Here is a 64,349-nt window from a genome sequence, read left to right on the forward strand (position 1 = left end):
GTATGGGATAAGTTTTTAATTTTATTTTTCACAGTAACAATAACCAAATCATTCAGAAATATTAACCAAAATACATTACTCAAACCATTTTTCAAAGAAGATTCGGGGCCCAGTGGAAGACTCTTTAATAAAACAACCTCTTCTGATACTGTTAGAGCTCTATTCTGGACTAGGGTGTCTAACTGCACATACTTGATTTACCTCCAGTTTGGACATAAACAAGAAAACATATTAAATTTTTCCTCCTCCCTCTCCAATTCAAAACAATTATTCACCACTATCTGCTTGATAATGGGTTGTTTGCAAAATCCAAAAGCAAAAGAACGCAATGCAGAAATCTTTTTGATTTCAGTCCCTTAGATACATACCCAAAAGTGAGATTGTTGGATTGTATGATAAGTCTATTTTTAGTTTTTCATACTGTTTTCCACAGTGACTATGCTAATTTATATTCTTTCCAACAGTGTAAAAATTCTTCCTTTTCTTCACATCCCCATCAACATATTTTATCTTTTGGATAATAGCATTCTAACAGGTGTGGTTATATTTCATGTGGTTTCAATTTGCATACTCCTGATGATTGGTGATGATGAACATTTTTGCATTTACCTGTTGGTCATCTGTATGTCTTTTTTTGCAGCATTATTCACAATAGCTAAGATCTGAAGCAATCTAAGTGTCCATCAACAGATTAATAGAAAAAGAAAATGCGATATGTGTGTGCATGTGTGTGTGTGTGTGTAATTCACATACCCCTTCTCCTAGTTAAATGCCTCATTTTATATATATATATATATATATATATATATATATATATATATATATACACACACATATATAAACACACACACACATACACATACAATGGAATAATATTCAGCTTTAGAAAAAGGAAAATCTGTTACTTGTGACAATATGGACAAACCTGGAAAACATTATACTAAGTGAAATAAGCAAAGCACAGAAAGACAGATACTGCATGATGTTATTTTATCTGTGGAACCTAGACAAGTTGAACTCATAGAATGAAGGTAGAATGATTGTCGCCAGGGACTGTGAGTGGTAGGAAATGAGAAGGTTATGGTTAAAGAGCATAAAATTTCAGATTTTATCTGTAGAAAATGTTTAGAGGTATATTGAACCAGAAATGAGTATGAAGACGTTGAATATGTTAATTATCTTGATTTAATCATTTCACGATACGTGTGTATGTATAACAAAACACCATATTGAAACCCTAAAATATATATAACATTTTTTTGTCAGCTTAAAATGTGAAAACAAACCAACCACAAGAGAAGATATGAAACGATAAGAAAAATCTGGATATTATTATTTTCCATCAGTGTTAGACACTGATAATTTTACAAAATGAGGCTCTAACTAGGAGAAAGGGGTGTGTGAATTAAAGATGTCATAATATGGAATATTAATCTTGCCAGGGATTCTCACTGAAAGAGGTCTTTATTCCCCATAGAGGAGAAGAATAAAAACAATACGATTTCAAAATACAATGACTTTGTGTCACTTTTAGTGTATATATGACTAATTAATAAATGTGTGTGGGAGTAAAATAAGGTGTTAATACCTCAGCAGACCTTCAAGGAGCTACTGCTGTGGTTGCCTGCATATGTGGTTGGAAACCATTGTTCTATGGTGAGTTGTTGACGCCTTGGGTTTCTTATTCTGAAATAGCCAAAGACTTGTAGCAAATAGGTCACTCTTTGTTGGCCAAAGCTCGGGCAGCTTTATTAAGGACCAGCAAAATGGTTCTGAAGCTCCTAGCAAGGGAATATAAGAGAAAATTTCTACATCATAAAACCCTGTGGTCTTTGATTCTGCTATTGAAACTTAAACATCAAAGGAAAGAGACAAGGGGAGACAAGTAAATGTCTGAACAAAGATCAGGGGACAATTTATGACAGAGAACTAGAGATCAGTGATCAAATCTGTAGTTACATATTAGGCTCAAGAACAGTCAAACCACCCATTTGTAACCAATACCCTTATTCACCCACCATCAATCAGTTTATGACATATCAAGCTCTAGAAACCAAAACCAGATATAGTCAGAAATAAAATGAGAAAAGATCTTAGTAACCATGAAACTCAATTTAACTTAAGGAACCCATACTCCTTTGACAGAGTAATAATTCAGTTTTAACTTCATTTAACTATAACATGGTGATATTAATCGTCCTTGATGTTTACTGTGTGGCAGAATTTTTGTTAAGCATTTGGACTAATTAGTTCATATAACCATTTTTATAATGCAGTGAGTAAATCTTATCACTGCCTACATTTACAAGTAAGGCCACTGAGGATTGTCAACTAATGTACTCAGTTTCACCTAGCCAGCAATTGGAAGAGCTAACTGCCTAAGAGGTTTACCCCAAACCAGGTAAATAAACAGAAAACAATATGCATAATTACATGAAAATATAATTTCTTTTTACCTCAATTATTTCAGTAGTATTATAACTCTGTTTGAATTTATCTATATAAACAAATATGAATGCATTGCATGTACATTGATTATTCCATCAGTAGATTCTGTACATGTGCTTATCTGTGTTCTATCTGTCCTCATAGAGCCAAAATATAGATTTGATGTCTGTTTAAACCTGTTAATTTTCACTGCAACAAAAATAGTTCAGGGAGTTTTATTATGCTTTTTTATGTGCCTTAAAAATTTCCTAGTTTCTCTCTTGCCATGTTTTTTGTCCCATAAGGAACACATATTTATTTTAACACTAACCATCTCTCCCTTTGTATATTTAAGAATTTATGATACTTTTTAAACCTAATACCTAAAACTTTCTTGGACAGACTTAATGTAGTATTTTGCATATTTTTTAGATTTATAATACTTATTCATTATTCTTTTTTTATTCTTTGCTTCACCTTCACATTTTCTTTCTTTTATCTGTTTCAATGAATCTAAGATATGTTGTTTTCACATTTTAACATCTATGATATCAGGATACATCTTAAAATATGAGGAGTCTTACCATTACTGTTGGCTAAGAGGCAGTTGCGATCTGCTTATTTCTGACTTTGATTCTGACTGGTGACAGTGACAATGCAGAGTAGTAATAAAGATAGTGTACATTGTTGGTCCTTCATGTTTAAGTCAACAGATGATTTTAGTATCATTAGCAAATGGAATAGAATTTTCTAATCCTGTATTTTCTCCTAAAATTTCTACAATCTTTTCTTTTTCTACAAGACTTTCAAAGACAACTTCTACAGAACTTTCACAGAGCAAATAATATCCAGCATAGAATTTCACTAATGAGCATCAGAAGTTAGAGACCTTAGGGGATACTTTTCTAAGAAATATTATGTGGCCATTGTTCTTAATGGCACAGAGGGCAGTATTGTGTCAAAACAATTCTGATGACAGTAAATGTTGTTTACTGACATTTATAAACTTCAGATTTTTTAATATGTGTTTTGTATGAAATTATATTTAAACATACTTTCTTATTGATGGTTGTACTTTTTTTTTTCATTTGAACCATGTGCTTAGTTGGAACATCATTATCTATTACAATAGATTTTAACTCTTTCACACCTGAAAATACCATTTTTGAGTTTCATTTGCATCTACAATTATATCATATATAATAAAGTATACATGACTGACAAAATATACTTTATCTAGCCATGAACAAAGTGCATGTGTTTTCAAGTATGAATTTTATGGCATCAGCATAAAATTGGGAAAGATTTTAAATTAGGCATTAAGATAGGAAAGGGGAGTTGGTATTATCCCTTGTATTACACAATTAAGGAAGTCTTTGATTCTGCTATATCATGAGGACTTTACTTCATGAGATATTTTCTGAAAGAAAAAAATTACAAAACTTTAAACCAAAAAATAAAAAAGTTTTGAATTAGAAACAAAAAGCCCAATAATAGTAGTTAACATGTTTTCTCATTTAATCTCTAGAAGAATTCTTTGATGAGAATACTTTTATTCTCTTTATTTTTACATATTAAGAAATAAATCATAGAGTTAAGCTGGACTAAAATTGCAAAAATTATAAATGGCTCAGTTGAACTGATAATACTGACTTAATGTGATACCAAACATGTGCTTTTAGCCATAATATCAAAATGCCTCCAACAAAATTAAAGATAGGAATTCTTTAGAAGCAGTGTACAAAATCTTGGGCAATTCATTAATTTTTAAAAAATATGTTGAGAAGCAACCTTGACAAATCTTGACAAGAAAAAGTGTGAAATTATTTCACACTTGACTTTTTACAAAACATAACAAGTTTCTTCTCACATTCACCACACATTTGCAGTGAAGATGACCTGAGGGCTGTGGTTATACCTTTCATGCAGGAAAAGTCCATTTAGTTTGAACTTGTCAAGCCCAGGGATGGAAGAAGGTCAAGACAGCTTGTAATATGTTTCTTAACTCAACTGCTCCCTTTGTAGTTTTATCTCAGTACAAAGAAGGTGCAATCACTCTGGCTTTGTAGATCTCAACTTTAAGGAAGCGAGTAGTGTCGTCCTTCTGTTTGCTCTAAGGTAGACTAACTTTGATTATATATATATATATATGTCTACCATGCTAAGATTCCTCAGGATTAAATTGTCCTGTGTTCCTGTCTTTATACCTGTTCTGGTGCATTAGGCTGTTAACCTAATAAGAAGCATTTACATCTCAAGTTCTCTCTCGAGTCTTATTGAATCTTAAGATGGTGGTGGTAACTTTTTTGCTTTCTCTTTTTGGGGAGAGTACGTTTATGAATGGGGTTGGAAACTAGGAAAGGATGAGCAAAAGAAAAAGCTCCCCTGGGTTGTTTTGCTTACAAACATCTGACAAACTAACGGCCTCCAGAGCCTTTCAGAAATTCATACCATTTCCATTAAAGATCCTGCCCTGTCATTTGCAGCAGCATGGATGGAACTGAAGGTCATTATGTTAAATGAAATAAGACACGTGGAAAGACAAATGCCACATATTCTCATTTGTGAAAACTAAAAAGAATCACGTAGATGAATAAAATAGTTCATAGAGTCCAGGAAATGAAGAGGGGGATTGTGGAGGGAAAGAAGTTCAAAAAGGGGCACCACAACACAGAGAGAAGGAATTCTGTTTTTCTGTAGCATAGGAGAGCAACTATTGATTTAAATAATCTACACTTCCAAATGACTAGAACAGATGAAATTCCCAACACATGAAAATGTTTAATGTTTGAAGAGATGGAAGTGCTTATTACCTTCATTTGATTATTATATATTGTGTACATGTAATGAGTTACAAAAATGTATGCTAAGGCCCAGTGCGGTAGTGCATGCCTGTGATCCCAGGGGCTCAGGAGGCTGAGATAGGAGAATTGTGAGTTCAAAGCCAGCCTCAGCAATTTAGCAAGGTACTAAGCAACTTAGTGAGACCCTGTCTCTAAATAAAATACAAAATGGGGCTGAGGATGTGGCTCAATGATCCAGTGCCCCTGGATTTAATCCCCGGTTCAAAAAAGAAAATGTACATTAAGATGCACAAATATTATGTCTCAAAAAAATAATTTTACTATTTCGGTTTGTCTATCTGGGGTCTGTAACTAGATAAAGAGAAAGGAATATTTGCTCCTGAGTCACTTTATCTCAAACTTGCCTTTTGACATAGATAAAGTTTGGTTATTAATATATCAGTTAATTTTGAAACAGTCTGTATTTTTACTTTGTTTTTGCAATATCCTTCTGCTTATTAACTTCCATTATACGTTGAGGCAAATTAGTGCAAAGTAGTCTCAAAAACAGATAATGCATTGAAATGAATTATTAGGGTAATGTAAATGGTCTTAGGTCTATATCAGGTGCTTTAGTTTATATACTGAATGTCTCCAAAGGCCTGTGTATTAAAGATCTGATCCCTGGCTTGGTATAATTGGCTGACAGTGGAGACTTCAAGAAATGGGGTCTTATAAGAAGTGTTAGGTCTTGGTAGTATGCCCTCAAAGGAAATAGAAGGACTCCAGTCCTTTTCTCTCCCTGCCTAATATATTTTTGCTTCACTAAATGCTTCTTCCTCATCATTATGTACCTTCTCACCTCAGCCCCCAAAGTGATGGGGCCAATCAACCATGGACTGAAACGTCTGAAAAATGTAAAAAAAAAAAAAAAAAAAAAAAAGAAAAACTTTCTTCTTTGCAAGATTATTTTTCTCAGGTATTTTGATACAGTAAAGAAAAGCTAACACACTGGGAGAAAGTCTTATAAAGAAAGGATCATTGAAAGAGCTTTAACTGAACTCACAGTTACAAGTGCCATGTTTCATTAAGTTACTATCATCAACACCTTATTTAATATGGTAAAAAGTTTATATTTGGGATCTCTAGCACCCCATAAACCTGAGTTTAAATATAGTACCTCTTGATCCTTACCACCATTGTATTCATAGAAATAAGATGTGGAGAAAGATTATTAATTCTTATGACTTGAGATTTTGGTAATAGTTTAAAAGGCAACAGAGTTTTAGTTTTGATCAAAATAAACAAAACACTTCCAAACAACAGATTTTTAAATTTATTTTGCTATTTTAAGAAAACTACATATGGCCCAAAGAGCCTCTGCACATTAGAACATTATGAAACTATTCTAAGAATGGTGATTACCTTTCTTACTTCTCATAACTATTTGTACTGTTTCTGAATGTCATTAATAATAAAAATGTTCTTTTCTTTGGTTTTCTTTATATACCTAAAATATCTCTTGTATAATCACATTTAATTTATTTATTGGGTCATTTTTATAAGTTTATATGTATGTGTACAAATAATACCATTCATATTTTTAGGGGGAAAGTATATAATACACTGGACAAATGTGAGTTTTTTTCAAAACCATTATAACAGAGAAAAATAAAAATGAGAATATAAAGTGTGCATCAGTAAGAAAGAAAGAGCACAAGTCAGCAATATGTTTCTATGATTGAGCCACATACATCTTCCTATAATCTCTCTTTCAAAATACAAAGAATTAAGGGTTTATTAATGATGTATTTGTCCTTAATTCTGCAGAGACAACATACCTGTTTTTCAGTAAACAAATACTATTCTTGAAAGTTGCAGCAAATTAATTTGCTGTTTTGTAGATTATTGAAGTGAATAGACTTACTCTGGTTACTGTAATTGAAAAGACACCAGATTCTCCAATCATAAGAAATTAATTTCTCTATGCTTATCATGGCTTGAAATGAAATACATTACTTTGCTTGGCTTCCAAGCAGTGCTCTCACCTATATTGTGGTTGTGAAGTTCCTGTAGTTAACTATGAAATGTGATACAACAAGCACGTTTTTTCTACTGGGATTGACAGTTTCTATTTCTGCTCTAATTTACCAGGTCCTGCCTCCTCACTTTCCCACATATTAAATTTTTAGTTCAAGTTTCTGAAATTTCTTCCTCATTTCAGGTACGTTTAACCTTTTCTACTTCATTCATAATTTTCCCTCCTTCAACTTTTAAAACAAACAATCACTAGGAAATTTTTAGTGGAGACTCTGTATGTTTTTAGACATTTTTAACTTTAAAAACTGCAGTTTATTTTCTGGCTTCAAGTTATCAAAGTTTTTCTTTCTTTGACTCTTTTCTTCCCAATCTTTGCTGCATGTCTAGTAGTTTTTCTTAGTAAAAGCTTGAAAAGTTGAGTCAGATATTATTATTATTATTATTTCTTTTTTTTTTTCTAACCACAAAGAGCCATATCTCCAGCTCTTTTTTTAAATATTTTATTTAGAGGCAGGGTCAAAGTTTCTTAGGGCCTCCCTAAATTGCTGAGGCTGGCTTTGAACTCATGATCTTTCTGCCTCAGCCTCCCAAGCTGCTGAGATAACAAGCGTGTACCATCACACCTGGCAAGTAAGGTATTTTAAAGTCTGACAAATAATAGACTTTGTCCTGATCAGTGCTTTGCCAGTTTTGATGCCGAAAACCAATTTTAATAAATATTTATAACCAAAAATTTTCAAACTTTGAAACTTACATGTTTTGGTATTTAGTCTGTCTTAATTACTTTTTTATAATTAAATTCCTTATTTACTTATTCAAAATAAAGAAGATTTTTATAAAATAAAGAAATAAACTAGTAAATCAACAGACTGTATGCATCAATAGGGTATATGTTATGTTGTGCATGTATGAATGTCACAATGAATCTCTCTAGTATGTTTAATTGTAATGCACTAATAAAAGAAATTTTTAAAAAAAAGACTAAACATGTAATTATCCCACAACCCGTGAATTTCATTTCTGGGCATTTATCTGTATTAAGAATTGTAATGAAAAAAAAAAAAGAGTAGTACATGTATAATGGCATAATTTGGTGTGAACATACTTTATATACAGAGTTACAAAAAATTGTGCTGTATATGTGTAATAAGGAGTGTAATGCATTCCACTATTGTGGTGTATTTAAAAAATAAATAAAAACAACAAAAAAGAAAACTAAAAAAATAATATATACATAAATAACTACAAAAAATCAACACATAAAAATAAATCCTAAAATAATATGAAAGAAAGATGCTTTGTCCAATATTTATTAATTATGAAATGCAAATATTAACCTCATGCTTTAATCATCAATTGTGAAATGTTTACTAGGGAGTACAAATGATAAAATTAATGCTTTTATTTTATTTAAATTACAATGATGCTAGAGAGGGATAGACTTAGAATTTTTTGAAATAAAATCATTGCAGAGCTATAATTGTGTTTTCAATCCTTTGTTAATGGCATTAATTTTATCTATAAAAATTAACAGGCATATCTATTCTTCAACACAAATATTAAAAAATATTTCCCCCTGTTTTTATTATAAGATACCTTTCCAAATTATAGAGTGACATATCAATATTTGCACTCTTTATTTCACAGTGTTTTTTCCTATATGAAAATGAATGAGGAGCCTACAACTTTTACTACACTGAATGAGAATTATCAGCAGAAACACACAATGAAAAAAGGTATGAAGACTAAATTAAGTTTGAACAAATTGCCATTCATCAGGAAAAAGGTAAAAGACCAGAAACTTTACTAAAAAAACACAATAACATGGCAAGCAATATCATTAGCAAAGGTAAAATATTATATTTAATAAACATATACAGAATGAAAATTATGTAGTAATCTGTGTAATGTATTGGGGAGATACAAAAATACAGCAAAAACTTTTTCCAAATCTAAGTAGGAAATGCAAGTAAAATATTGAGTATTGACAATGTAGATTATGACAAAGGCCAAATGGTCAATATTATAAATAAATTGAAAGGTAATCTGTATAGTTTAGACATTTCATTGCTTAGGTTAGAGTTCCTTTAGACATGAATTTGAATAAGTCAAAAAAGTTGGAAATTCTCTTGCTACAGACTTCAAGGTGTCAAAGTGTGGAAAAAATTATGGGGCACAGCTGCTTGAGAGGCTGAACTTAAGACTTAAGTTATTCTGAGGCCTGAGAATTTTATTGTGCAAGAAGTCAACATATAATTGGACTGGATTGACTTCTGTGTCAGAGGGTGGTATACAGCTGATACTTGATTGTTCCATATTCCTGAAACAAATAAAAGACACATGTATTTATTTCAAATTTGGATCGCAAATTGCATATAGCAACAACAAAATTAACCCCTATTTAAGATTTAATGCAGCTAATGTAATGGGAAGTTGCATTTAAGTCTTGTTTCTGGAACTCTGCATCTGATTGCAGCCAGCTTATGTTTTTCAGACCTAATGATCTGGGAAAGATATGAAGAATTAGAAGTAAGGTGGCAAGCTTTTCAAATAGTAGAAGCCAATTTCTTGTGGCTATAAAAATTAGGTTGCCAAGATTTCCTTGGATTATTTTTTACAAAAACATACGCACGTTTTGTGTGAGTTTTTGGTAATAAAATTCAAAGTGTTTGGCTTTAAAGGGAAAAAAAGCATAATTTATAGTTATTTGTCGATTGAATAATACATGTTTATTAAAGAAAATGTTAAAAGTAGAGTAAACATTTTAGAAGTCCCCTATGAAACTGTTTTCTGCTTATAAGGATTTGGAGTGTATAATTTAATATTCTATATATGTTACTTTCCACAATAAGTAGAAATATAAAGAAACTTTTCATATACAAAACTTTTTCATGTACTGTATGACTTTATTTATATCAAGTTCAAACCGAGCAAAATTATTTAGTGGCAATGGAAATAAGGATAATGGTTATATTTTGACCCTATGGATGCTGATAATATTATGTTTTGAATAGAATTATAGTTGTACAATTATATGCTTATGATACAGTCATATTTTGTGTCTACTAAACTTCATATATTCATTAAAAAAAAGAAAGAAAATAAAGTATAAATTTTGTATAGCTGTCATGGAAAGCTATGATTATTAGTTGCAAGTTTTTTTCTTAGTAACTCATGGAGGTATTTGTGTGTGTGTGTGTGTGTGTGTGTGTGTGTGTCCTTTATTATATTTTAACACTTTTATGTATTAGGGTCTATCTCTGGGACTTCTTTTTCAATTCTCTCACTTTAAAAATCAATCTTGCTAATTAAGTCTATTTGCTGTTAATCAAAAAGTAGAATGAGACCTTTAATTAAGTTTCAGAATTCTATTATTTTTACTTGCCTATTTTCCAAACTACTCCAGACTACTAAATCAAGTTCCAAAAATTCTGTTTCATTTTTTAATATTGTGTTTTATTTACTCATATAATTTGAGAATAGCTGAAATGTTTATAGTAATTTTTCTAGTTATAAAATTTGTTATATAAATTGTTTTTTATCTGGCTTTTTATTAAATTATTTTTATGTATCACAGATCAGGTTGCTGTGTTTCTACCTTGTGGCAAGATTAAGGGCCATTTCTCAAATTCCTAAATTTGAATGCTTAAATATGTGGTCCTTGCATGGCTGCTCTGAGTCCTGATGGAAACACATAGGAGATGCAGCCTCAAGGAGATGCCAGGAAAGAATACCTTCAATTTTCCATCCTAAATAATTTGGTAAAAAAATAATCATGCCAAGTCATAAATATCTAGCTAGTTTGGTTAAACTTGTATGCCAAGATGCTTCCTTCATCTAAAGTCCTACTTTGTTTCATGCTTAGTTCTCCAAAGATGGGAATATTCTCAGTGAGAAGTACCTTTAAGATCTTGCTTTCTGCCATGACAGAGAAGAAAGTGAAGTAAAGTGATTCAATAGGAATTCCAGTAGTTTAAAATCTACAGAGATTATCAACCCAAGAAAATCTCAAGGAAAATGAAACAAGCTTTTGACATTTTACCTACATAGAAACTCCATTTTTTTTTTTTTTTTTTTTTTAGTCTTTTGATCTTTGTTCATTTCCCATAAGGACAGATGGCATAATGGTGAATATCTGAAAAAAGAATTGAGGTGACAAAAAAATAGGAGAATTTGACAAAAGATAAAATAATTGTCAAATGCATTGGAGAATCAAGGTGAAGATTCAGATTTTAGATGTGAATGAGCACTAGCTGTTCAACATCTTTCATCAGGTATTTGCAATACAGATGCAGGAAGAGGGATACTAGAATTCAGTTCTTAAGTGTTAACTTAGCAAATGTTGTAGAAAATGAGGACTCAGTGGAGGCTGCATCTCATACTTGTGTCCCTGTTCCTGGGTATTATCCTTCATAACACATTGTACACTTTCATATATGTTCACTGAGTTAAGGAAAGGAGGAAGTGTGGAAGGAAAAAATAAGTAAGTGGTACTTATTCAACTTCCTAATTTAGAATGTAGCCACTTTTACTTTTTTATTTTTTTTATTTTTTAATATATGACAGCAGAATGCCTTACAATTCTTATTACACATATAGAGCATAATTTTTCATATCTCTGGTTGTATACAAAGTATATTCACACCAATTCATGTCCTTATACATGTACTTTGGATAATAATGATCATCACATTCCACCATCATTTATAACCCTATGCCCCCTGCCTTTCCCTCCACCCCCTTTTCCCTATCTAGAGTTCGTCTATTCCTCCCATGCTCCCTCTCCATATCCCACTATGAATCAGCCTCCCTATATCAAAGAAAACATTTGGCATTTGTTGTTTTGGGATTGGCTAAATTCACTTAGCATTATCTTTTCCAACGCCATCCATTTACCTGAAAATGCCATGATTTTATTCTCTTTTAGTGCTGAGTAATATTCCATTGTGTATATATGCCACATTTTTTTTATCCATTCATCTATTGAAGGACATCTAGGTTGGTTCCACAGTTTAGCTATTGTGAACTGTGCTGCTATAAACATTGATGTGGCTGTGTCCCTGTAGTATGCTGTTTTTAAGTCCTTTGGGTATAGACCCAGGAGAGGTATAGTGGGTCAAATGGTGGTTCCATTCCCAATTTTCCAAGGAATCTCCATACTACTTTCCATATTGGCTGCATCAATTTGCAGTCCCAGCAGCAGTGTATGAGTGTACCTTTTCCCCACATCCTCTTCAACACTTATTGTTGTTTGTCTTCATAATAGCCATTCTGACTGGAGTGAGATGAAATCTTAGAGTGGTTTTGATATGCATTTTTCTAATTGCTAGTGATGATGAACATTTTTTCATATATTTGTTGACTGATTGTATATCTTCTCCTGAGAAGTGTCTGTTCAGGTCCTTGACTCATTTATTGATTGGGTTATTTGTTTTGTGTGTGTGTGTGCTTAGCTTTTTGAGTTCTTTAAATATCCTAGAGATGAGTTCTCTATCTGATGTGTGAGGGGTAAAGATTTGCTCCCAAGATGTAGGCTCTCTATTCACCTCACAGATTGTTTCTTTTGCTAAGAAGAAACTTTTTAGTTTGAGTCCATCAAGAAATAAAATCAAAAACCACTTTTACTTTTTGTATAGGAAAGAACTCAGTGCTTAAATGAATCATTTCTCATTTTGGTTTCATAAAGTTTTCTTGCTCAGTGTTTTTTTTCCTTTTCTTAGGTGGAGAGGAATAATAAAGAGGAGTATTTGGAGCTAGAATTTATGAATTAAGGACTGTACTCGGCCATTAATTTTTTTGTTTCCATTATTTCATTATATAAATTGTGAATTATTTGCTCATATTTTGTTATGATATTTATATTTCTGTTATTGATTGCTTGCTGGTGTCCAGCCCTAGCGGGGTCTGGGGAGTCCTGAAGGATGAGTGGTGTCGGCTAAACCATGAGACAGGAGTCATTTCGTTGGAGCAATCTCCATTAGAAAGAGTTCTAATGCAGCTTTCTCTGTGTCATCTTTTATTACAATTTTTCTCATCATTATAGATTCAGAATACGTCATTGATTATACAATTTCAAAACTTTGCCAAGACATAACGTTTCCTTAACCATAATTAGGGGTATAGAAAAATGTAACATCAATTTACAGTTTTCCAGGATGTGACTTTTTAATTATCAATCATTAATAAAATGCGTTACTAATTTACATTTTTTCAGATTTTCCCAAGATGTACTATTAACTAATGCCAAACTACGTAACCAGACTAAGTCTCCTAACCTATCATTAACCTTTAAGTTTTAAAGTACACCTGCACTTTTATTTCTAATCTAAAATTCCCATCTAAAAAAGTCCCCTTAAGTCTTACACTTAAAATATCCTAAAGTTTATAAGCCATTCTTAAAGCATATCAGAAACCCATACAGCTAAAAACTTAAGAATTCTAAACCCAAGAATCTAAATAGAATAATATTTCTAACATTATTCTAAAAATATGTCTTATAAAGCTACTTTAATTAATTCCTAAATTTATTCTCATAAAACTGGTTGAGCTACTTTCTCAAAGAGTTTCTTTGTTTCTCAGTCAAGGTGCACTAGTTCTTATATCTTTATAATCTTTCTCAATAAAAAGTAAGTTCTAAACATCAGTCCACTTTCCACCAATATTAAGTATGCTCATCATAAATCCCTATGTGAAGTAAAAAAGGGTTTATAGAAATGAAAAGAATGTATCCTTATATGTCTTGACTTTCCTAAGTGTATAACATAATTTTCCTAAATCAAGAATAAAACTACATATGGTGGGTTTTGTATAATGATTAGGTTTTCTAAAAGGCCGGAAATATGGGCTTAGGTTCTAGTTGATTTTAATCAATGTGGTGCCTAAAATTCTTGTGACCTTTCAGAGAATGATTGCTGTCCATTATCAATTTTGTCCCCAATGTGCTGAGATAGTAGAGCAGCTTTCTACTTTGTCCTTGACATGCTGAGGGGTAGTAGAACAGCCTTCAAGGTAGTAGAACAGCCTTATGGCATTTAACATACTCATGTCTCCTGTCAAGAACATGAGCATGAAAATGAGAAGTCCCAATTACATATAAAAGGGTCTCATGGTTTCGGTTTCCCACCAACCAGCACGGCTTTGCCAGCATTCATTCTCACTGTGGCCTTGTCAAGACAGTGGGAGAGTGGCTTTGCCAGCACTTATTTTCACTATGACCTTGTCAAGACAGTGAGAGACGGTGGTCGCTTTCACCAATTGCTCAGCACTGTTTTTATATCAAGAGTCTGCCTCTGATTTTGTTTCTTCTAGGGGGTTGCTCACCTTTTCCATGGAGGCTTATTTCTTGTGTGCTTGGTGTCATGTTCCTTCTCCTGATGGTTGCAACCATTACAATGGCTTTTTTTACTGCAAACTGTGAGTAACCAGAGAGTCCTCTAAATTGTCTTCCCTTGGAAGCATTATTTCTTTCATATAATATGATAAGCAGAAACTAGGTTCACAATTTTACCTCATCAAAATTCTACCTTGACTGGGGTGGTAGTTCAGTGGTAGAACATTTTCCTGGGATGTGCTAGGCCTTCCTTAGGCTCAATTCCCAGCATCAGGGGGGGGGGGGGAAACAAAAAACTTACCTTTAAATTTTCTTTAAAATTTCTGACTTATGCTTATAGAATATAGACTTTTATTATTTCATTTTGATGTATTAATTTAAAGGAAGATCTAATTATGATATTGACTATTTTTGTAGCATTTTCTGAAAGAACATCTTCCTCAATGCAACAAAAAGGTAGGCAATGATTTTATAGCTTGGCTTCTTATACTGATTTAAGAAGAAAATACTTTTATTATTTGTATTAGTTCCATAAACATAGAGCCTTTATAGCAAGGTACTACAATATGTACTTACAGAAGTTATAAAATATAGTCCCCCAAACAACTTTAAGAGATAGAAGTTTATGTAACTTTCAAATAAATTCATTTGAGAAATTCTTGTGAGATCTCATAGGTTTATAGATCATAAAATTAAATAACATAAGAACAAATTTTTGAAAAGGCAGAATTTATGTTGAAAGGTCAAAATTTCCAGCCAAAAAAATTAATCTGGTGATGTAACATGAAGGTATTTCAGTCTGTAAATGCTATAATGATATAGAAGTAAGAAAACTAATGGTTCAGCTATTTTTATCATCTTTACGTAAGATTCCTATGCTATCATAAAGTGTATATTCATAAGGTGTGTTTTTAACAAATAATAAACAAAATCAGAGTTTGTGTATCTTCTCAGTGCAATGACAAAGAATCTTTGCCTAGGACCTTGCTGTCATCCTTGTCCAAAGAATTGGGTCTGGTTCCGATGCAATTGTTATTACTTCTCCAAGGAACAGTTATCTTGGAGGGAGAGTCAAAATGTCTGCTTATCTCTAAATTCCAGCCTCCTAAAGATAAACAGAGATGAGATGGTGAGTTTTTACCGAGTGTCATAATAATATGAGAGATAGATGAGATTGATTAACTAGATTGAACTGAGGAATCTTTAACATTTGCCCAAATTCAGCACTAGACCAATAGCTGAAGGATAATACTCATTTATCTTTTGTTTCCATTTTCACATGCAAAATATAGGTCTATGTGGTGGGTAAAAAAAGAGAAAAATATTTTGAAATAATATTTGATATTACCTTTATAAAAAATTATAAATAATAAATCCAGAGAGAGCCAGATATTATAAGGAATACCTCAGTCAAAGAAAAGGAACCTGGTATATCCCAGCACTAATAGGGTATAGCCTTTGTAGCTCCAAATCTAATACCATTGTGTGACCAGTACATCCGAATCTGGAACACTATGTGAGAAGATGGAGAATGGGTCCTAAATGTGCATCAGCATTGAAGTAAAGGTCCCATTGTGTCAGTTTTCCTAATAGAGAAGATCCTTTTTATTATGCACCCAAAGAGGTAGATAATGGGGGTAAAATTAATCTCCAAGAAATCTGTGATGGTTTTGTTCTTTTAAAAATCTCACTCCTTTCTTCTTCAAACCAACACTATTATTTTTACTCAAAAAAATTTATTTATTTTCTGTATCTCCTATAAAATAAGGATGTTGTGTTTTTCACTGCTACTCATCAGCATCTAAAATAGTCTTGTACTACAGGATACATTAATGATTTTGTGGGCTGGAGGAATTGAATAAATATACATATGATGTTGAATTTTTTAAAGGTTCTTTCATGCAGTTGATGAAAAAATAATAATTTGTGTATTTTTTTCTTACCACCAGAATTTCTTCTCTTTGAACTCTTTCTTTTGGATTGGAGCCTACTATAATGAAATTTTCCATCAGTGGGTATGGGAAAATGATTCAGCTCTGCCCCCTTATTTGTAAGTATCTACCTGACATAAAGGGCTTACTTTAAGTATAATGTTTGCCTCAAGGAACTGCATTTATCAAAAAGAACATTAATGAAGGATACCTGGGCCTTAATTTCAAGGACATTTGAGTAACAGAGGAAAGAAACAGTGATTTGAAACCAATCTTATATACAGAATTGTAGATTCTAGAAGTAACTAACATTTAATTCCTTAATCTGCTCTCCCTGAGAATCTTTCTTATAAACCACATTTGTTTTCTAGTGCTTCCATAACCAAGTACCACAGACTGGGTAGTATAAACGGAGGACACATATTCTCTCAGAGGCTGAGATCAAGATGTCAGCAGGTTGATTTCTTCTGAGGTCTCTCTTCCTTGACTTTCAGACAGCCATCTTCTCCCTATATCTTTGCACTATGCCCAGGTTTCCTTCTCTTGTGACACCAGTCATATTGAATTAGGGCTCATCATAATTATTTCATTTTACATCACCCATTCAAAGACCCTATCTCCAAACTTTCTGAGGATCTGAACATTTGAGTTTTGGGGAAATGCAGTTCAATCCATAATACATTGCCCTCTGACTCCCCAAACTTTCCATCTTTCTCATATGCAAAATACATTCTCAACAACTCCAAAGGTCTTCAATCATTTCAGCATCAACTTTAAGTCTACAATCTCATCTAACTGTCATCAAAATCAGAGCTGGTACATGAATCATTCTGTGGCAAAATTCCTCTCCTGCTGAGAATTTAGGAAACCAAATAATTTATTGTATCTTAGGACATAAGGGTGGGACAAAAATAGGACAAATATTTCCATTCCAAAAGGAAAAATCAGACAGAATAAAGGGGTCATAATGAATCCCAAGTAAGTCTGAAATTTATTAGGGAAAAGTCCATTAAATTTTAAGATTCAAGAATAATTCTTTTTGGTTCATTGCAGTATTCTATCCTCTGGCCCCACCAGAATGGTGGCCGTGAACCCTTGACCCTCCATGGTGGTATCCTAGACTGATGTAGTTGAGGAGATGGCCCTTCCCTTTGAAACTGAGGCAGTTTCCCTTTTCTGGAGCCAGGGAGGAGATAGCCCACTCCTGGGCCTGTTCCTCTATAATCTATCAACTTTTCAATTTACTAAAATTTTACTTGTATGTGCCACTAAGTGACAGAAATTAAATTTTGTTAAATTACATAAAAATCGTAATTTTAAAATTTGCATAAAACAAAAGTTGTATATTCCCTTTGAGATTGTATAGAATTCCATTATAACTGTGATATTTCTTCTGTTTTAGGTTTCAGCTTCCTAGACCTCAGATGCAACAAGCCTGTCTATCTTACAAATCAAAAGAAATTTATTTTTCTGAAACATGTAAAGAGAAACAAGGCTACATTTGTAAGAAGCACCTTATTTATCCTACAATGTCATAATAGAGATGAAAGTTACTTTTTTTAATCCCATGTCCTGACAGCACTGCCAAGCTTTATACATAAAATAATGTAAATTTATATCTTTGATATAATAAAAATGATATCTATACAAATACATTCCAGTGTCACTAAAGTATACTATAATTTTGTTGAGCAGATAGTTTTATTTACATGACTTTTCATGAAATAACACTGATAGTATTTAGGAGAATATTCATTTTATGAAACTTATAATAAATGATTTCTGAATTAAGCAGTGAGATAAGGTTAGAATGTTGAATAGTAAAGATCCTATGTTATATATAGTTATATGATTGTTACTATCATTGTACATCGTGTGTGTGTGTATGTGTGTGTACATACATGCATGGCCTATAAAATTATTAAAATTTAGTGTTAAGCAATAGCAAAGATTTTATATGGAAAGAAAAACTGTATGATTACAAAAGAAATAGAATGGTTTCATAAATTTTGCAGATTAGTTTTTCATCTTATTACAATATAAATGTCCAATTAGAACAACAATCTTTTCAGATATCTCTAGGCACATGGAGATAACTAGAGACACAAGCACAAATTTGAGTGATACAGAAGGCTTTGGTTTAAAATACCAATTGTAAAATTTCTATTTCTTTAAATTGTTCTGTTAGATAAGTATCTTTAAAAGATATGAAATAAACAATTATTTACTTCTGGGCTGGGGATGTGGCTCAAGCGGTAGCGCGCTCGCCTGGCATGCGTGCGGCCCAGGTTCGATCCTCAGCACCACATACAAAAAACGAAGATGTTGTGTCTGCCAAAAACTAAAAAATAAATATTAAAAAATTAAAAAAAAACAATTATTTACTTCAATTTAATCATTTTGATGGTTTTAGAGTTACTAAAATAATAAGGATAACAATTTGGCACTTATGTTTTCTTCATTTCTCTAAACTTCTGTGGCTTCTATACATACTGACATAGTAACCATCCTTCTTTGTTATTCCATAAGACTGGTAAAATTATATTAACAGAAAAAAATATGTATTTTACTAGTGCATCTATTCTACTTCAACAGAAATAATGTGATCAAGACACAAGAATCAGATACTGTACCTAGGCTTAGTGCAAAGTATTAGCTATTTCCCCTTCACCATACCTAGTTTATTAGATATGGCAGCACTCAGAAGAAAATCCCAGGTAAAAAGGATCTCATGGAAAATAATTCTAGTATGTACCATCCAATCAATGCTTTATGGCCCTCATGTTATTTTTCTTTGACTTTTCTTCTTCTTTCTTATTCTTTTGGTGAGTAAATATCATCATGGTTATGATTTTTGGTGGTGTCTCCTGTGGTCACACTTGCTGGAATGGTAACACAAATATTATAGCTAAAGCGATAGTGATTGGCCACATCCATACTTGTGAACTTTACTTTTGGTCTCCTTCTCCTCTCTGAGCTACATCCTCTGCTCCTTGGTCAGGTACAATGCTTTGATTCCCAATATCGTTTGCAGTGGCATCTTGTTTGTCAAACATGATATTCCTTCTGCCCACTACCCTCTACTTTGTCCCCAAGATTATACAGTCACATCAAAGCTAGTGTAGGTGTGAACTTTTACTTCAAGTGGCAGTGACTCTGTGTTTGGAAATATTCTGTTGTGTACAGGGTGATGTGTCAGCCACACCTGTTATACACGTGGAGTATACTGAGCTGTCGACTGTGGTCTCACAGGAACAGTAGGCCAGGATCATATCAGAATCCAGAGATTTCCCCTAATCTCTCCACTTACTGTAACTAATAAATAATGGTCTCTGTTCCATAAGTATGTATATATGTGTGTGTATACATATGTATGCTCATTTATTAATTAACCCCTTCATTTAATGCATTCACATATTCATTCTTTAAAAAATAATTACTTTGAAAGTCACTGGAGCTTAGACACAATTTGAAGATTATGAATATAAAAGAAAATAAGAAGGATCAAATCCTGGCTATCATGTTACTTTTTCTGGCAGGCCTAACAGAGATAGATAACCACCAGACAAGCACTGTGGCAGAGTCAGTGTTCAATAGTATATATGTATATTTTCCTTTTGTCTTCCCCTTCTCTAGACACATGGAGCTGTAGTGATAGAAATTCAATTTTGTTGCACAATAGAGGTTGCAGCAATTTCTTAATTTGAGCATGCTTATGCCTTATTGTGTGCTTGTTTTAGATTCTAGGCCTGCCATAACTGTATAAAGCTTTGCTTTATAATAAATATAGCTAGGTTTTGTAATGATTAAAAGCCTTGGAGTGAGATGGTATCTTAGAGTAGTTTTAATTTGTATTTCTCTGATTGCTAGAGATGATGAACATTTTTTCGTATATTTGTTGATTGATTGTATATCCTCTTCTGAGAAGTGTCTGTTCAGGTCCTTGGCCCATTTATTGATTGGGTTATTTGTGATTTTTTTTTTTTTTTGGTGTTTAGCTTTTTGAGTTCATTGTATACCCTAGAGATTAGAGCTCTATCTGATGTGTGAGGGGTAAAAATTTGTTCCCAGGATGTAGGCTCCCTATTCACCTCAGATATTATTTCTCTTGCTGAGAAAAAACTTTTTTAGCTTGAATTCAACCCATTTGTTGATTCTTGGTTTTAATTCTTGTGCTATAGGTGTCTTATTAAGGAACTTGGGGCCTAACCCCACGTGATGGAGATTAGGGCCAACTTTTTCTTCTATTAGACACAGAGTCTCTGGTTTGATTCCTAGCGTGCATGGTGAGAGATAGGGATTCAATTTCATTTTGTTGTATATGGATTTCCAGTTCTCCCAGCACCATTTGTTGAAGTTGCTATCCTTTCTCCATTGTATGCTTTTAGCATCTTTGTCTAATATAAGGTAGTTGTGGGGGGGAAAGATACACTCATACACTTCTGGTGGGACTGCAAATTGGTGTAGCCAATTTGGAAAGCAGTATGGAAATTCCTTGGAAAGCTGGGAATGGAACCACCATTTGACCCAGCTATTCCTCTTCTTGGACTATATACTATAGCAGCACAATTCACAATAGCTAGACTGTGGAGCCAGCCTAGATGCCCTTCAATGGATGAATGGATTAAAAAATGTGGCATATGTACACAATGGAATATTACTCAGCACTAAATAATAATAAGATCATGGCATTTGCAGGGAAATGGATGGCATTAGAGCAGATTATGCTGAGGTTAGCCAATCCCCAAAAAAACAAATGCCGAGTGTCTTCTCTGATATAAGGGGGTGTCTCAAAATGGGGTAGGGAAGAAGAGCATGGGAAGAAGATTACCTCTACATAGGGAAGAAGGGTGGGAGGGAAAGGAAGGGAGAAAGGGAATTGCATGGATGGTGGAAGGAGACCCTCATTGTTATACAAAATACATGAGTGAAGATGTGAGGAAAAAAAAATAATAGTGTTACCCTAGATTAGGTAGAGAGAAGTGAAGGGAGGGGAGGGGAGAGGTTGGGGAGATAGGAAGGATAGTAGAATGAAACAGACATTATTAGTACTGTGTGTATATATGTGAATGCATGACCAATGTGATTCTGCAACCTGTATAATCAGAAAAATGAGGTATTATATCCCATCTATTTCAAATGTATGATATGTCAAGGTCATTGTACTGTCATGGGTAACTAATTAAAACAAATTTTAAAAAAAAACTTAAAAAAAAAAAGCCTTGGAGAGACTACACCTAAAGTAATGAATGTCCAGTACAGGGCACGTGTTTGAAGTTAGATTAGAGAGCCATTGGGATAGATGGATAGGATAAGATTAGTAGCTATTAAATGAGAATTCTTTATAATTTCATGCATGGTAGACAATATGTATTTATTGGTGTTCATTAAATAAGTAACATGCATAAATGCAAATCACTCAATTTTCTCACTCCATGTTCATACTTCTTACTGATAAATTGCAAAAATGTTATGCAAATCATGAGAGAATTTGCCCTCAGTGTTTTATGACACAATAAGCACACAAAATATCAGAAGTATTTATTCCAATAGCCTCTTTAGCAAATAGAGGCCAAATTGGCATTTTATGTACAAATATCTTTCCACAGGAAGATGTGATTTTCCATATCTTAATGTCAGATGTAAATTTTTGTCACCAGCATCACCATAGACAGGAGCTGACAATAAAGTTTTTATTCCTTTGGTTTATATTCATAAGAAATTTATAAGGTCCAAAGAACTGTTTTCTTGTAAAGGCACATAAACTTTAAGAATAATATAAATATGATAGATACATCTAATTTAGGATTCTTGGTAAAATCTTGGTCATTCTTGGTATATAGCCATATTTTATAAGGAAGCACTTCTGGGATTAGATTATAAATTTCTTAGTAACAATTTTAGGTGTATTCCAGAAAACATGAGCTAAATGAATACTTGCATCTTAATGTGGGCTCCATGGAAGATTTAGTGTTTCTCCCCAACCTCTGTGGCTTGCCCATTTGTCTATTTGCATGTGTTTTGCTCAGTTATTTTTTCCTCATTCATGATTTAAAATTTTATTGTCACACCTCACCCCTGGCTCACTTTTGTTTTACATTTCGAGTGCTTTCTTTTTATCCAATAAACTTTTTAAACTTTTTTTTGTGTGTTTTTATTGTCCATGTAATAAAATAAATATATTTCTTTCTTTTGTATCTGTAGTATCCAGAAGAATGTCAGTCACTTAGCAAATACCCAGTAATTTTTTCTAACTAAAGAAATCTATTTTAGCCTGAAATACTTTTAGAACAAGTGTTAATGCTAAACATTTTAATAATCTAATTATACAATATTTCTTAAAACTTGATTTTAAAAATGTTGAGTTAAGTAATTCTAATATCAGCGCTTTACTTTCCCATTAAAGATGCTTCTGCTTTATATCAATGAAAATCTTATCATTTTATTGTAAGGGAAAATATTATTTTGTTAATACAGTATTGAAGGGGAGAGAAAATCATTCAAATGATCTCTAAAGGTGGTTTCAAAACATTTATCATATCATTTTAAAGATATGACTAGTAAATTGCAAAAATGTAACACTCTTCGGAGATGCCTCCACATGTTAATTAATATTCATACAATTTTCCATAGTGAATAACAACACCCAACACTTACTTTCACTTCATGTCAACCACTGGAAATAGTAAGAGAATTAACCCTCATTTCAAGCACTTGGATAAAGTAAACAAGGTGCAGGCTATTTCTTTCTCTTTCAGTTTTCAGGACTCTGAAGGATTTTCTAATAGGGAAAAAATTTATTAAAATGTGCTATAAAATTTAGCATATATGAGAAAAATTTTTTGACTATTCTAAAATAGCAAGGTAAAAATAGCAAGTGTCTTAATACCATCAGGAAAGGTTTTCTCAACCAAGACATGACTAATATTTCCCACTTTGTCTCAAGAAGCTGACTTAAACTACATCTTTTATCTCTGAACTTGAGCATGTTATTTGCAGCTTTATTAGGTTCTTAATAAAATTGTGCTGTAATTATATAAAACTGATATTAGAGATATTTAACCAAGAAATAATATGTATTCACATCATTTTCCCATTAGTGTCTGCTTGGACCATTGTAAACAAGATAGCCACATATAGTGAATAGTAAATAAACTTTAGCTGCTACAATCAGTTATAATGCTTATTTCTCACATTTATATCTTTCTGGTTAGAGTCCTTATCTCTCCTATCACATATACATGCACACACACTCTCACACACCAAAAAATACTTTAAAAAAAAGAAGGAACAAGATAGAATTTTTTTCTCCAACCATGAAACCTAACTTCAAATAAGTCTAAATAAATTCTATAAAGGACCATATGTAATATGAATTGTAATGCACTCTGCTGTCATACATAACAAATTAGAATAAAAAAAATTTAATTTTCAAAACTAAAATAGAAAGGTGTGATATAAAAAAGAAAGAAAGAAAGAGAAAGAAAGAAAGAAAGAAAGAAAAAGAAAGAAAGAAAAATACCCAAGTGTCTGTGTTCAAGGAAAAAAAAAAGAATCATACACTCCTGTGGCTTATATCTTCCTCAGTGAATTATTTTATATCCTGAAGTATCATAAATTTTAGTAACAGACACTGGTATATTTAGATAGATCCTTTTTAAAATTAAATTATATTTCTTAGGAGACAGAGGCATGAAACTGGAAAACAGAAAATACAGCATATATCTTAAAGCTTACTAGGACTTTAAATACCACTACTAGGTTATGCAAATTTTTGTCACTAATTAGTTTATCTGCTTAAATCTTGATTTTTTTTCAGTAAGAAAAACTAGACAACATACTTCAGTTTATGTAGATGCTTATATATGCACACATATGTGCAGATATCATAATAAACATATTCCACATATCTATAGTTATTTACATGTTTAAATTTAAATGAAGATCAAAAAATGTCCAGGATTATTAAGGAAAAATAAAATATAATTTTCTTACAATTATGTAAATTAGTCTCTACTTTTTGATTTAGAAGAGGAAGACAAAATTTAGTGAGACTCAGTTCAGCCATTCCCAGCTCAGTTGACTTTGAGTTTATCTCCTTGATAATCCTATCTTCAACTATGAAATTCAAGAAATAAAACTATCAATATTCTAGGGTTTCTAAACATTAGATAAGTCTTGCAAAATAATCTAACACTAAGCCCAGCAGAGAGTAAACACAAAAGTTGTTAACAGAAACAAAGTAGAACACTTCACTATTAAAGCATTAGAAGGTAAATTTTAAAATCTTAACAACAGTCTTTCATATGGAATTTTTCTCATTTTTGCCTCAGGCTACTGAAGCTTGGAAATGTGCAAAATTTTTAACACTCATTGACATCTTAAAAAGTTAAAAGGTGTTCTCTTTAGATGACAGGTTTTCACTGATCTGATTCTGAATTTCCTGTTTGGGTGCTGGTGTGTCTTATTATTCTTAGGGAATCTTTTTTACTTCTTATGTCGCTGTTTCTTCTTGCCCATTTCATCAGCAGATGACTATGGAGCTCGGCAATGCACACATTTTTGCCTAAAAGCCAAGAAAGGGGCTCGGTGCCATTTCACAGATACTTAGTCACAGTGCTTGAACTCTAGAGTTCAAGAACAGACCAATCTGACAACTTCGGTATGCTATTTCAGTTTGAGAACCCAAAGGCCTACCCACAGGCTCACCACAGAGAAGCTATCAGCAACTACACAGGAGGTGACATGCCTCAGCCACAGCTGAGCTCTGCAGCTTTTTCCTGAGGTTCTTAAACTTTGCTGAGTCCCATGTGGCCCACTAACCTGTTATTTTGAAAAAAAAAAAAGATATATGTTAGCCCTGAAAGTAAGAGGTGTTGAAAAAAGTGATGTTTTCTCCACTCAGCTTTATAAATCCCTTCCTAGTAATTTCCTGAGCAATCAGGGAGCCAATATGTTTTCAAAATATATCTGGCCAATTGTGTCACCATTATTTGGACACTTACGTGTAGACATCACTACTTTGTAAAAAAGATATCAGGCAGCATCTAGTGCTCAGAGAGATCTACATGTATACAGAACTTGCACCTTGTTATTTCTTTCATTTGACTCTGAGAAAGCTATTCCAGAGATAGATGCAAATTTGGTTGCTGCTTTGGTTTCACTTGTTTTTTTGTTTTAATCTGTTTATTTCCTCTGGTGAGAAGTGGGTCTCTTGGTACTTTTAACTTAACATAGTCGCAGAAGGGAAATTTTTCCTTTTGTAATGTCTCTGGTCAATATCTTTGAGTGAATTCATAACTATCAGTTAATATTGAAACTGTAAAATGATAACATAATCATAAAGACAAGGGAGTATCCAAACCCAAAGTATAACTGCAAAGCCATTGGTGAACATATCAGAGACTGAATTAAAACATGGCATTGCCTAAGAACTGAAAATCAGCATTTCTACCCTGATAAATATCTCTTTACTTAAACTGGGGCTACAGTGGCCATTTCTATTCCTAGAGAAGCCAGAGCAAGACCCATACAGCACGCTCCTAGCTGATTCTTGAAATGTTTGGGGCTGAAACTGAATGACCAATATGAAATGGACTGTTTAATTTGAAATGATGTCAAAATATTTAACTCTAAGAAGAATATTAAAAGGCATATAAATAATTTCCTATTTCTAGGTATATTTGTATGATCTTTTTTCATTTTAGAAAGTATTAGAAATTGATATCAATTTCCATGCGTGTCTGAGTTTGTAAGGATGAACCCAACTGCTTTGTATAAACATAAAAATCTAGTTTAAAAAAGAAAGTATTAAACATGAAGTTCATCATGTATTAATTTCTTTATCAGTAAATTATATGAACATCAAATATTTCATTAAGAGACACATACATGTGTTTATATATGTATGTGTGTACATATGTACACATTTGCATAACACACAAATATATTGAAATAAAATGCAACACAAGCACTGGAAGTGGAATGTAATATGTTAAAAATTATCCTATACTGAACCAAACAAGTGTTTAATTTCTCCCCTATTGCACCAAATCATTAATATGAAAATTGGTAAATAAGAGTTTTAATATTTATCCTCTTTTCTATACTAAACATATTTCAAAGTGACAAAATAATTGGTAACAATTTTTCACCCCATTTACACATGTACGTAGTACAGAAAGCACCCTAGACTTTGTCACAACTTTTTCTCACTCTATATTCATTTCAACATAGAAGTTAAAAAAAAAAAAAAAACAGAAGTTAACAGATGTACTGTTATTTCCTTGGTATTAGCAATAGCTATCCTCATTTTCCTTTGCTTCTTATGTTACAATTTCGTGGCTGGTTTTCTCATTGAGGTCAAATTCTGTTATATTATTTAATATAAGATTTACTCTACATCAGAGATGGTAGATGCTATTTCTGGATCAAAGCTCATGGAGGTCATTGTAATATAACTTGTACTTGCTGAATCTAGATGCGAAGACTTCTCAACACAATATACTCACACGTGTACTCCTCATTCTCATCTTTTCCCAGTTACTATGCTTCACAATAAACTTGTACATGTAGATTAGTGAAAGACTTATTCAGAAAGACCAATTCTTAGAAAAAAATTACTACATAAAAACAAAACAGACACAAAAATGTATTAACAGTCATTACCAATTTGCTTAAGTTTATCCTCACAGAAGTTCAGTGCCTCAAAATTTTCTTTGGATAATCTTGCTATCCCATTTTGTTTTGCATGAAGTTGGCCTCACTCCAATGCACAAACAGGGGCCCACATGATTTAAGCTAATCAGTTTTTACTATCCACTGACTAAAGTGGTTTCTATCTATTCTTACTCAAGATCAACGTGATAGAATGGAGTTCTTCAATGAATCACAAGAACCAAAGCAAAATAATCTAGCCACAAAGGAGTTCACATTATATTGTTCTAGTTCCATACATTTCAAAAGTAGGCAAACTAAACTGCAGTACTAGAGGCTAAGACGGTGCTGATGCCTGGAAATACAAAGAGGGTAGTCATTGAAAGGTTAAATGAGATTTCTAGGGAGCTCTCAAAGTGTTCTGTTTCTGAAATTATGACCGTTAAATGATTGATTGATTTATTTTTTTTTCCCCACGGTGGAAATAATATGAAACATTTATTTGATATATTGAACAAAAACAGAGCTAAGTAATCCAACTCCATTGCAGCATAACAAAAAACAACAAAAAAATCACCTCTTCAACACAGTGTAAGATTTAAATGCAACCTGCATAAGGGCATATGTCATATAAAATAGTAAGACTGCTGCTGCCTTACCAAATACTTCCAGTCCCTACCCAGGTTAGAGTGAAATACTGGTGTTCCCAATAGTTTTATTGAAATTAATCATTTAAAAAATATTTTTAAATGACAAATCAAAATGCCTCAGTCTCAGTAACCATATATTCAACTGAAACTTTTATCTATGTAAATGAGATTTATTTACTTCCCACTAGTAAGTCTTTATTTCACTCACGTTACAGCTATGTATTTAAATGATTGATTTATGTATTTATATATATGAATATGTATATAACATATATATCTGTCCTTCAAAATGGTAAAAAGAAAGATTGTAGTTTGTTGAATTTTGTTTCTCTCTCTTAGGTCTTCAAATCAGATGGGACAGTTACCTGTAATTCATTTCATAATAATCACATCTGTATTTCCAAGTCTTATTTATTCTCTAAGATCATGATCAAAGTTCAATTCCACATGAGTTCTTTCTTCATTTCAATCTGATGTTGTCTCTCCCTCTCTATGACCCTGTTCTGGTAAAGAGTACATGGGGAACAGATCCATGGGTTACCTCCTAATTACTAAAACAAAACTTTTGATTGAGAACTAAACCCTCTGTGATTCTCCACATTCTAGTCTATTTCATCTAGAGAGTAGATATGAGTCAGTATGTTCTCAAACTAAGTATACCACAGTGTTCTTTGGGAATTCATGAAAAATACTTCAAAATTAAGATAAACACTTTGAATTTGATTGTTTAGTCACTGAATGGACTTTTTTTCCTTTTTCTAAATTTTTTTATTTGTGTATGACAGTGGAATGCATTACAATTCTTATTACACAAATATAGCACAATCTTTTATATCTCTGGTTCTATACAAAGTATATTCATACCAATTTGTGTCTTCATCCATGTACTTTAGATAATAATATTCGTCACATTCCATCATCATTTCTAACCCCATAACCCCTCACTTCCCCTCCCACCCCTCTTCCTTATCTAGATTTTGTCTATTCCTCCCACGCCCCCCCCCACTCCCTACCTTACTATGAATCAGCCTCCTTGTATCAGAGAAAACATTTGGCATTTTTTGGGGGGGATTGGCTAACTTCACTAAGCATTATCTTCTCTAACTCCATCCATTTACCTGCAACTGCCATGATTTTATTCTCTTTTATTGCTGAGTAATATTTCATTGTGTATATATGCCACTTTTTTAATCCATTCATCTATTGAAGGGCATCTAGGTTGGTTCCACAGTTTAGCTATTGTGAATTGTGCTGCTATAAACATTGATGTGGCTGTGTCCCTATATTATGATGTTTTTAAATCCTTTGGGTATAGACCCAGGAGAGGGATAGCTGGGTCAAATGGTGGTTCCATTCCCAATTTTCCAAGAAATCTCCATACTGCTTTCCATATTGGCTGCACCAATTTGCAGTCCCACCAGCAGTCTATGAATGTACTTTTTTCCCCACATCTTCACCAACACTTTTTGTTGTTTGTCTTCATAATAGCTGCCATTCTGACTGAAGTGAAATAAAATCTTAGAGTAGTTTTGATTTGCATTTCTCTAATTGCTAGCGATGATAAACATTTTATATATATATATATATATATATATATATATATATATATATATTTGTTGATTGATTGTATATCATCTTCTGAGAAGTGTCTGTTCAGGTCCTTGGCCCATTTATTGATTGGGTTTTGGGGGGTTTTTTTGGTGCTTAGCTTTTTGAGTTTTTTATATACCCTAGAGGTTAGTGCTCTATCTGATGTGTGAGGGATAGAGATTTGCTCCCAAGATGTAGGTTCTCTATTCACCTCACAAATTGTTTCTTTTGCTGAGAAGAAACATTTTAGTTTGAGTCCATCCCATTTATTGATTCTTGATTTTAATTCTTGCACCAAAGGGGTCTTATTAAGAAAGTTGGGCCTAATACCACATAATGGAGATTAGGGCCTAGTTTTTCTTCTATTAGATGCAGAGTCTCTGGTTTTATTCCTAGGTCCTTGATCCATTTTAAATTGAGTTTTGTGCATGGTGAGTGATCGGGGTTTAATTTTATTTTATTGCATATGGATTTCCAGTTTTTCCAGCACCATTTTAAGAGGCTATGTTTTCTTCAATGAATGTTTTAGCACTTTTATCTAATATAAGATAATAGTAATTTTGTGGATTCTATACCTAGAACGCCCTAAAAATTCCACCAGAAAACTTCTAGAACTAGTAAATGAATTCAGCAAAGTAGCAGGATAGAAAATCAACACCCATAAATCAAGTGCATTTCTATATATCAGTGGCAAGTCCTCAGAAAGGGAAGGAAAACACACCCCATTTACAATAGCCTTAAAAATACTTGGAAAACAACTTAACAAAAGAGGTGAAATATCTATATAATGAAAATTACAGAACCCTAAAGAAAGAAGTCAAAGAAGACCTTAGAAGATGAAAGATCTACCTTGCTCTTGGATCAGCAGAATTGATATTTTCAAAATGACCATACTACCAAAAGCACCATACAGATTCAATGCAATTTTGATCAAAATCCCAATGACATTCCTCATGAAAATAGAAAAAGCAGTCATGAAATTCATCTGGAAAAATGAGAGAGCCAGAGTAGCTAAATCAATCCTTTAGCAGGAAGACTGAAGCAGGTGGCATCACTATACCAGACCTTAAACGATACTACAGAGCAATAGTAACAAAAACAGCATGGTATTGGCATCAAAACAGACTGGTAGACCAATGGTACAAAATAGAGGACACTGAATGGACTTTTGAACAGGTCATCTGGTTATTACTTTTACTTAAATCACTCACTATAAAACTGACATCATAAACCTTAACATATTGCATAAATATCATAAAAATCAGGTTTTTATAAATGTGAATGAAATTCAGGAAATTTATAATTACTAAAACTGATCTACTTTTACATTAGAATATAGACACCTATGCTTCCATGAAAATGAAATTATCCTAATCATGAATGAAGCATGTGTATTAATTTTCATACCTTGAGATGTGTCACTTAAAATTACATTAGGTTAATGCTTTGGCCTTTAGGTGATTAAAGATGAAATAGGCGATTATAATTTTAAAACCTAGTTTCAATGTAAAACGAGATTTCAATCTTATTGTATTATTTAACAGGCAATTCAAATATCTTGCAGTATAATAATTATAATTTATGTTTTGTTAAAAATGATGTATCTTTTGACATTACTGATAGAAGATGTGGAATAATATGAAAGACACAAACATTGAAATTGGCCCATCCTTTTAAGAAAGGTGTTTTGCTAGGGCTCCACTCAGAATCTGTGCTGTTTCGACCACGTAAACAACAGAACACGTTAAGGTCTAATCTACAGTTGCCTTCAGTTGTGATGTCCTGAAGTACTTAAATCAGCTGAAGCCTGGACACACCTGGAAATAAGTTCCTGAAATAACAAAGTTCTTCAGTTTTCTTTCAGGAAAAGAGTTCAGAATCCACTCATGCACTGTTTGGAAACAGCTTTTTAAGAATGGACAGGTACTGAAGAAGCCAGCTCATCTGGTTAAAGACGTTTTGAGGTTACAAGCACATAACTGCCCTCCAATTATGCAACCTGTGAAGAGGCATGATGACCATCTATGCCTGCACAAAATAACCCTAAAACTTGCCAGCCAATTAACAAGCAACTTCTCCCCTCTCCCTTCCTATAAATCCCACCCATTACTAAACAAAGGAGGAAGCAAATTTGAGCTTCTAGCTTCTGGTCTTTTTAATGACCATATGAAAAAGCATTTTCTTTTTGCAAAGCCTAGTGCTATAGTATTGACTGCCAAGCATGTCAGGCAGAGAAATATTAATAACTTAGGAAAGCAGCTTTGTAACACAAATCTAACTTGTCCTTTTTCCCTCCAATTAAACCAGAAAGCTCTGTCTCTAAATATTATATGCTGAATATTGTACAACTCACTTTTAATGGTAATGGTACAGAAATATCTTAAGAAATTTGGACTAACATTTTTATTTTGAATGTAATAGCATATTTTTAGTACTTCACTATAATTACATATAATAGTGGGATTCATTATGCCATACTTGTGCATGCACGTGACATATTTGATCAAACTCATTCCCCAGTATTTTTCCTTTCCTCTCCTCCCTCCCCAATCTGCTTGCTCTACTCTAATCTCCCACCTATTATTATTATTTTTTTAATTAGTGCATTATAATTATATATGTGATATATTCATACGTGGACATATTTTAGTAGACTTCATTCTCTAGTACTTCCCAGAGCCCTCCCCTCCTCCCTCTCTCTCAGTTCCCGTCCTCTATTCTACAATAGTGTATTTCTAGCATTAATAATATATTTGAGGGCATAGATGATTTGATCTCGCCATCTCATTACACAATATGCCAAGACTAGAAAATATCCATTTTTTTTCTTGAATTCTAAGGAATGGAATTATTAAACCAGAATCATTTTTGCCCTTGAATTATTCAAGGTGCAAATCAGAAAAAAAATAAACGTCATGGTGATAGGCGTGGATTAGAAAATACCATCTCTCAAAGCATATAGAGCATTAAAGTGATTTCAAAACTATGTGTCGTGACATCTTGAAGATTTATTTTTTTGCTTAATTGTATTCTCTCTCTCTCTCTCTCTCTTAATATACTGGGGATTGGATTGTACAACACTCTATCACTGAATTACATCCCCAGCCCTTTGTATTTTTTATTTTAAGACAGGGTCTCACTACATTGCTGGGTCTGGCCTTGAACTTGCAATCCAACTGCCTCAGTCTCTTGAGTCACTGGGATTTCAAGCATGCACTACTGTGTCCTGCTTGTCTATTTTTTTTTTTCATAAAGTAAACATATACATATGTTTTAGAAGTCCATAGTACAGAAGTCTTATGATGAAAATTAACAGTTCTGTTTTCCACTTGTGCTCACCTGGATCCTTCCCCCAGGTGTAGCATTTCTTTTCTGTTTTCTAGTTCTAGTCACTTTCTCTGGGAAGGTATATAAAGATACTTTATTACTTTTGCATCCAAGGATGAATCTCATACTTCTTTTGTCTAAACAAAACAATGGCTACTTTATTCTGAATTTTTAATTTTTATTTATTTTATTTCATTTTTGGTTGCTTAAGGCTTACAACAATTCTTGAATATGTCAAGAAACAGGGGTGACTAGATGTTAAATTATATGAATGTGATTTCCTTTGAAAAGAAATTACCTCCAGATAACAAAAAAATCCCAATTAGAATATCCCCTGGAAGCAGGAAATGTGTTAGTAGTCCTCTGCAAAGAGGGTGAATTTTTTTCAGACATTTACTCAACTCCCATAATGACTACACTAAGGGAAGCACTGGCATGAGTGGCACACGAGCATCTCCCAGCGTGGCCTCTCTTCTCACAGCCTGGTTTCCTCATGTCAGTGGCACACAGTCCTGCATCTCTGATCTCTTCTTTTATCTTCCTCACCCCTCCACGGTTACACCATTATGCTTATTCTTCTTTCCCTTATTTTCAGGGAGTTTCTCTTAGTCTTAAGGGCGGGAAACACCATTTTCACACATTTCCTCCTTTCAAACATGCAACCCCACATAGTCCCTGCATTTTAGAGAAGCAAAAAAATGCTGGAGTATTTATATGTCAGGTCTGGAGAATTCCTTTGTGCGAGTACAGGAAAGATGTCAGCACAGGAGGGGAAAAGAAAGCCCCAGACTAAGAGGTGCCAAAGTACAAATTTCCTATGGATTTGAGAAGGGGCAATGATAACTTTTGCTTTGAGTTCATATGAGTGGCAGAGGTGTTTGATTTTACATATACAATTTGATGCATTACTTCTCACTAACCACATGGATACAACTTACCAGTTCTCAAGAATATAGCACAAAGGATTGAACTGTCAAATTAGACTCATAAGAGTCATCACAGATTTCACCTAATATCCAACTTTATTAATAATTTCAGGGATACAGTAATTGTCAGGTAAGGACAGAGCAGTAAGTTGTCTGGTCTGCCAATGGGCTAACTTTGGCCCTTGCTTTCTGCTTTAGGAAACACTCTGACCAGACTAACAGATAACATGAGATCACAAAATAATGGATGGCTTTATTATTTACACAAAAATAGATGCTTTGGTCATGACACATCCTCTTTGGTCACTCAGATGGTTCTGTAACTTTTATGTCATTTTCTAGGAAACCTTGTTCCATCAACTCATAGATTATATACTAACTTTTTTTTAAAAAATAAACAATTTAGACAGGCAATACTTGTTGCTAAAAACATGTCACAGATAAGGATTTTGCTAAGAAAAATCTACTAGTTTTTGATAACAAGCTTATCATTAGCAAGTTTACAAAAAGCTGTTTCCAGGTCAGGATCCTTTCTTTATTTCTCAGGAAGACCTTCCTACCTCTGAAAAGGAGAGTGGACAGCAGACTGGTGACAGCAATTTTCTTTCCACTCAGAGCATGCACATATTTGTCAGAAGTAGTGAGACCAAAATAAATTCCCATTTGGATCTATTGAAACATGGACTGCTAGAATGTTGTGCAACATTTTAGTTATAAAATGTTGAGAAAAGATTTCACCATTCATATATTAAATGGACATAGTTTTCTTTTCGCCAGGTCTTTGCTCGAGTTTGAAAGATGTTTGAGTTATTGAAGTCATCATTTGCTTTAAACAAGGGCACTGGAAATTATGGGGAGGAAGGGTGTGGTTACTTGCAGTGGACACCAGAGGAGGGGAGGAGCTGCAAAGGGAGATGCATCTTTGAAAAGAAGACATAACTTTTCAAAAATAAATTTAGCTCTAGTGCAGCTGAACTTTCTGTGAAGTTTCAGTTTGGGATCTTTCTGCAACAGACTCACAAACGTTTTGAGTGCAAAGTTTATTTGGTATGTATATCAAGTAAAGGTAGGAAACAGACTGTTAATTTAGGAAGGGGAAGGCAGAACAAAATAAATGTTCTCTTACTCTCCATCTAGCTACTTGGAGGAAACTGGAGTTGACACTGTTGAGGGATTCTGGGAAATGGGATAAAGAACAGTTTTCAAAACTTCTTTGCTTAGGGCTAGTGTTGTCTGGACTATAACAAATCTGGAGATTGACTGATTGAGGTTCACCCTGGTGATAACTATTTAGCACTTCTAGACTGCCATGTGTGAGAGCAGCAAGGCTTTCAGTGGGTTTAAGAGGGGGAAAAAAAAACATTTCATAGAAACAGAGATGCTGATACTATTGTTCCAGAGTTCCCCAAATATTCCAAGGGATATGGGCAGGACAATGAAAAATTCTGCTGCAAATAGAGATGTGTGGTAGGGATCCTATGGCATGAAATAATTTACTGTCTAGATACAAAAAGGAATCAAAGGATCAACCAGGACTGACAATTTAGGAAGAATTAACTGTGTGCTTACTGGTATGTATTCAGTTGTCTTATTTGTGTCTTGGGCCTATTGTTCTTGAATCAAACATGTCTTTACCGGATTTTTACTTCTGAGTCAGTGAACTAAGATGAAAAGGAAAAAAAAAAAGTCACTAGTACGAGTCTCACAAAGACAGTCTCACCAATTGGTCTGAAATTTTTCTAAAGGTGGTTCTGTTAGTGTTGAAGTTTAGTGTGATCTCTACTTCAGTCCTGTTACAAATTGGTACCATTTAAATCAAAATCTGAAAGCAAAATCCTAAACTATTTTGTAGTTAAGGCAATTTTACACGAGATTAAAAAAATGAGCAAAATCAGACAACTTTATGCTAGTTCAGCTTTGTCTTGCTCCCATCCTGAAAAAGAATAGAGATCAAGTGATTAAAGGATCATTTATAAATCACTTCTTTCCATTAGGATGTGCATAAAATCTGAATGGAGGAATTTTCATGACTATGTTCTCTGGTAATGATTTATATTTTAGCAATTTTAGTGGTTCTGTGAAATCAGCTATATGCACACAATGCAAATTAAACAGATGAAACTTTTAACTTCATGGCTAAACTTCTGACTTCATGGAAATGAAAATCAAATCACAACCTTTATTTTGGCATTTGTATTATTTTTCTTTTGGGGTTGAAAATCTCTTATAATAAAACAAATGTATAGCAAATTATATTGCTTAAAAATACACATAAAACACAAAAAGCTGACATGGGAGTCTTATTTTGTGTGGGGATGAATGGTAGTGGGTGTCTCCATAGACCCAAATCCCTGCTCTCGAGCGAGACTCTTATTCTGCCACACCTGTTTCATAATTGGTTACTCATGAATAAGGTTACTCTTTTGGGGGTGGGGTACCAGGGATTGAACTCAGAAGCACTCGACCACCGAGCCACATCCCCAGCCCTATTTTATATTTTATTTAAAGACAGGGTCTCACTGAGTTGCTTAGCGACTCGCCATTGCTGAGGCTGGTTTTGAACTTGTAATCCTCCTGCCTCAGCTTCTGGAGCCACTAGGATTACAGGCACATGTTATGGCACCCAATAAGGTTACTCTTCTGAGGACAAAAAAGTGAACTAAAGTATATATATATATATATATCATCTGAATAACACAATAATTATAATAATCCATGTTAGTAAAAATAAGAATTATAGAGCAACTAGTCATATACAATGGTCAAGTCATGTTGAAAGAAATGTCTAAACCTAATGTGAATGAGGCACTGACATGTTGATTTAGAACACCTGAGGCAGTGTTGGAGCACAGGCATGTGCTTTTGTGTGCATGCGTGCACATACCTGTGTGTTCATAAAGCAGTAGTGGGAAGCCACTCTGGTTCCACCTTTTGGCCTGGGTTAATGAGGCAGAAACAGAATAAGACATGGAAGTACTATCCAGTCTGTGCTAAAGAAATGAAATTAATGTCTCCAAAATACATACATACAAAGAGATGGGCTTGGTTTAAAATATATCGCATGTGTGCTCTGGAGAAAGACTGCCTGGCTTTCAAGTTTCAGGGACCTTGATCAAGTCACTCAGCTCTACTAGGTCTCATATTACCCATTACTAAAATGCGACTGTTTTTTGTATCTTGATTATTTAGCCATTTTTTAGAAGTTAATTTTAAAAAATTTTTAGATGTCAAGGTTAAAGCTACATGCTTTAAACTGTGCACAGTACAAGGTAAATAATAAAGATTATTATTAAGAGAAAGATCAGCATGGAACTTTATTATGCTAAATAAATTTATCACTGGTTTGCACATATTTTTCCCTACTTTCCAAATAATTTTTAAGACAACTTTTCTGCACAAACATTGGAAAGAACTCCTTCTCACCTTCTTGTGTTCTGGTTCAAGTGTTTCCATTACAAAAGTATAGTGAGGATTTCCTGTATTGTGGTTCCTAGAGCATCTTAGAAGCTTGTGATTTTTACCACTTCTTATTCATATCACTATCTATACCTATGCTTCTCATTAATAGATGATTCAAGAACATTATTTTAATACACAAATTTTCTTTCTCTTTTATATTTAGTTTCTCCAGCCTTAGCCTCCTGCTCAGCTTCATGATCTAACACCATTCCTGCTAAGGCAGACACATTGTGTCTTCTCTCCATCAAGCCGGGAACTTCTTTTCAAATGGCAGGTATGCGCAGCCTCATCATAAAATTGAAAACATAAAAAACAACCAGAAAAATGCATCTCATAGATTAGCTAATTTCAGAACAGTGCTTTAAAATTTAAAAAGGATGTTTAGGCTTTCTGTCTATTAGTCACCTTGCATTCATTTTACTTTCCTGATTCTTCATTTTGTAAGTCATGTGTGATTTTATAAAGTAAAATCTTTTGTAAACTTTTCCAACGGTTCGAGTGCCTTCTGATAGGGTACCTCTAAATTTGTAATAAAACATGAACATAAGTGGTTCAATGGTAAACAACAAATTTCTAGCACTGAAATAGAGAATGTCAGATTTTAATGACACGGTGCTTCAAAGTCTTTAATTTAATATTTGTCATGTGACATTCAAAAATGACACAGACTGACACATTGTACTGTTGTTATAGACAATATCACTCTTTGAGGGTGTACTAATTTAATTCAGAATCTACTAATGTTGAAATGTTTTAGAGCAAAAGAAAAAAATTTGAATGAGATTTTTTAAAAAGCATAAAGAAAAAAGTCACTTATGTGTCATAATTCAGTGTGCTGTGTTGAACTTGGGCCTCCAACCCACACAGTGGTTGTGCCATCTCTCATCACACAGTTTCAGAATGCTCCCAAGTTATCTCACCTATAGTACCTTCAGAAACCTGTTTATTAGAGCAGATCTTGCATTGAAATTAAGGAGGGGCACAGTCCCTAGTAGTATTCTTGTGACAATGACAGAATATGTCAAATAAAAGACTCTGAACCTAGACAAAATTTGATTTGATTTGTAAGGTGGATATTTACTAGCCTTAATACTTTTTTTCCTCATCATCTAATGGTAATTATATTATATATCTTGTGATTTTGTTGAAAGAAAAACAGTAAATGTCTGTTATATAAGCTCATCAAACAGTTTGCTGCCTGTTGATCTCTTCTTACAGCAGATATTTTGACTTCTTTGCCAAGGTAAAAGATAAGTGAGAAATCTACTTTACTGAGATAGAACTCATAGAAAAGAACATGCATGAATTATCTCACTGAAGAATAACATATATAAAAATGTTGGTATTGGTGGCATTTTGAACAAAATGTCTTCATTTTCCAATCTTCAATTGGAAAGATATCTCTGTTACCAAATGAAGAACTCTTTGGATTCAATCTCATTGGCTACTCCTCTTATGAACTTCAGCTCCTGTGTTTGTTCTTTAAATCATCATCACATACATTTTTTTCTCTACAGTTTCTCAGATCACTCTGTGGAGATTGATTTCTGGGGCCTTGGGAGTAATATGCCTTTTGTTGATGGCTACTTTGGGAATTTTGCTGAAAATTTGTAAGTTTTTCTAGAAAGTCTATATAAAGATCAAAATTGCAATTACATCATTTAATAGTAAATATTTCATTTTACTACTTTGTAATATTTGATTATTCCATAAACCTATTATTATTCCAAAAACCTGATTAAGTAAATCCTTAATGTTTTTTTAACAGCATATACTAAACAAACTATCCAACCAACATTCTCTCCAGGATCTATGATAGAACTCCAAGAAGGTAGGTTCCATTCTTTGCAAATTCTATGACTGATAAAGAATTAAAAAGACAGTATCTTGTTTTCACACACAGATGCATGAAAAAATATTGCAGTTAGTGACACAAGTTTGCCTGTTGATTGTAGGATAGTCACATTTCATAGTTCTCTAATGTAAAAATGATTAAATTACATTGAATGTGTATGTGTCAGTTGGCTTTCTAGAACTGTGACAAATATCTAAGATAATCAACTTCTACAAAGAAAAAACATATTTTGGCTTCTAGTTTTGGAGGTGTTAGTACCTAATTGGTTGACCCTGCTGTTTTTGGCCTATAGCAAGTTACCACATCATGGTGGAGTCACATGGTGGAATGGAACTATTCACATTATGGCAAGACAGTGGGAAGAGGCCAGGGCCCACTATCTCCTTCAATGGTATGCCCCCAGTGACCTAAAACTTCCCACTAGGCCCTGTATCACCTCCTGATGACACTAAGCAGGGAACCAAGTTTCTCACCCCTGGGTCTTTGGGGACATTCCAGGTCAAACCTAGCAGTGCACCATTATATATTTAAATAGAAAAAAAAAATGTTTCATTAGTTTGTGTTAATATTCTCTGAACCATAGTTTATATAGAAGATTCCCAAAGAATATTTGTAGAAAAACAATAATAAATGGCACACAATTTTTAAATGAATAAGTAGCTTTGAAAAAATTTAAATCTCCTGAGTCATCTCATTTTTTTTTTCTTAGTGTCTGACTGCTGCTCTTGCCCAGAAAAGTGGATTGGGCATCAGTGCCACTGTTATTTCATTTCTAATGAAAGAAAAACTTGGTATGAAAGTTTCCATTTTTGTGCTGCTCAGAATTCCAGTCTACTTCAGCTCCAAAGCAGAGATGAATTGGCATGTACTTTATTCTTGTTTCCTACATTTTATTTGAACCCATAAAATATGTTATATAAGCTGAATACTTTGATTTGTATTTCTAATCAGATAGAAAATAAATGGTTATATATATTTTTGAATGGTTATATTTGAACCAGAAACCTAACAATTTCAACCTGGAAGCAATCATTAAAACCTATATAAAATTCTTCAAAGATTGACATCATAACCATAAAAATCTGGATAAATACCACAAACTTGTCAGCAAGAATTCAAAGAATAAGCAATAAGTCATTATTTTTACATGTTAATCAAAAAACCAAAAAAGTGACTTTAGAAATTTGAGTTATTCTAATCTAGTGTATAATTTCCTTTGTAATTATATAGCTTTTGTCAATCTTTCTGTAATATAATATAGAAGCAGTAGTATAGTATGTTATCATAAAAATTATCAAATTCTTACCAAAAAATGACAAAATTCTTAAGGTACAGGTAAGATCTGTGCTGAGCATAGGGTAAGAAGGTTGTATTCATGAGATTTATCCTTCAAGATACTGTAAATTTGGAATCAAATTTGATCATTGCTCCTCTCTGAAGGAAGGGTTATATGAAAACTCTTAAGTTCATTTATGATGTTTCTCATTCTTTCGGGAAGTAAAATTTGGATTCAATCTCATTGGCTTCACAAATAAATGGGTCTAATAAATTAGAAATTTGAGGCATGTGACTATAAATTAGAAGCTAAAAATAATTTCAGATTATGTAATGGACAGGCTGAATCTTATTCTGAGCTCTAACTTTCTTTAAAGTATTATTATAACCAGACTGGTGGTACATGCCTGTAATCCCAGTGGCTCAGGAGGCTGAGGCAGGAGGATCACAAATTGAAGCCAGCCTCAGCAATTTAGCAAGGCCCTAAGCAACCTAGCAAGACTCTGTCTCAAAATAAAATATTAAAAGGGGTTGGGATGTGGCTCATTGGTTAAGCGCCCCTGGGTTCAATCCCTGGTACCAAGAAAGAAGTATGGAATAATCCTAGAGTAGATTCACATTTGATTAATACGCTTGTCTTTGTCTTGAAGCAGGGTTTCATGAACTCCTCTCAATCCTTTTTTTGGATTGGACTCTCATATAGTGAAGAACATGGTGCCTGGTTATGGAAGGATGGCTCATCTCCCAATCAGGATCTGTAAGTTTCTGGCCATTAAGGCCTTTTTTTTGCTTCTTGTGAATTTATCCTTAGTTAGTTCTGACTAGGGAAGGTCACATCCAGGCAGGGTGATTGTAGCTAATATTACCTGTGCAGGGCATGAATACACGTAAAACAAAAAAGACATAACCATAGATCCACCGAGAACACTCCTCAAGTTTAGGTTCAATGGCATGAAAGTTAGTGTACTCTTGTTGACAGATACTCCTTTTTTTTTTTAACCTTAGTACAAGCACTTGGAAGTATACATGTATGCACTGAGCCATCTAGAGAAACAATATTTATTATTTGTTCTGATAAAGACCCAATATTATTAGCATTCTCCTGTTTTTCAAATATTCTGGGCTTATTTTCTATGTTATCTTTAAATGTAATGTTCATTCATGAATATAGGATTTGTAGAGTCATACAATGACAAAGTTCATTTATCATGTTTTTCATTCTTTTGAGAAGTAAAATGAACAGGTTTGTTTTCCCAAATTAGGTCAACTAATATTTCTTAAACCAAGTAGAAGTAAAACATCATACATGTAAACCATTTATGAGCAAAGTAAACAAAACAGAACAAAACAAAATAAAAAATTAAAAAACCGGTGGCCTCAATCTACTGAGTATAAAGAGAATAACTGAATTTTGTAAAGTATTGTATGCTAAAATCATAATTACGGATATTGAAAAAAATAATAGTTTGCTAATATATCACTTAAAGCTTTTAAAAGTTCTACCATTTAATAAAATAATATCCCTGAACATTCATATTTCTTTTTTTCCATGCTAACATTTTCTTTTTTTTGTTATAGATTTCCATCATCAGAAACTTTAAATCCAAAGTCCTGCATAGCATATAATCCAAGGCAAAATATTTTGGATGAACCCTGTGAAAATACAAATGGCTTTATCTGTAAGAAATAACTTAGTTAACTGTTTCTTGGGGTGGTGAGGATGGACAGTAAAGGTCTAGGCTTGCAAAGAATGGTATCTTTACCTCTAATTTTTTAAAAATCTACTTCTGGAGACTATAAAATGTTTTCAATTGTATTTTATCATACAATTTTTATGTATTTGAAACCATATATTTTAAAATCGATGGAATTTGAACATCCTCATTTGAGAGACAAGAATTAAGATAAAGAATTTCATGAATATATTGATTAGATGCATATTTTACATTGAATGTAATTTTATACATACACTTGTATAAATACTCTCTGAAAATATTTAAATAAAATTTAATTCACACCAAATAATATATATCAGACATGTCCTTTCAATCTTCAATATGGCTATGGCATACTAAACTGAGAAGTGTTAGGCTCATCTCACTTTCTGGAAGTTAAAATAATTTTTAATGTTCTTTGTTGTTTCCTTCTGAACATACATGTATATTCATACACACACATATATACACACATGTATCTATTTAATTTTAGAGCTGAAAATACAGTATAACAAATTCCTCATATGTATCACTGTTTGAGAAGAGAACCTATCTCTAAGTCCTGTCAATGGTCTTGAGTTATACAGAATGATTGTAAGCAAGTGTTTGGTCAAACATTGGTTCTCATGGGATTGCTTCCATATTTTGTAAGGGTAAAGGGAATTTATGCCCTAGTCACATGAATTTATTTCTTTACTCCACAGGTCTTTCTTGTCTTATGCTTATCTTCCAGGTAACAGAATCATTTACACATGAATAAAAGATCCTATTCCTCTTCCTGAAATTATGTGTCTAACACTAAACCATTCCTTTTTTGGGAAGGTAGAGAACAACCCATTGACATACTGAGGGATTTCTGAGTATGTCAAAGAAGGGGTTGGGACAACATAAAGCTTATTGCCTGTGATGTGGATGCACTTTTCTTGACATTACAATTGTCAAAAGCTCATATTCTTTCATAAGTGTTGCATGTGCACGTTAAGAAATTTGTTTTGATATCTCTACTTGCTTTATGTCTTTATATTTTAATAAAATAACAATAATTAAGAACCCCAAAATTATTCCTAACATATAAAGAGGCACATTTAAGAAAGGACCTCCTAAATTTGATTTTTCACATTATAAATATAATAGTTCTACACACTGAACACTACACATTCTTGTATGAATATTGACTTAGGAAAGAATTCACCTGAGTTACATTAGAAAAGATACAGGGTAGAATACCGTATCTTTAAAATGTTTAACTTGGACCAAGAGAGTTTTTACACTGTATTTTGTGAAGATTAGAATGTTCAGAGGATTTTTGTCCATGTGATCACAAAGTAATGTTTCTAATTATTATTTTCAAGCATAGTGCTAACAAACTCTTAAGAAAAATAAACAGTTTTGGGTACTCACTTCTTCATCTGCCTGTCCTATTCCCATGAGGCAATTCCTTCTGCTTTTATTTTGCTACTTAAAGTGACAAATGAACCAAAGCTGACTTATGTGCATTGTTTTTTTCTAGTACAAACCTCAAAAGCTTAAATTAATTAATCAAATTTAAATGGAAAGATAGCATTGCATGTTTTTAGAGTGTACAGTGTTATTTTTTAAATATATTTCTTTATTTTTATGTGGTGCTGAGGATCGAACCCAGTGCCTTACACGTAGAAGGCAAGCACTCTATCACTGAGCTACAGCCCCAGCCCCAGTGTTATGTTTTTAAGTGTACATTTTGGATGGGTTATATCTGGCTTCTTAACTAATGTGTCAACTCATGTAGTTATCATTTTCTATGGTGTGAACAAAAATATTTTATAATTTTCAATAATACAATATATCATCATTAACTGTCATTATATTGGTGTAAAATAGATCTCTCAACATTTATGCCTTTGATCTAACTGACATCAACTGTTTTCATGTAGCCACACACAATACAGGTTTACATTCTTACTTTTCACATCATCACTCCCTCAGATATTCAGAGACTGGTCTTCCTTTTTTTTCTGAGCATTCATCACAGCTGCAAGAGTAATGGAAAAATAGAAAGTTTTAAATATGTTTTTAAATATATATTTAAAAATATATTTAAGTATATATTTAAACGATGTTGGATGCTGTCTATTTTAGAGAGTAAGCTATGCCAAAAATTGTCTCCAATGGGAGAAGAAAATTACTTTTGCCTCCCAACTATAATTCATATGTTATTTTTCAGCTCTCAATATTTCAGGGCATTTTGATGGCTTAAAAGGAGAAGACTATTCACCAAACAGTGTCTCTCTCACATGGTATCATATTAGTCATACTCAGTCCAAACTCATCTGGCCTGCTTCATTTTTCTCTTCTTCTCTTTATTATTGTATTCTGATTTTCTTCATTCTGAAAATATCTTTGTAGTCTTTGGGGCAGGATAGAATTCTTTGTTACATAGACCGTCTTAACAAAAATTTCCCCTCTAATATAATATTTCTAATATATTTTCTGGGGAGAGACACATTCTCCCCCACACTCCCTCCTTCCCTCCCCATTTCCTCCATCCCCCACTCCTTTTACCAAGAAATAAGAAAGTGTGGATGGAAATATCTAGTTCACTAACACTCTATATGCTAGAGATGGAGCAGAATAAGGCAAGTAAATGTGAAAAGTACACATATAATAGTAGAATAATTTTGCCTAGAGCCACTTTGTATTCTCTTAATTTCACACATAACTAAAAATAATGAAAAAGCAGAAAGTATAAATATAATGAAGACAACAACCTTGGAGAGAAGGAGAACAATAGAACACTATGTCTCTGAAATGCTTATCCAAGTTCCCAAAATTCTAGACAAGAGAACAGGAAAGCAAGTCTGGACCAAGGTATCCAGATACATAGATACATATTATCTTTTATTCCCCCAGAAACATATACTTTTATTTTTTTAATTTAAAATATTTTTTTAGGGCTCGCTTCAGCAACACATATACTAAAATTGGAACGATACAGAGAAGATTAGCATGGCCCCTGCGCAAGGATGACACGCAAATTTGTGAAGCGTTCCATATTTTTTAAAAGCTACAAGAGAAAGGAAGCAGATTACATTTAGGGGTAAACCAATCAGGATAACAGCTGATCTTTCAACACAGACTCTGAAAGCTAGAAGATCCTGGAATAACATATTTCAAACACTGAAAGAAAATGGGTTCCAACCAAGAATTGTGTATCCAGCGAAATTAAGCTTCAGGATGGAAGATGAAATAAAACCTTCCACGATAAACAAAAGTTTAAAGAATTCGCAGCTAGAAAACCATCTCTTCAAAACATCCTCTCCAAAGCATTACAGGAAGAGGAAATGGAAAATAACAATGAATACCAACAGTGGGAGGTAGGAGAGTAAAGGTGGGGGGAAATAATCAAAGAGGAAAACAAACCATGTTTAGTAACAGAAATAAACAAATATGGCTGGAAGAACAACCCATATCTCAATAATAACCCTAAATGTTAATGGCTTAAACTCACCAATTAAGAGACACAGGCTAGTAGAATGGATCACAAAACAAGACCCAACAATATGCTGCCTACAGGAGACGCATTTGATAGGAAAAGACATACATAGGCTGAAGGTGAAAGGTTGGGAAAAATCATATCACTAATATGGACTTCGGAAACAAGCAGGAGTGTCCATACTCGTATCAAATAAAATAGATTTCAAGCCAAAGTTAATCAAAAGGGATGAAGAGGGACACTACATACTGCTTAAGGGAACCAGACACCAACAAGACATAACAATCATAAATATTTATGCCCCAAACAATGGTGCAGCTATGTTCATCAAACAAACTCTTCTCAAGTTCAAGAGTCTAATAGACCACCATACAATAATCATGGGAGACTTCAACACACCTCTCTCGCCACTGGACAGATCTTCCAAACAAAAGTTGAATAAGGAAACTATAGAACTCAATAACACAATTAATAACTTAGACTCAATTGACATATATAGAATATACCACCCAACATCAAGCAGTTACACTTTTTTCTCAGCAGCACATGGATCCTTCTCAAAAATAGATCATATATTATGTCACAGGGAAACTCTTAGACAATATAAAGGAGTAGAGATAATACCATGCATCTTATCTGATCATAATGGAATGAAACTGAAAATCAACGATAAAAGAAGGCAGGAAAAAGCGTACATCACTTGGAGAATGAACAATAGGTTACTGAATGATCAATGGGTTATAGAAGACATCAAGGAGGAAATTAAAAAATTCTTAGAGATGAATGAAAACACAGACACAACATATCGGAATCTATGGGACACATTGAAAGCAGTTCTAAGAGGAAAATTCATTGCTTGGAGTTCATTCCTTAAAAAAAGAAAAAACCAACAAATAAATGATCTCACACTTCATCTCTAAATCCTAGAAAAAGAAGAGCAAAACAACAGCAAAAGAAGTAGAAGGCAAGAAATAATGAAAATCAGAGCTGAAATTAATGAAATCGAAACAAAAGAAACAATTGAAAAAATTGACAAAACTAAAAGTTGGCTCTTTGAAAAAATAAACAAAATTGACAGACCCTTAGCCATGCTAGCGAAGAGAAGAAGAGAGAGAACTCAAATTACTAGCATACGGGATGAAAAAGGCAATATCACAACAGACAATTCAGAAATACAGAAGATAATCAAAAACTATTTTGAATCCTTATACTCCAATAAATTAGAAGATAGTGAAGGCATAGATAAATTTCTTAAGTCATATGATCTGCCCAGATTGAGTCAGGAGGATATAGACAACCTAAACAGACCAATATCAATTGAGGAAATAGAAGAAACCATCAAAAGACTACCAACTAAGAAAAGCCCAGGACCGGATGGGTATACAGCAGAGTTTTACAAAACCTTTAAAGAGGAACTAATACCAATACTTTTCAAGCTACATCAGGAAATAGAAAAAGAGGGAGACCTTCCAAATTCATTCTTTGAGGCCAACATCATCCTGATACCTAAACCAGACAAAGACACTTCAAAGAAAGAAAACTACAGACCAATACCTCTAATGAACCTAGATGCAAAAATCCTCAATAAAATTCTGGCGAATCGGATACAAAAACATATCAAAAAAATTGTGCACCATGATCAAGTAGGATTCATCCCTGGGATGCAAGGCTGGTTCAATATATGGAAATCAATAAATGTTATACACCACATCAATAGACTTAAAAATAAGAACCATATGATCATCTCGATAGATGCGGAAAAAGCATTCGACAATGTACAGCATCCCTTTATGTTCAAAATTCTAGAAAAACTAGGGATAACAGGAACATACCTCAATATTGTAAAAGCAATCTATGCTAAGCCTCAGGCTAGCATCATTCTGAATGGAGAAAAACTGAAGGCAATCCCTCTAAAATCGGGAACAAGACAGGGATGCCCTCTCTCTCCACTTCTGTTCAACGTAGTTCTCGAAACACTGGCCAGAGCAATTAGACAAATGAAAGAAATTAAAGGCATAAAAATAGGAAAAGAAGAACTTAAATTATCACTATTTGCAGATGATATGATTCTATACCTAGCAGACCCAAAAGGCTCTACAAAGAAACTATTAGAGCTAATAAATGAATTCAGCAAAGTGGCAGGATATAAAATCAACACGCATAAATCAAAGGCATTCCTGTATATCAGCGACAAATCCTCTGAAATGGAAATGAGGACAACCACTCCATTCACAATATCTTAAAAAAAATAAAATACTTGGGAATCAACCTAACAAAATGGGTGAAAGACTTATACAGTGAAAACTACAGAACCCTAAAGAGAGAAATAGAAGAAGATCTTAGAAGATGGAAAAATATACCCTGTTCATGGATAGGCAGAACCAACATCATCAAAATGGCGATATGACCAAAAGTTCTCTATAGGTTTAATGCAATGCCAATCAAAATCCCAACGGCATTTCTTGTAGAAATAGAGAAAGCAATCATGAAATTCATATGGAAAAATAAAAGACCCAGAATAGCAAAAACAATGCTAAGCAGGAAGTGTGAATCAGGCGGTATAGCGATACCAGACTTCAAACTATACTACAGAGCAATAGTAACAAAAACAGCATGGTACTGGTACCAAAACAGGCGGGTGGACCAATGGTACAGAATAGAGGACACAGAAACCAATCCACAAAACTACAACTATCTTGTATTTGATAAAGGGGCTAAAAGCATGCAATGGAGGAAGGATAGCATCTTCAACAAATGGTGCTGGGAAAACTGGAAATCCATATGCAACAAAATGAAACTGAATCCCTTTCTCTCGCCATGCACAAAAGTGAATTCAAAATGGATCAAGGAGCTTGATATCAAATCAGAGACACGTCGTCTGATAGAAGAAAAAGTTGGCTACGATCTACATACTGTGGGGTCGGGCTCCAAATTCCTCAATAGGACACCCATAGCACAAGAGTTAATAACTAGAATCAACAAATGGGACTTACTCAAACTAAAAAGTTTTTTCTCAGCAAAAGAAACAATAAGAGAGGTAAATAGGGAGCCTACACCCTGGGAACAAATCTTTACTCCTCACACTTCAGATAGAACCCTAATATCCAGAGTATACAAAGAACTCAAAAAATTAGACAATAAAAGAACAAACAACCCAATCAACAAATGGGCCAAGGACCTGAACAGACACTTCTCAGAGGAGGACATACAGTCAATCAACAAGTACATGAAAAAATGCTCACCATCTCTAGCAGTCAGAGAAATGCAAATCAAAACCACCCTAAGATACCATCTCACTCCAGTAAGATTGGCAGCCATTATGAAGTCAAACAACAACAAGTGCTGGCGAGGAGGTGGGGAAAAGGGTCCACTTGTACATTGCTGGTGGGACTGCAAATTGGTGCAGCCAAATTGGAAAGCAGTATGGAGATTTCTTGGAAAGCTGGGAATGGAGCCACCATTTGACCCAGCTATTCCCCTTCTTGGTCTATTCCCTAAAGACCTAAAAAGAGCATGCTACAGGGACACTGCTACATTGATGTTCATAGCAGCACAATTCACAATAGCAAGACTGTGGAACCAACCTAGATGCCCTTCAATAGACGAATGGATAAAAAAATGTGGCATTTATACACAATGGAGTATTACTCTGCATTAAAAAATGACAAAATCATAGAATTTGCAGGGAAATGGATGGCATTAGAGCAGATTATGCTAAGTGAAGCTAGCCAATCCCTAAAAAACAAATGCCAAATGTCTTCTTTGATATAAGGAGAGTAACTAAGAACAGAGTAGGGACGAAGAGCATGAGAAGAAGATTAACATTTAACAGGGATGAGAGGTGGGAGGGAAAGGGAGAGAGAAGGGAAATTGCTTGGAAATGGAAGGAGACCCTCAGGGTTATACAGTGGAGGGGGTAGAGAGAGAGGAGGGGTGGGGAGGGGAGAGGTGGGGAGGGGGGATGGTGGAGGATGGGAAAGGCAGCAGAGCACAACAGACACTAGTATGGCAATATATAAATCAATGGATGTGTAACTGATGTGATTCTGCAATCTGTGTATGGGGTGAAGGTGGGAGTTCATAACCCACTTGAATCAAAGTGTGGAATATGATATGTCAAGAAATTTGTAATGTTTTGAACAACCAACAATAAAAAATTAAAAAAATAAAAATAAAAAAAAAAGAAATTAAAGGCATAAAAATAGGAAAAGAAGAACTTAAATTATCACTATTTGCAGGTGACATGATTCTATATCTAGCAGACCCAAAAGGGTCTACAAAGAAACTATTAGAGCTAATAAATGAATTCAGCAAAGTGGCAGGATATAAAATCAACACGCATAAATCAAAGGCATTACTGTATATCAGCAACAAATCCTCTGAAATGGAAATGAAGACAACCACTCCGTTCACAATATCCTCAAAAAAAAAATAAAATACTTGGGAATCAACCTAACAAAAGAGGTGAAACACTTATACAATGAAAACTACAGAACCCTAAAGAGAGAAATAGAAGAAGATCTTAGAAGATGGAAAAATATACCGTTCATGGGTAGGCAAAACTAACATCATCAAAATGGTGATATGACCAAAAGTTCTCTATGGGTTTAATGCAATGCCAATCAAAATCCCAACAGCATTTCTTGTAGAAATAGAGAAAGCAATCATGAAATTCATATGGAAAAATAAAAGACCCAGAATAGCAAAAACAATGCTAAGCAGGAAGTGTGAATCAGGCGGTATAGTGATACCAGACTTCAAACTATACTACAGAGCAATAGTAACAAAAACAGCATGGTACTGGTACCAAAACAGGCGGGTGGACCAATGGTACAGAATAGAGGACACAGAAACCAATCCACAAAACTACAACTATCTTGTATTTGATAAAGGTGCTAAAAGCATGCAATGGAGGAAGGATAGCATCTTCAACAAATGGTGCTGGGAAAACTGGAAATCCATATGCAACAAAATGAAACTGAATCCCTTTCTCTCGCCATGCACAAAAGTTAACTCAAAGTGGATCAAAGAGCTTGATATCAAATCAGAGACATGGCGTCTGATAGAAGAAAAAGTTGGCTACGATCTACAGTCGGTGGGGTCGGGCTCCAAATTCCTCAATAGGACACCCATAGCACAAGAGTTAATAACTAGAATCAACAAATGGGACTTACTCAAACTAAAAAGTTTTTTCTCAGCAAAAGAAACAATAAGAGAGGTAAATAGGGAGCCTACACCCTGGGAACAAATCTTTAGTCCTCACACTTCAGATAGAACCCTAATATCCAGAGTATACAAAGAACTCAAAAAATTAGACAATAAGAGAACAAACAACCCAATCAACAAATGGGCCAAGGACCTGAACAGACACTTCTCAGAGGAGGACATACAATCAATCAACAAGTACATGAAAAAATGCTCACCATCTCTAGCAGTCAGAGAAATGCAAATCAAAACCACCCTAAGATACCATCTCACTCCAGTAAGATTGGCAGCCATTATGAAGTCAAACAACAACAAGTGCTGGCGAGGAGGTGGGGAAAAGGGTCCACTTGTACATTGCTGGTGGGACTGCAAATTGGTGCAGCCAATTTGGAAAGCAGTATGGAGATTTCTTGGAAAGCTGGGAATGGAGCCACCATTTGACCCAGCTATTCCCCTTCTTGGTCTATTCCCTAAAGACCTAAAAAGAGCATGCTACAGGGACACTGCTACATCGATGTTCATAGCAGCACAATTCACAATACCAAGACTGTGGAACCAACCTAGATGCCCTTCAATAGATGAATGGATAAAAAAATGTGGCATTTATACACAATGGAGTATTACTCTGCATTAAAAAATGACAAAATCATAGAATTTGCAGGGAAATGGATGGCATTAGAGCAGATTATGCTAAGTGAAGCTAGCCAATCCCTAAAAAACAAATGCCAAATGTCTTCTTTGATATAAGGAGAGTAACTAAGAACAGAGTAGGGACGAAGAGCATGAGAAGAATATTAACATTAAACAGGGATGAGAGGTGGGAGGGAAAGGGAGAGAGAAGGTAAATTGCATGGAAATGGAAGGAGACCCTCAGGGTTATACAAAATTACATACAAGAGGAAGTGAGTGGAAAGGGAAAAATAATACAAGGGGGAGAAATGAATGACAGTAGAGTGGGTAGAGAAGAGGGGAGGGGAGGTGAGGGGAGGGGGGATAGTAGAGGATAGGAAAGTCAGCAGAAAACGGACACTAGTATGGCAATATGTAAATCAATGGATGTGTAAATGATGTGATTCTGCAATTTGTATACGGGGTAAAAATGGGAGTTCATAACCCACTTGAATCAAAGTGTGAAATATGATATATCAAGAACTATGTAATGTTTTGAACAACCAACAATAAAAATTTAAAAAAATAAAATAAAATAAAATCAACACCCATAAATCAAAGTCATTTCTGTATATCAGTGACAAATTCTCTGAGAAGGAAATGTGGAAAACTACCCCCATTTACAACAACTTCCAAAAAAATAAGATACTTGGGAATCAACTTAAGGAAAGAGGTGAAATATCTATACAATGAAAATTACAGAACCCTAAAGAAAGAAATCAAAGAAAACCTTAGAAGATGGAAACATCTACCTTGCTCTTGGATAGGCAGAATTAATATTATCAAAATGCCATATTACCAAAAGCACTATACAAATTTAATGCAATTCTGATCAAAATCCCAATGGAATTTCTCATGGAAATATAAAAAGCAATCATGAAATTCATCTGGAAAAATAAGAGACCCAGAATAGCTAAAGCAATCCTTAGCAGGAAAGAGTGAAGCAGACATCACTATACCAGACCTTAAACTATCCTACAGAGCAATAGTAACAAAACAGACTGATAGACCAACGGTACAGAATAGAAGACACAGATACTAACCCACAAAATTACAATTATCTTATATTAGACAAAGTTGCCAAAAACATGCATTGGAGAAAAGATAGCCTCTTCAACAAATTTTGCTGGGAAAACTAGAAATCCATATGCAACAAAATGAAATTAAACCCCTATCTCTCACCATGCACAAAACTCAACTCAAAGTGGATCAAGGACCTAGGAATAAAACCAGAGACTCTGCATCTAATAGAAGAAAAACTAGACCCTAATCTTCATCATGTGGGCTTAGGCTCCAACTTCCTTAATAAGACTCCTATAGTGCAAGAATTAAAACCAAGAATCAATAAATGAGATGGAATCAAACTAAAAAGTTTCTTCTCCGCAAAAGAAACATTCTGTGAGGTTAACAGAGAGCCTACACCCCTCACACATCAGATAGAGCACTAATTTCTAGGGTATATAAAAAACTCAAAAAGCTAAGCACCAAAAAACAAATAACCCAATCAAAAAATGGGCCAAGGACCTAAACAGACACTTCTCAGAAGAGGATATACAATCAATCAACAAATATATGAAAAAATGCTCATCATCTCTAGCAATTGGGGAAATGCAAATCAAAACTACTCTAAGATATCATCTCACTCCAGTCAGAATGGCAGATATTATGAAGACAAACAACAATGTGTTGGGGAGAATGTGGGGAAAAGGGTATATTCATACATTGTTGGTGAAACTGCAAATTGGTGCAGCCAATATGGAAAGCAGTATGGAGATTCCTTGGAAATTTGGGAATAGAACCACCATTTGACTCAGCTATCCCTCTCCTCTGTCTATACCCAAAGGATTTAAAAACATCATAATATAGGGACACAGCCACATCAATGTTTATAGCAGCACAATTCACAATAGCTAAACTGTGGAGCCAACCTAGATGCCCTTCAGTGGACGAATGCATAAAAAAAAATTTGGCATATGTAAACAATGGAACTTTACGCAGCAATAAGTGAGAATTAAATCATAGCATTTGCAGGTAAATGGATGGCATTGGAGAAGATAATGCTAAGTGAAGTTAGCCAATCCCAAAAAAAACAAATGCTGAGTGTTTTCTCTGATATAAGGAGGCTGACTCATAGTGGGGTAGGGAGGGGGAGCATGGGAAGAATAGATGAATTCTAGATAGGGCAGAGGGGTGGGAAGGAAGGGGAGAAGACAGGGGATTAGCAAGGATGGTGTAATGTGATCGACATCATTATCCAAAGTACTTGTATGAAGACATGAATTGGTGTTAACATACTTTATATACAACCAGAGATATGAAAAATTGTGCTGTATATGTGTAATAAGAATTGTAATGCATGCTGCTGTCATTTATTTAAAAAAAAACAATAAAAAAGAAAGAAAGAAAAGAAAAAGCCAAAAATATTTTTTTATATTTTTGTTATTTTATTTGTTCTTTTTAGATATACCCGACATCAGAGTATATTTTGACATATTATACACACATGGAGTATCACTTATTCTAATTAGGATCTCATTCTTGTGGTTGTACATGGTGCAGAGTTACACTGGTGGTGTATTCATTTATGAACACAGGAAAATTATGTCTGATTCATTCTACTTTCTTTACTATTTCCATCCCTCCTCCCCTTCATTCCCCTTTGTCTTTTTCCAATGAACATCTATTCTCCCCACCTCTCCTTAAGGTGTGTTAGCATCCACCTATCAGAGAGAACATGCAACCTTGGATTTTTGTGGATTGGCTTATTTCACATAGCATGACAATCTCCAGATCCATACATTTCTGGCAAAAGTCATAAAGTCATTCTTGTTTATGGCCGATTAATATTCAATTGTGTATATGTACCACATTTTTTTTTATCCATTCATCTGTAGAAGGGTACCTAGTTTGGTTCCATAGCTTAGCTATTGTGAATTGAGCTGCTGTAAAGATTGATGTGACTGAGTCACTCTAGTATGCAGATTTTAAGTCCTTTGGTATAAGCTAATTTTTTCTTTGGCTGTGAAGAAGTTTTTTGTTTGAAACTATCCAATTTATTTATTCTTAATTTTACTTCTTGCACTTTAGGAGTCTTGTTGGAGAACTGGGTTCCTAAGCTGACATGATGAAGATTTGGGTCTACATATTCTTCTAATAAGAGCAGGGTCCTTGATCCACTTTGAGTTTTGTGCAGGGTGAGAGATAGGGGTTCAATTTCATCTGGTACATATGGATTTCCAGTTTTCCCAGCACCATTTGTTGAAGAGGCTATCTTTTCTCCAATGTATGTTTACAGCACCTTTGAATAGTATGAGATAACTGCAGATGCATATTATCTTGAATGATAATGATTGTCTCTCGAATCTGCTAAGAATAAGAGCAATTTAATGTTATCTGTAGCATTCTTGTATGCATGGTAAATTTGGGGGAATGTTGGCCATACAGGAACAAAGTAAGCTAAGCTAATGATGTCAGTGCTTCTGTAGCCTAGCTTATAAAACCCCTCTCTTTGTGGTAACTGGCATGGATCAGAGCACTATGGAAATAGAAGTGCTTATCTAGTCAGCCTCCACTGGACAGAATGTCCTGAGGAATAGGTGGTTCTGTCTTTTGACAAGACCTACATGCATCATGAGCAAAGAAGGTGCACCTGTGCAACTGGTAGCCACTGAACGCTGTGGTGAAGCACCTGTCCAGACCATTGCCTCTGGACTTTCCCCATAAGCATTTTTTGGATTAGCCTAATCAGTTATCCCTCACCTTCAGGTGTCTTCACTGACCTCTCACAATGTATCTTTCTACTCAAGCATAACTAGGCTGTGGATGTTACAATAATGTCTAATTTCAGTGTGTGTGCATCCTAACAGGTAAAAACTCAATAAAGCATGTGTTATAATTGGGCTGCAAGATACCCACCAATTGTGCACTTGTCTAATTTCCTTCCAAATTATATTTGGGTTGATCTGTGTGACCAAATCACTGCAGTAGAAATGATAGTATGGCATTTCTGAGGCTAGATCATAAAGATAAATTTCTTTCTTTCTTTCTTTCTTTCCTTCCTTCCTTCCTTCCTTCCTTCCTTCCTTCTTTCTTTCTTTCTTTCTTTCTTTCTTTCTTTCTTTCTTTCTTTCATTTGGTTTCCCATGATCAGTATCATGAACAGCCCTGTTGAAAGCACCATGTGTTAAGGAACTTAAGCCTGTTATGGACAGCCTGCAAGGATTGAAGTCTATTTCCAACAGCCATGCAATGGAGACTTCTTTGCAAGTATGTTCTCTACCACTAATCAAGCTTTCAGACAAGTTTACCCCAACTAAAGATGGCAACCTTATGATAAACTTTGAGCCATTTTAACCTTCTAAGCTGTTTGAAGATTCCTAACCCTCAGAAACTATTTGATATAACTGTTTATTCTTTTAAGCTGTTAAGTATTAGATTCATGTGTTATATAACAATAGGTAACAAATAATTATTTTGGTAACTGAAAGGGAGGTATTGTCATAAAGGGGAAAAAAATCAACATTTTGTAGTGCTCTGACTTGACAGTAAAGAAAGCTATAGGGACTAGAAAGTCTGGAGGTTTCTGGTGAGTGCCTATAGAGAAATGAAAATATGTTACTAGAAACCAAAAGAAGTTGCTTTCTCTTTTAGTGCAGAAAACTTATCACTGCTGTTGTCATTCGTATTGTGGAAGGTAGAAAATGTGCTTAATGAATTGAGAGAACTCTCTAAAGTTATTGCTGGTCAGATTGTTGAAGATACTGCCTGGTTTCTTCCTACTAGTTATGATGTTAGAAGATAGGTATTGTTTGGGGCTGGGGATGTGGCTCGCCTGGCATGCGTGCGGCCCGGGTTCGATCCTCAGCACCACATACAAACAAAGATGTTGTGTCCACCGAAAAATAAATAAATAAATATTTAAAAAAAAAAAAAAAAAAAAAAAGATAGGTATTGCAGTGGAAGGATTTTAAAAGTAAAGGGACCCAGAGCTTGTGGGTTTTGAGATATGACCTCTTCAAATGTCAAAAAAAATTAATTTATTTTTTAAATTAATTTTTTTAATTTATATATGATAGTGGAATGCATTACAATTCTTATTGCACATACAGAGCACTATTTTTCATATCTCTGGTTCCATAGAAAGTATATTCACACCAATTTGTGTCTTCATACATGTACTTTGGATAATAATTTCCATCACATTCCACCATCATTTCTAACCCCATAACCCCTCACTTCCTCTCCCACCCCTCTGCCCTATCTAGAATTCATCTATTCCTCCCATGCTCCCACTCCCTATCAGCCTCCTTATATCAAAGAAAACATTCGGCATTGGCTAATTTCACTCAGCATTATCTTCTCCAACTCCATCCATTTACCTGCAAATGCCATGATTTTATTACCTTTTATTGCTGAGTTGTATTCCATTGTCTATAAATGCCACATTTTTTATCCATTAATCTATTGAAGGGCATCTAGGTTGGTTCTACAGTTTAGCTATTGTGAATTATGCTGCTATACACATTGATGTGGCTTTGTCCCTGTAGTATGCTTTTTTTAAGTCCTTTGTGTATAGACCCAGGAGAGGGATAGCTGGGTCAAATGGTGGTTTTACTCCCAATTTTCCAAGAAATATCCATACTGATTTCCATATTGGCTGCACCAATTTGCAGCCCCACCAGCAGTGTATGAGTGTACTTTTCCCCCCACATTTTCGCCAACACTTATTGTTGTTTGTCTTCATAGTAACTACCATTCTGACTGGAGTGAGATGAAATCTTAGTGTAGTTTTGATTTGCATTTCTCTAACTGCTAGTGATGAAGAACATTTTTTCATGTGTTTGTTAATTGATTATACATCATCTTCTGAGAAGTGTCTGTTCAGGTCCTTGGCCCATTTGTTGATTGGGTTATTTGTTTTTTAGGTGCTTAGCTTTTTGAGTTCTATATAATACCCTAGAGATTAGTGCTCTATCTGATGTATGAGGGGTAAAGATTTGCTCCTAAGATGTAGGTTCTCTATTCACCTCACAGATTGTTTCTTTTGCTGAGAAGAAACTTTTTAGTTTGAGTTCATTCCATTTATTGATTCTTGATTTTAATTCTTGTGCTATAGGAGACTTATTAAGGAAGCTGGGGCCTAATCCCACATGATGGAGATTACGCCCTACTTTTTCTTCTATTAGACACAGGGTCTCTGGTTTTATTCTTAAGTCCTTGATCCATTTTGAGTTGAGTTTTGTGCATGGTGAGAGATAGGGGTTTAATTTCATTCTGTTGCCTATGGATTTCCAGTTTTCCCAGCACCATTTGTTGAAGAGGCTATCTTTTCTTCAATGCATGTTTTTAGCACCTTTGTCTAATATATTTTTAATTTTGTGGGTTAGTCTCTGTGACCTCTATTTCATACCATTGATCTACCAGTCTGTTTTGGTGCCAATACCATGCTGTTTTTGTTACTATCGCTCTGTAATATAGTTTAAGGTCTGGCATAGTGATGCCACCTGCTTCACTCTTCCTGCTAAGGATTGCTTTATCTATTCTGGGTATCTTATTTTTCCAGATGAATTTCATGACTGCTTTTTCTACTTCTATGAGGAATGTCATTTGATCAGAATTGCATTAAATCTGTATATTGCTTTTGGTAGTCATTTTTATAATATTAATTCTGCCTATCCAAGAGCAAGGTAGGTATTTCCATCTTCTAAAGTCTTTTTTTAAGAAGATGGAAAAAATTAATTTCTCAAAATTAAGAAATACATTCTGAGTAAAGATCAAACCTAGGGTGCTCTTGGAGAAGCATGGGGTTTAATTTTAAAATTTACCACTAATGTCACAGAAAAAGCAATGGTGGTGTCTAACTCACCCAGACAGAGGATTTATAAATGGTGTACTTTATAGATTGTCATGGTTAAACCATAGGGCTTGGAGGAAGCTTTACCGAATTGACCCTCAGATATCTCAGTTGAAGCTCCAGGGAAAGAAATTCAAAGATATTTATTTGTGTGGTTTCTGTGAATGGAGTGAATGCCAACAATAGAAGATCCTAAAATATTTTAAACATAATTATATCACTGAAATACAAGCATGAATACCTTGGACTGAAAGACACAAAGACAGAAAAACGAATTGCATATTACATACATGCATGCATACCTACATATAGACACATTTTTGGTCTCCAAACATTTTCAAACAGCAAACACTAAGAAAAATATGAAGTCATAATAAATTTTTCATTAAAAATTAAGGCTAATTCAGAAAACAGAACCAAATGTCTATATGGTGGAGCCAAGAATTATGGAGAGTTGTTATGGAGCAAAGAAGACTGAGTCCTAATCAGGTCAGTCCCAACATTTGCTATGGTAGATTTAGAATCACTATACATCAGTTACTTACTTTCTTTTTTTTTTTTTTTTTTTAAGTTTTATTGTTTTGCTTGCAAAGGAGAAACACAGGGGACTCCTGTCCCAAAGGTTGTGATTCTGCCCATCCACAAGATCAGGGGGCTTTTATTTTATTTTTTTTAATATCTATTTTTTAGTGTAGATGGACACAATGCCTTTATTCTACTTTATTTATTTTATGTGATGCTGAGGATCAAACCCAGGGCCTCACATGTGCTAGGCAAGTGTTCTACCACTGAGCCACAATCCCAGCCCCATCAGTGACTTCTTTTGTGTCTCTTGTTTCTCTTTCCATTTGGCACAAGAATATCTATAGAGTTTATTATTTTATATATTGGGTAAATAGGGGTAAAAAATCTATTATTATTAGTTTAACAGATCTTCAGAGTGAGAGGAATTATACTCAGGACACCACATTGAAGGAAATATAATTGATGAATTTCACTCATTACTCATTACTTATTCACTCATTAAGGTCCAGTATTTTGTCAGGACTTAAGCTGATAGTGTAATGAGATTGGGAGGGGGCCCATGAGAGGTGCGAATTTTGTATGTTGGAAGAACATAAATTATTTGAGGTCAAAATTTGGACTCATACATAGCTTCTTAGATAGTACGTGTTATGATTTAGATCTTTGATGTCCACTGAGAAAACTCATGTTAGGCAATGAACTAATGTTCAGAAGTAAAATGATTAGATTATGAAGCTGCAACCTCAATGGTGGCTTAATTCATTTGAGTGGTTCATAATTTGGATTCTTCGTTGGTTAACAGTAGGCAGATGGGACATGGATGAAGGAATAGGTCACTGAGGACTATATCTCTCCATGGCCCCTTTTCTTTTTTTTCTTACTATGGTTTCTGACTGCACTGAGCTAAGCAGCTTTTCTCTGCCATAACTTTCCACCGTGATGTTTTGCCTCACCTCAGGCCCAGAGAATCATGGACTACACCTGTGAAACCATGAGTCCCAAAGAAACTTTCCTTCCTCTAAGTTGTTCTTGTAGATATTTTGGTCACAGTAATGCAAAGATGCCTAACATAGTACTACTGACCCCTTCCTCTTGGAATTCAGATATTTTGAAATGATCAACCACATTGTGTTAGGATTGGTCAGTGTGATAAATAGATAAATGAGACAGCTCTCATAGTATGTCACTTCTGAGGATTGGCTGTGTAAGAGTGTGTCTTTTACCTTGCTCTTTTTCAGATTACTGTGTTCGGGAGAAGCCAGATACCATGTTAGGAGCAAAACTTCAGAGAAGTTCATGTTGCAAAGAGCAGTGGCCTCCTATGAACATATAGTGAGGAACAGCCATGCACACGAGCCTTCTTCAGTCTCCTTAGCCAATGTTACCTCTTGAGATAACTACAACTCACACTAACTGCAACCTCATGAGAAATTTAGAGCCTGAGCCTCGGAAACTGTATGATATAAGGAACTACAATGGTGCAGTCTGTACATGACACTTATGAGAAACTGTGTAATGCAAAAATTGTGGTTTTAAGTGGATAAATTTGAATCTAATTTGTTATTAGATTCACTTTGGTAGAAATATCTCAAGGGATTTTCTACAAAGTAAAATGGTTTAAATACACACACACACACACACACATACACACAGAATATATACTTTTCTAGCTAAGCAAGTATCCATAATTTTATAAACTTAAAATGAAGGTAATTCTCTATTACCAATGTATAGTACCCTAGTCAATAGCCTACACTTCACTAAGTGGAGGGTACTTAAGAGCCCAGTAGTAAGCTAGGATTATATCTCCTCCTCTAAGTTTTTATTGTTATAAATTCTACGAAATAAAAAGCAAATTATTCTGTGAAATTTAGGTTTTCCAAAGTTCTCAATAATATTATATAATCCAAAAATATCATCTGTTTTCCTTGAAAATATTCTTCCACGAGCCTCTACTCACCATCTGTTATTGGACTGGTACCCCCACTGTACCTGCTCCACAAATAATTGCATAGACTATTTTTTGTATTGATCTCTTTATCTATGCCAAATATTTCTTTGATCACAGTTTTCCTTTTTCTATATTTTTAATTGAGAGAGGACATACAGAAGGTATATCTATCTTAAATTTGCATTTAATTGTTTTAATTATGTCCACACTTGTATACAATGAAGAGAAAATAGTTTTGAATTTATGCAGTAAATAACACAGTGACTATTACATAAAACAGAAATGACAGGAAATGGGAGGAGAAATAATAACATTAGTAAGAGGAGACTTCAGCATATCACTGGCAATATGAGGCCTAAAATATTGAAAAAAAAATGTCATTTTAAAGGTCTAAATAATAATATTCACTACTATATAATGATAATAGAGAATATACCTTCATTTTAAGTATATAAAATTATGGATACTTGCTTACCTAGAAAAGTATGTATTCTGTGTGTATGTGTGTGTGTGTGTGTGTGTACTAAAACCAACATTTTATTTTGTAGAAAATCCCTTGGGGTATTTCTACCAAAGTGAGGAAAGTGGCATGCCTGCCACTCCTCATTAATGTTGTCCTGGAAGGTTCAGCCAATTAACCAAGCTAGAAAAAATAGATAGGAGGATAAAAATGGAAAACACAAAAAAAAAACTCTGTATTTGGACATTACATGATAATGTATTCACATAATCTCAATGCATCAAAGGTAAACCTAACTCTAATATTAATAATTTAGTAAGTTAGCAGGTCAATTTAATGAAATTAAGCTAGTGAAATTAGTATACAAAAATAAATAATATTTATTTACACAAACATTAACCAATTAGAAGACATAATGGATAAAATGCTTTACTTACAATAATAAGAAACAAGATAAAATATGTAAAAATTAACTTAAGACTATATGAAACTATTATAAAAAATTTAAAATTGTCCCAAAAGATGGAAAAATGGGTTTAAGAAGATAAAGCCATTTGTATTTTGTTAGGACCTCTTTTTAGCTAATTTATAAATTTGAAGTATTCCCAATAAAAATCCAGTGATGAATTTGATAGAACTGGACAAATTGACACAAATTCATGTAAAAAAAAAATATAAGCACAAAGAATAAGTAGACTAAAAGAGTATAGCCAAAAGAAATAATTAGATTGACTAATTATTAAAATATACCTTGCCCAACATGGTGGCACATACCTATAATCCCAGTGGCTTGGGAGACTGAGGCAGGAGAATCCTGAGTTTAAAGCCAGCCTCAGCAACTTAGTGAGGCCCTAAGCAACTCAGTGAGATTCTGTGTCCAAATAAAATATAAAAAAATGGTTGGGATGTGACTCAGTAGATAAGCACCCCTGGATTCAATCCTTTTTACCAATAAACAAACAAATAAATAAGTCCTCAAAACTTTAAATTAAAACAGTCTGGGTGCTAATGGCACAAAACTAAGAGACAGACCAAAGGAATAAAATTAAAATGACAGAAATAGTATCAACCACATACATAAATTTAGATTACAATGAAGCTGTTGCTTTCAAATCATGGCTTTTTTATGGATGTCATTGTTTAGACAATTGAATGGCCATTGATAGAAGGTTAAAATTAGATATATTCCTCACTCCATTTATATAAGAATAAACTCCAGATAAATCATAGATCTATACATAAAAAATTTAAAACTATGTAAGTATTAAAAAAATGAAATGTATTTTTATGACCTAGGAAGAAGCTATTAAAAATAGATGCAGTATACATACAGCTTGAAAACTATGTTTACTTTATCTTAATTTTCATGGCAAAAAGTAAATAAATAAAAATTTAAAACTTCAAAAGCAAAGTGAAAGTACATGACAAACTTGAAAACAAAGATAACCTCAAAACTAACATATATGCCACAGATAAAAGGGGAAATTTTCCATTTCTAACATACAAAAACTTTTTAAATTTTTGAAAAAGAAGAATAAAAATTCTCTAGAAAAAATGGATAGACAATATTTCAATTCACAAATTATATTAATGACCTTTGCTGGAAGTGTTGCTCAGTGGTAGAGAAATTGCCTGTTATGCACAAGGCCCTGGATTTGATCCCCAGAGTTACAAAAAAAAAACCCCAAACATCCCTTAAACTTAAAAATAAAAATATTCAACTGAAATCATCATAAAATAAAAGGAACTAAAATACAAAGAAATTCAATTTCTCATCAGTCAAGAAAAATATTCAAGAGCTTGGCAACATGCTGATAGGAAAGCTAAATGTTATGCCCCAAGAAGGAATTTTTGCTTTCTCTCACCTCTCTTGCTCTCACACACAAATCACTCATAACAAATTTATTTTATATTAAAATATTTTTTACTCCTTTAATCATTGTATAATCATGTGGCATGGATACATGTACATTCACACACACACACCACTTCCAATTCTTTAACTTTGACAGTCAGGAAAAAGTTATAAAGGTACTCTAGAGAAGCCCAACACCTTTTGAAATCTGATACATTTTCAAAGATTTGGAATTTATTTTTCATATATTTGTGATCTTTGAATCATAGTACCAGTACACATCAAGGAAAGAAAACTTCAGACTAATATCCCCCATGAACATACACGCAAAAATTTTTAATAAAATACTGGCAAAAGGTAAAAAGAAAAAAAAAACATATTAAAAAGATAGTTCACCATGATCAAATGGGGTTCATTCCAGAGATTCAAGATTGTCTTAACATACAAAAATCAGTAAAAAATAATTCATCACATCAATAGATTTAAAGACCAGAACCACACAATTATCTCAATAGATGCAGAAAAGGCATCTGACAAAATTCAATATCCATTCATGATCAAAACACTAGAAAAACTAGGGATAGTAGTAATATACCTCAACATTGTAAAAGATATATATGCTAAACCCAAGGCCAACATCATTCTAAATGAAGAAAAATTGAAAGCATTGCCTTTAAAAACTGGAAAAGACAAGGATGCTCTCCTATTCAACATAGTCCTTGAAACCCTAACCAGAGCAATCAGAAAAAAAAAAGAAAGAAATTAAAGGGATATAGGAAAAAAGAGCTCAAACTATCCATATCTTCCAACATGATCTTATTTTTAGAAGACCCACAAAAAACTTCACCAAAAAGCTTCTTGAACTCATAAGTGAATTCAGCAAAGTAGCAAGATATGAAATTAACACCCATAAATCAATTACATTCCTGTACACCAATGACAAATCAGCTGAAAGAGAAATCAGGAAAACTATTTCGTTCACAATAGCTTCAAAAAAAAAATCTAACAAAATATGTGAAAGACCTCTACAGTGAAAATTGCAGAACACTAAAGAAATTGAAGAAGATATTAAAAAATGGAAAGACCTCCCATACACTTGGATAGGCAGAATTAACATTATCAAAATGGCCACACTACCAAAAGTGCTATACAGATTTAATGTCCTTTCCATTAAAAATTCCAATGATATTCTTCAAAGAAATAGAAAAAGAAGCCATGAAACTTATTTGGAAAAATAAGAGGTCCAGAATAGCCAAAACAATCCTTAGTGAGAAAATTAATGCAGAAAGCATCACAATACCAGACCTTAAATTATACTACAGAACCATAGTAACAAAAACAGCATGGTATTGGCACAAAAATAGAATTGAAGACTTGAAGAGTGATGGAACACAA

At 33.8% G+C, this 64,349-nt stretch overlaps 2 protein-coding genes and 1 non-coding gene across 8 annotated transcripts; all 3 read left to right on the forward strand.

The window, feature by feature from the left end:
- Positions 1 to 7,860: 7,860 nt before the first annotated feature.
- Positions 7,861 to 18,166, forward strand: LOC124093941 (killer cell lectin-like receptor subfamily E member 1). The gene is made up of 7 exons (XM_046446475.2): positions 7,861 to 7,880; positions 8,898 to 8,986; positions 14,559 to 14,663; positions 14,998 to 15,036; positions 15,561 to 15,709; positions 16,530 to 16,630; positions 17,914 to 18,166. The coding sequence occupies exons 2-7, from the start codon at positions 8,911 to 8,913 to the stop codon at positions 18,047 to 18,049; spliced, it is 606 nt and encodes a 201-aa protein (XP_046302431.1). The 5' UTR covers positions 7,861 to 7,880; positions 8,898 to 8,910; the 3' UTR covers positions 18,050 to 18,166.
- Positions 18,167 to 34,582: 16,416 nt separating this feature from the next.
- LOC124093948 (natural killer cells antigen CD94) lies at positions 34,583 to 42,276 on the forward strand. 6 transcript variants are annotated; one of them, XM_046446487.1, is made up of 8 exons: positions 34,583 to 34,707; positions 37,283 to 37,393; positions 38,637 to 38,729; positions 38,888 to 38,950; positions 39,267 to 39,365; positions 39,684 to 39,835; positions 40,900 to 41,006; positions 41,828 to 42,276. In XM_046446487.1, exons 2-8 carry the CDS (start codon positions 37,387 to 37,389, stop codon positions 41,937 to 41,939), a joined length of 633 nt encoding a protein of 210 aa, XP_046302443.1. In that variant the 5' UTR covers positions 34,583 to 34,707; positions 37,283 to 37,386; the 3' UTR covers positions 41,940 to 42,276. The 6 variants fall into 6 exon arrangements, with proteins under 6 accessions (XP_046302443.1, XP_046302445.1, XP_046302447.1 ...); XM_046446489.1 differs by having other exon boundaries at positions 40,903 to 41,006; XM_046446491.1 differs by lacking the exon at positions 39,267 to 39,365.
- Positions 42,277 to 44,894: 2,618 nt separating this feature from the next.
- Positions 44,895 to 45,001, forward strand: LOC124093965 (U6 spliceosomal RNA). Its single transcript, XR_006852088.1, has one exon. It is a non-coding gene; the product is annotated as a U6 spliceosomal RNA (small nuclear RNA).
- Positions 45,002 to 64,349: the final 19,348 nt, after the last annotated feature.

Source organism: Marmota monax, unplaced genomic scaffold, assembly GCF_021218885.2.
Source record: "Marmota monax isolate L192 unplaced genomic scaffold, Marmota_monax_Labrador192_F-V1.1 WCK01_AAM20220418_F8-fsc00314, whole genome shotgun sequence".
NCBI classification, from domain to species: domain Eukaryota; kingdom Metazoa; phylum Chordata; class Mammalia; order Rodentia; family Sciuridae; genus Marmota; species Marmota monax.

Excerpts from the sequence above, each read along its gene's own strand:
- LOC124093941 (XM_046446475.2), top strand. The coding sequence starts at position 8,911 with ATGAAAATGAATGAGGAGCCTACAACTTTTACTACACTGAATGAGAAT. Across the intron at positions 14,664-14,997 it reads GGCTTTTTTTACTGCAAACT|CATTTTCTGAAAGAACATCT; the intron begins GTGAGTAACCAG and ends CTATTTTTGTAG. Across the intron at positions 16,631-17,913 it reads TCAGCTCTGCCCCCTTATTT|GTTTCAGCTTCCTAGACCTC; the intron begins GTAAGTATCTAC and ends CTTCTGTTTTAG.
- LOC124093948 (XM_046446487.1), top strand. Across the intron at positions 38,730-38,887 it reads GGGAATTTTGCTGAAAATTT|CATATACTAAACAAACTATC; the intron begins GTAAGTTTTTCT and ends TTTTTTTAACAG. Across the intron at positions 41,007-41,827 it reads TCATCTCCCAATCAGGATCT|ATTTCCATCATCAGAAACTT; the intron begins GTAAGTTTCTGG and ends TTTTTGTTATAG.